The sequence below is a fragment of the Mercenaria mercenaria genome, chromosome 1 (assembly GCF_021730395.1).
Source record: "Mercenaria mercenaria strain notata chromosome 1, MADL_Memer_1, whole genome shotgun sequence".
Classification (NCBI taxonomy): Eukaryota; Metazoa; Mollusca; class Bivalvia; order Venerida; family Veneridae; genus Mercenaria; species Mercenaria mercenaria.
This window is the reverse complement of record NC_069361.1, coordinates 32,545,304-32,617,392: the sequence shown is the minus strand read 5'-3', so window position 1 is coordinate 32,617,392 and position 72,089 is coordinate 32,545,304. Positions and strand designations below refer to the sequence as shown.

The 72,089-nt window shown below is 34.5% G+C and overlaps 2 protein-coding genes across 2 annotated transcripts; both read left to right on the top strand.

Annotated features, from left to right (window-relative positions):
• Positions 1–18,694: 18,694 nt before the first annotated feature.
• LOC123541945 (uncharacterized) lies at positions 18,695–22,071 on the top strand. Its single transcript, XM_045327573.2, has 3 exons — positions 18,695–18,809; positions 19,097–19,301; positions 21,620–22,071. The coding sequence occupies exons 1-3, from the start codon at positions 18,734–18,736 to the stop codon at positions 21,798–21,800; spliced, it is 462 nt and encodes a 153-aa protein (XP_045183508.2). The 5' UTR covers positions 18,695–18,733; the 3' UTR covers positions 21,801–22,071.
• Positions 22,072–45,389: 23,318 nt separating this feature from the next.
• Positions 45,390–60,813, top strand: LOC123544283 (interferon-induced protein 44-like). The gene is made up of 6 exons (XM_053543754.1): positions 45,390–45,907; positions 46,237–46,298; positions 54,843–55,040; positions 58,233–58,376; positions 58,689–58,860; positions 59,248–60,813. Exons 1-6 carry the CDS (start codon positions 45,409–45,411, stop codon positions 59,562–59,564), a joined length of 1,392 nt encoding a protein of 463 aa, XP_053399729.1. The 5' UTR covers positions 45,390–45,408; the 3' UTR covers positions 59,565–60,813.
• Positions 60,814–72,089: the final 11,276 nt, after the last annotated feature.

The following is a 72,089-nucleotide window of genomic DNA, read 5'->3' as shown; positions in this document are numbered from 1 at the left end:
TTAAGAATAGATCATTTAGCTCAAGCAGTAATTGTTTGTATATTAAAGTATCTCAATGACAAGTTATTGATAGAACGTCAAATTGCGGCATGACGTTAAATATTACTCGGATAAATAACGTCCAGTGTAATTTTATCAAACATGAGCATGTACGAATAACAGAATCGATGCCTTATGGTTTACCCACTGATTTATCCGTTAAAATACTTAGATATTTAACCATGAGTTGGTCCTCGGGGTTCAATTTCTTCGCATCTGAACTCTGAAGGCCGCATATTGCTCGAAGGCCTTGATTATTTTATAATTATGATATCAAATGCTTGTGGATTGAAACCACCTGTTAAGGTTTAGTGAGCTGTTGTAAACATGTAAATGTATGGATTTAACCTATTATGGCATTTAGACGTGAGACTTCTGGAGAAATATGAAAAAATTGCCAGTTCAATGCTGTATTTGCAAACAGTGTCAATGGTGTTTTCTAACTCACAGTACTTAAATAAAATATAAATCGTGACAGTAATTAAGTTATTTCGCGTCCCTGATTAATAAAACATAACTTTCAAAATTTTAAAGAACCTATGACAAGCTATGTATTCAATGCTTGATATTTTGGTATTACGCTTATCAGATAATTTTAAAATATTGTATACACATTCGTTTTGTCTCATTGCTTAATATGCCTAATGTGTCCGTAATCTTGAGTGGACTTTCACTTAAATGCATCATGTGATAGAACGAGTGTGAGGCAATATTATTGTCCAAGCAGTTGAATAAAAAGATTTATGCTCATTTCATGTTTAATGCTATCAGGAAATCATGTAATCGTTGTACTTCAAAAAAATAGCATACAGCTTTAGCACCGAAAGTAACAATTTATTATTCTCGTAACGATTCGTATTTTGTTACGATAACAAGTATTGTAAATTCTGTCTTACGTGTTCATCGTGTCAAGCGTGGTACGATCGATAGACCCAAGGATTTCTCGCTCAATGCTTTGACAAATTTCCGCACAAGTAGGACTATTCCAGATGCAATTCCTCTTTATAGCAAACGTCCAGCCGGATTCTACCGAGGCACAATACGTCTGAGCCATCTTGTAATCCTCATCAGTTGAATATGATTGCTTTACACTCACTGAAGTCATTAAGATGAAAACAGTCAACAATAAAATTTATTCATTTTTACGTTTAGAAACGCTAACAACAAACGTTGTGAAGCTCGTCATTATCGAGGCAGTAAGAAAGCTTGCCATGAGACGGCTTAAAACCCCTTTTGGTAAAATTTTATACGTTTTTTTCTGAATAAGAAATTCGCAATTAGATGTATCTTTAACATTTGTACGTACAGTGTTAACATCAACACAAAACGCCACATAGATGCATCCTTGAATAAAATGTAGCGCAGAGAATGTTCTTGAATTCTGAAAGTATATTCTTTGATATTTAATGAAATGAAAACAAACTTCATCGGGCGTCATGACAACGTCTGCACCTTCTTTTTATTTTTAAAGGACACCGCCACTCGGAATTTAATGAAAAATGACAATATGTAAGTTACTAGAATTCATAAACTATGTATTTTACATGTACAATAAACTGTTAATATTTGTTCCATATTAATATTTTAACATTCGGAAATCATTTTATCACATGTTTGACGTCGCGGGAGTGTAATAAAGCCATTAAATAAAAACGATAATACACTAGTGTAATAAAGCTTTGCCGTCTACGTCGTTTATAGTATTGGAAACGTTGGTCAAATTGACTTATTTATATAGTAAAAGAAAGTAGACTTTTCGATGCTTCGACAGGAAAGACTAACATGTGATAAAAAGAATATTACATTTGTGACTTTCCGTATTGAATTTATTAAACTCGTTGAATGAAATTAATAAAATGCTCGGCAGAGCCTCGCATTTTATCATTTTATTTAACTCGTTTAATAAATTCAATATGAAAAGACACTCATGTAATATCCTCTATGTAATATGTAATTCAGAATCATTGCTTTTTTAACGCAATTGCCGTCAGTGTATGAAATCTGGAATGCGCGGCTCTGAGGCTCTGTTAATGGTGCTCTGTACCCTGAGAAATCTGTCCTTACCTTTTATCCTATATTACCAATGATAATACTTTGTATCAGATAAATAGTTAAGAATGATGGTGCCTCCTCGTGTCATAATTGCCCTGGGCCTTTAGCCCTATGGTAATTATGATTTTAAGTGATTCATTACACCTAGAAGGTGAATTACAGCTGTTTAATGACTTTTTTTTATCATGAATACTCTCTTCCTTTTTATCAGGGATATTTAAGAAGTGTCTTGGAGTAAAATGTTTAAATTTTAATAAAACATTACATGAGTACACGCTAGAGATGTGGAGGGGCAAAATATTTCACCAGGATTTATTTTGTTATCAGTTCTCATTTCACGTAAGTTACTCACTTTGTATTTGAATAAAATTGGCAAAACTCAATTTTCGGAGTGAAATTGTGTATCTGTGTATTTGATTTGGTAGTATTTATTACATAGTTAATGATTTCCAGTGAAATGGAAGACAAAAGAATCCAATATGTACACGCTTCAGTTAAATGTATCTTTGACATTTATCATTTGCGATATCTTATTGAAAATAATAATTCTATTTCTTCATGTGATACTTATTCACAGACGTTTTAAATATATATTTACAACAAATTAAAAGAAAGATATCAAAACGAAAGATTTTGAAGGCATTCGTGACGTAGACGGCACATCATACCATTTATTTTAAGATATGATAATAGCACAAATACTTTATGGTAACACTTTAAGATTGGTTAAATACGTTGCTGACATACTATTCATTGAACGACACTCGTATAAAAAGAAAAAACGTTTTATATTGCTATGATATGTTCAAACAACGCAATGCTGCCATTCATAGCATCACTGTAAATAACAAGTGTAGTGTAGCACTTCGTGTTTTCTTAATCGGAATCAAAACAACGCAGTTATTACACCTTTAAGTAGTATATACAAAACCGACAGAGTGCACTATTCGCGCAACAATTACAATGGCCCCGGGTAAACAGATCATCCGCGCGTTCTGACACCGACGTCATGAAGTAAGATAATCACAGCGAGTGAAAGGATGTTGAACCGTTTTGAGATCGATTATTTATTAGATACAAATAGCATGTGAGAATTAACAAATAAGCTAAAATTAATATCTGGTTGAAAACAATATAAAAAGTAATATCCGTAGTTGTCCAATGAAATCGCGTAGGTGTTTGATAACACTTAATGTCCGGTTCGCAAAAGTGACAGTCCCTCCTGATAACAGTGGGTATTTGTTTGCCGAAAGATATGCAATTACATCATGAGTAGAGTGTGTTGAACATTAGGGGAGGGGAGGGTAGAACATACATCTATTGGCGTTTTAACCAAAACAAAGTGTTGTTTTTTTTTCCGGTGGAAAATGACAAAGAATGGTTGATATGTTCACAGAAACATCAAAATTCCTCAAAAAAGTGTATTTTTCTTTCACTGTATCTGTAACGAATATGTCCTTTTTGTGGCTTTATTATGTATGATCATATACTTCTAACCTAGGTTCTGTGGTTGGTCAAGATAAAAATGAGATATTTAAGGGAGGAGAAACCCAAGTGCGATGACCTTCCTCAACTCACATTTTGTTCGGTCTCTGTTATGTTTAGGATTGTTGGAGTTTGATATTTTTTTATCGCCTTTGCTTTAAGCGGTTGCTCAAACCCCTCTCGTCAGTTTATTTTACATAGATGTCAATCTTTGTGTCTTTCGGTTTTAGACAATTGTGTAATCTATTTGGCTACGTCCTTATGTTTTTACAAGACAATAATTATTGCATCAGTAATCCCGATAGTCTTAACGAATGAACAAACTCTCGCATTCTTAAAACAGATAATCGAATATATGATAATTCTTACTTTTATTTAGAATAGCAGCATCTTTATCCATCATGTCAGAAACTCAAATGCATAACAGAATCTCTTTTCATGCTCATTTCATTTTGGGGGCGATAAGTCCCAGAGTTAACAATACGGTTTAGGTTTTCTTAATATCATCTGCCTACAAGCAACTAGTAAACAGTCGCCCCCGAAATAGTCCTAACAAAAATATATACAATACAATTTTTTTTATTTTTTTTTTTTGACGTCGGTTATATATTTCATTCTGCGGTGGAATTTGAAAAAAAAACAAAAAACAAATACTGTTCTCTTGTCAGGGGCAGACAGCTAAGATATTTTCAGCAAAGTTCTTTTTAAATCGTCATATTTTGTTCAGTTTTGAATTAGGATTTGGGGATTTAAGTGTTTGGTGTTGATATCGTTCTATTTATAGTACTAAACAAAAGCATGTTTGCTCTTAAGTTTATCAATGCACAACGACTTCCGTTATTTTGATAAAAACGCTATTAGTAGTTATATATTTTAATAAAACCTGACAATTTTTTTATATAATTTAACTTTTTATAGGAATGCAAAATAGAAAGAATGTAAATAAATCATATATTTCAGAAAAAAAATCATTCTGATTTATATTCAGCTGTCGATCCTTCCTTTTAATCAAAACTACCGTACAATATGTGTAATATAATACTCATTTTTCAATATTTACAATTTTGTGACATTATCCGCGATCGTATATATATCTTTTCTGAAAAACTTCGGTTTATTCAGTTAAAAGGGATGTAATCGATACATGAAAATAGATTGTGCATATTTTGTCGCATTACTGTGATTATTGTGTTATCATGTTTGTTAGTTACGTGTATCCGGGTACCTACATATTTAGGTTGAAGGTTCGTGATCACAAAAAGAATGACTGAGTGGAATCTTTCATGGAAACATACAAACATGATTATATCGTACATGTTTTCGTAAAGTTTTACTAGAACTCTAGCCTAGTTGCAGTTAATAAATCGATCTGATATAAAAGAGTGAGCGATTAACCATTTAATAAATTGCACATACTAACATGGCTGGAATTGGTTGCAGAAAGTAGTCAATATCTCTATATTTAAGAATAAGAAACAATATCACGAGGGCAAACCTCGAACGCAAAAGCACGACTAACAGTGATTATATTCAAAAGCAAATAACTAAATGAGATAATTTACGAAGGACTTTTAAGTACATCTTTGACGACATCTATCAAATATTTGCCTGTTGTCTGTTGGTTTCCATTCCCGCGCGACTGTATGCAATGCCGTCTTACACTTTGACGTAATAATTATGACGTCAGAAAAATGTATTGTTGTATAATAATACACACTATTCAGCTGAGAAAATTAATTGGGTCCTGTTAGAATCTGCGATAAACAACAATTGACGCACTGACCGTTAAGAGAGCATTATGACGTCCTAGATGACGTCAAATGGTTGCATAACGCCCAGTCTATTACTACTTGGATAAATGAAGTTCAAAAACATTTTAACAAAACATTTCAATGACCATGTATAATAAAATAAATAAGGCCTTTAAGTGGTCATTCACCTGATTTACACCTCGCGGTTCAGAGTTCAGGTGCTCAGGAATTGAATCAAAATGATGGTTATATCCATTTCAAAATCGGCTGTTGATGTGTTTGGTCCTTGATGAAGGACTAGGACAAGTTGTTCGAGATCAATTTGTCAAACTGGATGAGTTGGTTTTATTTTGCCTTTGTGAAAAAACTATACTCACATTAATTACGTACCGTCACTTTTACTTAAGGCTAATTGTCAACCGGCGTTTTGCTTTTTCGCAACATGTAACAAGGGGTATTAGCTATCTAACCTTGGGAATATTACCGGCATTCACCTACAGTCTTAGAACTTTTCGAAAGTGAAATGGGCTGTTGATGTGTTTGGTCCTCGGAGTTGGGCTAGGTTAGGTTTATGGAGGTCGATTTTTTTGAAAGTTGTTAAAACTGGATGAGTTGGGTTTGTTTTAAGTTTGAATGTGATTAAACTATAATCGCATTAATGATGTACCGTCGGTTTTACTTGAGGACGAGTATCAACTGGCGTTTTGTTTTTCTCATAACACGTACTAATGGGCACTACTTATCAGACCTTGTTAAAATCACTGGCATTCACCTAACGTCTTGTACATTTTAGGTAAGGGTTAGGGCTTTGGGTATTTTTGAAAGTTGAATGGTATGTTGTTTACTGCACAGCATTGGGCAAATTACTGTGACAATCGATCTTGTTGGTTGACATAACATATCATAGCATAACATAACAAGCACATGTTCAAATTCAGTTTTATTCAATTCACTAATATGTATCAACATCAGTTTAGCCACGCGTGCCAATAGCTTTATAAATGTCCCCGAAACACGTTGCGTTTCTTCTAGGCGTTTCAATGAACTTGAATGGTGGCATCGGCTTGTAATGTTTCTTATGATCCACCTCTCTCATGAACCTGTCCGTTATCCCATTATCGACAAACGACAGTAGTAAGGTTTGATTAGCCACAATCCAATAGACCCGTTCGCTGCTCGCGACAAAAGTTTTGAGTTCATCCCTCCACGAGTCCACGGAATAGTAATCCAGTAGAATAACTAGCATTTTCGTATCATACTTCGACAACACTTTCTCATATGTCACTTCAGGATTTGACAAATCCTGGATGAACAGTTTATGCATCTTTCGAATGTCGTCTTCTTCAACGAAACCGTACAGCTGCTCTTGTAGGTACTCGTCATGGCATTCACTGAGTGACAGCAACTTGTCTATTTCGTTATAGCGTAGCTTGTGTCTGAGAAGCATGTCTAACGTTGCAGATCTCCCTCTCAGAGTGTCGATGTCAATTACTTTCGCATGCACCCCAAAAAAAACCTGAAATATTCAACACTGTATTAATATTTTGGTTTCGTAATTTCGGTACAAAGATTCCGCATCATCAGATATAAATTCGGAAAGTATGAAATACATGATAAAGCTGAATTATCTACGTAAATGAGCTGGGTGTTATTCTCCTATTTCCATGTTTCGTTGTTTCTCTATAAATGTACATTACAACCGCCCAGGTGTAGACAAAAGATGCCATTATTTGTTAAATGATGATGTTGTATCACTATTGGACTGGTCACTGGGCTTCAAATAAAGAATTGTCCTAAAATTTCAAGATTTTTTAAGTTTCTTTCATTTTATGTATAAGTGACAAATACCAGTCTATCTAAAAGGTTTTCTCAGAGAATTGATTGTAATATTTGTCATATTTTATATTCTGGCTATATTCATGATTTTAAAAATTTAAAAAATATATCATAGTCTAGGAGCTAGTCTACATCACCATTGAAGAAATAATTCATTTAAACACTTACTTTATGTCTCTGTAATGTTTTCACGTTTAGTGTGACAAGTGTAACAGGATCAGTTTTCTATTAAAACTTAAGATTTCATAAGGGAGACAACTGCGTCAACCTTGTTCACCTTGTATCTCTAACCTGTCAAGAGTTATCTGTTTTACCGCGGTTTGGTGATTTTCAATTGACCTGTGACCTCTTTGAAAATACTGGTCAGTCAGCCATTTTAGTCTTTGTTGGAAAGATGTGTTTTTACCAGTGGTCAGAAAATGTATTTCCAATGGTTTATATTTCTCCTGTTGTTGCTTATTGACTGATTTATAGTACAGGGAATTAAGTCTTTGTATTAGGTTCACTTTGAGTTAGTAATTTTAAAACTGTGAATTTCATAATTTATAAAGAAGTGAGTTTCAGAGTAACACTTGTATTTCTGCAATCACATTTCTCTCTTTTATTCACTGCTAACATTTAACTTTGCAGTATCAAGTAACAGTCACTGGTGAGAATGAAGCCTGTTTGAGAATTGTACAGTTACAGATCATTCGTCCCTTAGATGGTAACCAGGTAAGTTACAAGATTTGTTATGTGTAACTATATGTGTAACTATATGTTGTATGTGTAACTATATGTGTTTATCAGTATTCTATACGTTATAGGACAAATAGGTTATTTGGCCACTAGACGCGTTTGTTGATATGTTCTGAATGCAAATGTATGGCACTTACGAGAACATATGTATTATGTATTGTGTATTGCTTTTACTATGACTGACCATGAATTGACTGTCTTTTAACCTTTGTTTTCAGAATGTGTTGCTGTACTACTTTAGTAAACGGTTAGAATAAATTGGATATAGAAGAGTTTGACCTAGTCGTATTATAGTACATCAGTACCATCCAATTACACAAGTGGACACTAATCAAACTCAGACCCTTAGGGCCTCGGACTATTGATATTAATATAGCGCCGATTCACCCCCGTAACACAAGCCGTGGAATTGGCTAAGAAATATTTTGCTATTTGTTAATACATTTGTGAATATTTCATTATGCACTGTTTTGAAGACAATGACATTGAATACTCTATGTGCAACTTTAGTACACGTTTCAAGTCAATTGGATTTCTGTTGATACAGTGATGGGCAAGAACAAATTGCATATTTTGCCCGATTCTGTAAAAACAATACATGCTCCAAAATGCATAGCTTATATTCTGTCAACCTATTTTCATACAAAATATATTGTAAATATATGTCTTAACATTAAGCAAACATGATATTTTGTAGCTTTAGAGAAATATTAGAAATTGAATCTTTCTTTACATTTTTGCTACCCACTTTCTTCTGTCACCTAAGAAAGCTAATAAATGTTTTACTAAAATATTTTAAATATTCTTAAAAACTGAAATTTTGCTGTCATGTCAAGGATGTCCTTAAGAGATACATTGAATTTTGTAGCTTTTTAAAGCCCTTTTCATTTGTAAGCCTTTAAACGACCCTTCAATGTGAAGACCATAATTTTGTCGATTATATTTGAGTTTTATGCGTGAAACGATGTAAATTATGTGTCATTTCTTTGACATTTGATTCATCATATGTAGTTCTAAACATAATTATTTCGCGATATTATGTTTTATGACATTCAGTTCATTTGATAAAAACAGTTCGTATTTTTTTATGCACGTAGGGGCACCTGGGGTCTTCCTCCACCATTAAAGCTGGAAAGTCGCCATCTGACCTATCATGTGTCGGTGCGACGTTAAATAAAAAAAATTGTTTTTGGCAATCATCATTGACTAATCATTGCAGAATTTGGTGTTGGTTTATACATATCAGCAGATCAGCTTGTTTTTTGCACTGGGACGTTTACACGTTCGATTCCCATTTTCTGTTTAGATTGGAAACTATCTAAAAATTTAGAGTAAATTTCATGAGCATTGGACTTCTTTATTAGAGGATCAATTAAAACTTGTTGAGTTTTGTGATAAATTATTTGTTACATGTTATTTTCACAGAATATGCAGGGATTATGTAGATTTCTTTTTGAACATGGTCATATGCATATATTGGAATTTTCTGTCAATATTGACAAATGTCTTTAAGTAAAGAAAATTGCAGGATTTGCGTATTATTCTAATTATCTCCAGCGACTGAATAGATTTATTGATAGACATAATATAAGAACATTGTAATGTTAATGACTTGCGTGTTTATGTGTGAAATATTGTAATAGATTTATAAAACTGAAATTATTCTTGTGTTATCATTTATTGACCTTTCTTATAATTGAGGTGATGTAATTGAATTAAATACTGCAGTACCTAGCATTATAAAGACTTTGAAATTGCCCTTAATAGGGCTATGAAAATAATTGCAGTATTGTTTGTGTTTGGTTTAGCGCTGTTTTACAACAATATTTCATTTTTGTAATGGTTGGCAGTTAACCAAACCAGAACTCGCCTGTTCTTTGCAAGTAAATGTCAACTTCACCACATGAATAAGAGGTAGAGTATGAATGATTTCAGAAATCGTCATTAGAACATACGTCTTGCTCATGGATCGAATTTACAGCCCTTAGATTCATAAATCAGCGTTCTCTCTATTGAGCAAAGCGTAAGTAAAGTCAGTAGTGTATGTCATTCTGAATATTTTTATATGTTTTGTCTGTATGTTTTAAAACTCCAATCAGCAGTATAATGTGATTTAAAGGTCTTGATGCTTCTTAAATGAAATCATTCATTTATGGCATTTGTCTGTCATTTGAAAAGTATATAGCATATTTATACTATCCATGTGATTTATTTTACTTTTAGGGTACATCGTGTCCGTGCATTCCGTATCGACCATACATTTTAAAGAACAGAACTGTATGCTGGAAATGTGAACCTCGCGACGTATGGTTATGGTTCTCTCTGATGTTCTAGGAAACCTAATCACTGCAGACCTAACTTCTGTTGTTGTAAAGCGGATATTTAAAAGTATACTTGATACACATTAGCAGAAAAAAACTGTAAACATAATTTATGAAACTGTTTCAACCATTCTGTGCATAATTTGTTTTGTTCTTGTTCTATGCACAAAAATCTCATGCGTGTATTTATAAGCCAAAAAATCCATGCATTTATATACTGAAATAATGATTGCTCAAAGAAACGACACTTTGCACTTGCTATTCTTATCCATTATTACCAACACTGTTTAGAGTAGAATGACTTAGATAAGGAGTATCTTAGCCACAAAAAGTTGCAAAACATGTCACATACCGAATTGTTTGTAAGGGTGTACTATTTATGAGACTGTTGACATAACTTAAATATATATTTTGGTGAAAGTTCTCAAATTTTATCGCATACAAGTATTTAAACTAAGACAGTGCAAAATAAATGTTGCCCATGACCTTGAGGAACGTTTAAAATATAACATTTATTTTACACTGTCTTAGTTTAATTACTTGTATGCAGAGAAGTCACATGTAATACAGTATTTCCTTCGTAAACAATTTACAACATTTTCAAATTTACCCGTTAGGATTTAAAGCGACGGCCGTCTCGGACGCCAGTCCGCGCTTAAAATTATAATTCTCATCGGCAGTGTGACCAACTTAAGACCCTCCAAAACATTTTAGTGTATGACGTGATTTGTGACTTTTTGATAGCACATTTTTTATGTTAAAACGTGGGTCTTGCTGCCATACTAAACATTCCTTACTATACAAACTATGTTTGTCTACATCCGGGCTTTAAAAAAGCTTACTAAGGAAATATGCATTTTTTCAGCTTTTTTGCTGTCTATGTGAAGTTTCATATATACTCAGCTTATAAAACAAGCTTCAGCCCAAACAAACCAGTAGTTTTCTCAAAATCACTATTTTGTACAGCCATCATTTTGTCCAAAGACTGCGGTTTAAGCCGTTAAATTTGGCTGAATCACATATAGTCATTAAACGCTGTTTTTTTCAAAAAACCTGTAAGATATTACATCAAATATACCATCAGCAAGTGCGGAATAGAAAACCACACTGAAAAAAAAACAACTTATAATAATGCAACTGTGATAAAATATAGAACAAAATTAGGTTTTAGTGAATTTTTTTTGTTAAAAAAAAGCTTATTTTTCAGTAAAAATGGGAAAATTGTCTTTTTTTTTCATCTCAAATGCAACAATACTGCATATTTTTGCATTCTATAGCTAAAGTCATATCTCATGGCCATGGTATTCAAGTTCTCTCCAACTATTCATGTCAAAATGTAACTAAAAAAGTGTTGATACTGCACACCTGGTCTCTGCTCAAATGGAATGAAATGGTATCTAAGGATATTACTAAAGATCTTCAGATTTCACACCACACAGGTGATGGAGATTCTAAAGGTCATTCTGGTGTAGACAAAGGTCACGGAACTAAAACTGTGCACTTGAAAGATGTGAGGCACCTAGCAAATTCTCTAAAAAGGCAAATTAACCGGGCACCATTTAGTGACAAAATGTTCCGTGGTAAACAGAAGTCTAATCTAAAAAACAGATTTGCTCTATCTATTAAATCTAGGTGTGTTTCAGAGCTATCAAGTGCACATAAAAAGTACAAAAACAATTTGAAGTAATAAAACACAAAGTGCCTAATATAATTTCAGCAATAATACTATGTTTCAAAGGTTACTGTGGTACCTCATGTTCTAAATACAGTTTGGTTTGTTTTGGCAACTACAGGAAAGCAAAAAACTATATGCCAGACAATGTCAGGCTGAAAATGACTGATGATGATGAGACTTTACCAGGAAATGTATTGAAATTCTCCTTGGTCCAGAAAGCATAGAAAAAACTAAATTTTTAATATCTACACAGAAATGTGAAGCAGTGGACAGATCCTATAATGCATGCTTGCCCAAAAATGTTACATTTCTCCGCAACTGCCATGGCCGTATCCATGGCCAGATTCTAAGACTAAATCATGGGCTTGCTGACACTGTTATCCTTAAAGCTAGGATAAATGGTGTAAAACTGTCACATGGCTCTTCTGTTATCAGACACCTTTTAAGAACAGAGTACTACGACAAGTTGCGTAAAACTACTAGGTACATATCGCGAGCAAGACGCAGTCGTTTTGCATCACGCCAGTATAGGTACAAATTACATACAGATTTACACTATTCAAAGGGTCTCACTGACCCCAAGCCTGACTTTTCTAGCAACCCACACCTAAAAGATCATGCTTATGCATACTGGAGAGTGTGATATTAGGATGAAATAAAGATGGTTATAAGTAAAATAATTGTGCTGCCTTGTGGCCAGCTGAGCTGGCACTGCACACATATAACAAGTTATATTAACTGCACAAATGTAAATAAGCCTTGTATAAGTTGTGTATATAATAGTGCTATATTTATCAAAAATATTATACAAAAATAGTAAACTACTGTATACCATAGAATACAGTCCTTGAAAGAAAACTCCCTAAACTTATGGCCAGAGCATTGGTCCCCACATTTCTGCCTTTCATTATTTATGAACTGGGGTTCAATGCTCAAATGTTCCGGGTTCACACATAGAGAAAAGTGGCATATATGCGACACGTGTAGGCCTTCGGGTATTCTTAAAATATTTCTAGTTGCCTGACATCTGTGCACATAATATTGTTTTCTGACAGTCTCTCCAGGCAGTTTTGTGGTTATTTTTCTATAGCTAGGATTTTTATTTACTGTCGTACAACCAAGCCATTTCCGACACCCTTTTTCCCCCACCGGTATAGAATTATCATTTATTTTTTGCTTAATTCTTTCAAAAATCAATTGTCTGGGTTGATGTGCCATGTTTACAATTTTTTTTTATTTGCAGACCACAGAAAATTTTAGTAATTCTACCGGGTACCAATTCTTATAAGGAAATATGAATTTACTTTTTTTCAGCTTTTTTGCTGTCTATGTGAAGTTTCATCTATACTCAGCTTATAAAACAAGTTTCAGCCCAAACAAACCAGTAGTTTTCCCAAAATCACTATTTTTGTACAGCCATCATTTTGTCCAAAGACTGCGGTTTAAGCCGTTAAATTTGGCTGAATCACATATAGTCATTAAACGCTGTTTTTTCAAAAAAACCTGTAAGATATTACATCAAATATACCATCAGCAAGTGCGGAATAGACAACCACACTGAAAAAAACTGATAATTATGCAACTGTGATAAAATATAGAACAAAATTAGTGTTTAGTGAAATTTTTTTGTTAAAAAAAAGCTTATTTTTCAGTACAAAATGGGAAAATTGTCCTTTTTTCATCTCAAATGCAACAATACTGCATATTTTTGCATTCTATAGCTAAAGTCATATCTCATGGCCATGGTATTCAAGTTCTCTCCAACTATTCATATCAAAATGTAACTAAAAACGTGTTGATCCTGCACACCTGGTCTCTGCTCAAATGGAATGAAATGGTATCTAAGGATATTACTAAAGATCTTCAGATTTCACACCACACAGGTGATGGAGATTCTAAAGGTCATTCTGGTGTAGACAAAGGTCAAGGAACTAAAACTGTGCACTTGAAAGATGTGAGGCACCTAGCAAATTCTCTAAAAAGGCAAATTAACCGGGCACCATTTAGTGACAAAATGTTCCGTGGTAAACAGAAGTCTAATCTAAAAAAAGATTTGCTCTATCTATTAAATCTAGGTGTGTTTCAGAGCTATCAAGTGCACATAAGAAGTACAAATGCAATTTGAAAGTAATAAAGCACAAAATGCCTATTATAATTTCAGCAACAATACTATGTTTCAAAGGTTACTGTGGTACCTCATGTTCTAAATACAGTTTGGTTTGTTTTGGCAACTACAGGAAAGCAAAAAACTATATGCCAGACAATGTCAGGCTGAAAATGACTGATGATGATGAGACTTTACTCAGGAAATGTATTGAAATTCACCTTGGTGATGTGCCATGTTTACAATTTTTTTTTTATTTGCAGACGACAGAAAATTTTAGTAATTCTACCGGGTACCAATTCTTATAGGTTATAACACACTAAATAGCCAGCACTATATATTCTACATAAAATGACAAGTTTTCACAATGCTGCAATACACACCTAGACCCATTTTAAATTTCTTTAACTTACATTTTCTTGTAGAGCAACATTTATACTGTAAAAATATCCAAAGAAAAGTAGGGGTCATGTTTGATGCAAGAAAAATATTTCTGGTCAAACGGACACACCGTAATTTTTATACTGAAATGACAATCACAATTTAGGGTAGGGGTGTATGAATAAATTTCACATGTTAAATCAGTTTGGAGTCTTTTTTCAACATGCAAATGCTACCAGTATGTCAAGTATAGGCATGCAATATGATTTCAACCAATATATAGCAATGATTTCAAGGAAAAATCCTTCTTACAGCAAAAAGAACTGAGAACTATTTGAATCCGCCATTATGCGACTACCATTTTTTCATAGGTGCTCAGGCTATTTAGTGTCTGTATGCCTACTATACACCCGGTTTGTCAGACAGCTCAGTCAACATCCGCTTTGTCATACAGCTTGTTATTTCGGTGTGAAATATTTTATTTTATGAATATAGATTCTATTCTATAACCATTTAAAAACAAAATAGCTAAGCTATTTTTGTGTTTAAAGAATATCTAAAATATCGAAAGACGCGTCATTTTATTATTGTTTTTAATAATTTATTGTAGGTTGATTGTGATTTGTTTTGTTTTGCGTTTTAAAGCCGTTTTTCAACAGTAACGGACAATTAACTTAACAAGAGTTTCTGGATTCCGTACCAGTAAAAACCTGTTCTCCGCAAGTAATTGTCAACTTCCCCACATGATTATGAGATGGAGGACGAATGATTATAGTCACAATACCCCTTATCAAATCGTCACGGAGAAGAGAAACCTCGCCCGGGGATCGCACTCGCGATCCTGCGATCCGCAAATATGCGGTGGCCTTATTGAGCTTGTGAAGAAATTTTACAACTTATATAAATCAATTTCGACATTTCATTCCTGGTGAATCCATCATCAAGGTAGGAGCAGAGAAACCAGTTTCCCTTTTAATGACAAGCATCCAAGCAAGGGAGCTACTGGTAATATTTCTCACGTCTTTGGTACGACAGGGCCGGAGATTAAACCCAATACCATCCCTGCCCCACCGGAGTCAAAGCGGGTCCGGACTAGCTAGGCTCTCTGCACTCTTAATGAATACGCTTTTGAAATGAAAGCACGTATGCAGTTGTTATGTTCCTCTCTCTTTTCTAGAATAAAAAGTAAAAGATTTAAAAAAAACGGAGGAATGTATAGACATGAAGTTAAGATATCACAGAGGGGGGCATGGATGTTTTTGTCATACTTAAACGTGCGCACGTATTAATTACTTCGTGCTCACGTAATATCTATTACTTCCGCACGTAATAAGAATTACGTTACGTGCGCACGTAGTATACATAGTATTAAATATCTGCGCACATATTAGTATAAAAATACCTGTGCGCACATATCACTCGGCATGATTAAAGCTTACTATAGAGATCACTTATTAGCTATTACGTGGGTACGTGCATAGCTGTTTCTTAGACTAACACGTGCGTACTGAGCAACTATGCCGGTTCTTTACCCCGCTGCAGCCGTTTCGTCTCGAATCTGTCTGTCTTTCTTTCTGAGGAAAGGAAAAGCGGTAATCCAGAGGAAAGTCGAGGCATCTGCCTTCTCATTGTGCAACCATGACCTATTGTTATTTTGTAAAATTTATACCTACCGCTCTAATGAATTCAGTGTTTAATACCATTAGAATAAAATCAAATGTACAAATGTTACTACTTGGGTATATCCCAGGTCGTCTTGTAAACTGATTTTAATATAAACGCAGTATATTATATAAATGCAACAATTGGAATATAACATAATGGAGTAAAATAAAAAAAAACAATTTTATATCTATAACCGAAAATCTTTTGCAGGAAATCGGAAGCATTTTACGTTATATATGTAAGGGCATTTTGGCGGGAAACTGCACGTGCCTTTCATGATGATCTTACATACGCTAATGTATATTTCGTGCTTCTCATATCGATATTATAGTTTCGTGTCAAAGGAAACGTTATTTGATTAAATTAAGTTGAATAAACTACATAGATATGCTTCCATAGTTGTAATACCGATCTAACTCGTTCCCGGCGACATTTCTGCGGGTACGTGTTTTAATTATGTGGTAAGGATTTAGTAATATTCAACTCGTATATTATTTATTCAAAAGTAAAATGAACATACTTCGTTACATATTTAAATAAAAAATCATCGAATATATGAAAAAATGGAAACTTGTAAGACAAAGTCCTGCCTCCTGATTTATTCGACGAAGGTTTTGTTTTATACGAATGTCACACAACAAGAAGAACATTCCGTATACGAAACAAACAAAAAAGCAACAAAAAGAAAACACTAAATATGTAAGGAGATAAAGAAGCAAAATTTGTTATTTTAAAAAGTTAATATTTCATCAAGTATGTAAAATAACTCGCTAAATTACTATAAATCCAAAAAATGCAAAACTGTTTCTATGTTGCTATGCTAAATGAAAGTTTTGAATTTTAGTTTTAGAAATTTTCTTGATACGAAATAAAACGAAACAGGCATAATAGTTAGAGAATAAGCCAATGTAGATGTATAAAATAAAAAAAAATCTTATTTCTTAAAAGAGTTTTCGGTCGTCCTTGCATGAAAGAGTTATCTCCCTTGTTTTTGCACGATCATTCTGTCTTAGAATACAAAATAAAATTTCAAGAAGTTGGATCACTGTGTATTGTGACGACATACAATTTATAGGGTTCAGCAATATAAACTAAAATATATTGCAAAATAGTTTTCTATACCCCCATTCTAAATGATCAAATATCTTTTCAGCGGAAGTCTTAGATAAATGTAATAATCAATTATTTTTGGCTCATTACCGACGTCTGGTCATTATATCTTGGTGGATTTTGAAAAATATAGTTAATTACCAATGGAATGGTGTTGTTTTGCATTCATATTTAGTGGGGGCCATTTTTGGTCCTTATCATATCCCGTCCTTTGTTTGGAAACTATTTTGAGATTTCTACTGGGTACCCATTGCTCCTGAATTCCTTAAACGTAATTTAGAAAGGAATCCACATTGTTAATGTTAATTTGGTTTAAATTATTAGCCCATAAAGATAGGTGGTTAGATCAAATACGATAGCTGACAGATCAAATGACGATAGTGATATAATTTTCGAAGTAAAACACTTTGATAGCATTCCAATATTTAAAAAAAAAACGCTTTATTCAAACGTTATTGACAGAAGTTATATCCAAATCATTTACTATTTGCTTTAATAAAGATAAACAATTCTAGAGGGAATTTCATTTACACTTGGTGCAGTATAGTTACATTATTTTAGTTTGATTTCAAATCTTCGAAATAATATAGTTTTAATGTTACCCTTATAACATTTTGGAATATATATAGTAATCTGATATTGTCAGAAAAGACTAAAAATTTACTACAGCAAACGCACTGGTCCATTGAAATAACTTATTAGCAAACAATAAAGGTCACACGTATTTATAAACCAGATGAAGAGGTCGTAAACGGACCTTGCGTTTTGAGTAAATATTTTTTCCACTACGCTGATACACGTCGGTAAAGTCACGTTCCTTGACGGTATATTTACATTATGCAGCGCACGTAAGTGTGAAATGAGACATTAAGGTAAGATCAATTTTGTTGTTATGTCATTTTTTCATTATTATGATATTGGCAGATAAATTTTGTCAAGGAAAGCAAATTATCAAGTTTTCAACTGTTTATTAATCATTATCATTATTATTACCCTACGTTCACAGAAGAAATATTTTTATCAACTCCACTGTACAATCTTCTTGGTAAGTAAGAGGTCCCTGCTGTTTTAAATGCTCTCAAAATAGCTAATATTACCTAATCGCTGAGAAGCTGTAGATATAGTTGAATTTGTCATTGTATTTGCTGGGTGCGATCGGTACTTATGTTATATATAGTAGCGGATCTAGGCTGTAAGGAGTTATTCTCCAGACAAAAGTAGAGACATACGGCACGCAGGTAGACGAAAACTTTTAGAATAAGCCCGTTGTCTTCGGGTGGGGATAATAATATAATGACAATATAAAATATTTACAAAGACATTGGCTTAAAGCAATGAGCTTGTAAGAAATTTCAACGTTTATGGAGTTACGATATATCTATAATATTTGCAAGTGAACTTATTTTCAGACAGAAGGTTAAGAAATATAAAAAATATTACCACAATTGATGTCACAAGACTTAAATAAACACACATTGACAAACTTTCTTATTGGTCAAATACATTAAACTAGGATTGTCTTAAAACGGATCTGGGCTTCTTGGGAACCTATAAATACATATACACCTTATACAAAATGAAAAACAAATACAATAATAATATTAAAGTCATGGAGAGACAAACGATTTTTATGTTAGCAGTTCTTGTTTTACGTAAGTTTTTATTTACTTTTATACGTTTTTTGTTTAACAAGTTGACAAATATAAACAGTTAAATTTCTGTTTGGTAGTTAACAGTAGATATAATTTGATTTAACATTATAGTTATACATAAATGATTTACATCGTTCATATAAGCTATGTACATGCATATTTCTTGTGTTTCTGACCAGTATTACTAGGTAATTAGCCGTCTCACGACATGCTCTCTTACAGCACGACACGTCGTCTAACAGGCGTGTGAATTACCTTATGAGTACAATGAATATTCATTATTTCAGTGAGCGTACACCAATCCTATTCAGTGGAGACATACAGTTTAAGCTATAGCTATTTTGATGAGATAGCACAGTCATATTGCGCCTCAAAGGGATCCGGATGGGTGTTTGCTATAAGGAGGAATTGTAAGAATGCCCCTAGGTGTGAAGAGATGTGTAACAACGCAAAGCACGAAATCCTCGAATCTATTAGCAATCAACGAAACAGGTAAAATGGATGCGTTACAAGTTTACTGATTTTCAACAGAAACTTGTCACTTGCAAATAAAATTTTCTCTTCTCGTCAATGTCAAGTTTAGAAACGTGTCTATTATGCTGCGGAATTAAAATAAGATATTAGATCTTAGCAATCAATTGCATTAGTATAACATCACAGTTGTTAAGGTTAAGATTACAGGTTTTTGGTGAAGTAACGATCTGCTTAATCTGATTTTGTAAAAATTTAACAACAAATAGACATTTTTCTATTATGAAATGAGTAAAAGAAAGTAGAAGGGACATGAACATCATCTTACATACACTGGTATAACATAAAAATGCAAAAGACGAAGTTGAAATTTAAAGAAACCTCGTACTAAAAATGGCATGCATTTATGAAACTTTAAAGAAAACATTATAATTGCAAACAAAAAAGATCGCTTAGTAAAATGAATAATCACATTTTTGCTTTTAAAGGCCACGAATAATCATGTCTCCAATCTACAGATACTGCTACTGGTAATAAAAGGTTAAACATGTTAGAAATAATTATTCATGTTCAACATCCATAAACGTGCATATTCAATGTGGGGAATCACATGATCAAAATATCTCTAAACAAAAGTTATATTTTGAAGAACATGAATAAATTTCCTACAATGAAACGATATGAAATTTAAACATAGCCTAACATATGACTAATGAAAATTGTTAAATCATTGTGAAGCTGACAATAATAATAGATATCCAGTAATTACAAACACTAAGGAAAATAAGAAGTCTCAGTTTCGTGATGTGTTCACGATAATCAAAAGGTGAATGTAATTAAAATCTATGTAGATTTAGGATACATCTATGTTGCCATATGGTAGGCTTTATTTTAGATTTACAGCATAAATTGCTTCAATATTATCAGATATTATTCATAAATTTGTTTTGGTTTAGAGATTTTTTGGTCATATGATTCCCCACAGTGTATTCTTTTGTTTTATTCAAAAAATGAAACCTAATACCACAATTCGTTGAAATTTATATATTTTCTTTACTACCTGTTAGAAAAATTCTTAAACAAATTTAATTGGGAGTAAAAAACAATACATTTGCATCTGTTTATTGTTCCTTTTCTTGAGAAGGAACACTTAGATTCGGTAAGTCACACTTGACTGAGCAGCTGACCTCGAAAGCTGTTGTCATTACAAGCTGACCAATCAAACTCCGTGACCTTAATAATAACCTCTGACGTTAAAATTATTCTTTCCTATTTGAGGCAACTTTCTGGCTGAACGTGCTCTGTCGATAACATATTACTAAATCCGAGGATGAAAAAGTGGAGTTGTTGAAACAGGCCAAACATATCATTTGTCACAAAGGTTTAAATATATCGTTACCTTCGAATGCATGTTTAATATGTGAAAACAAACCCCATTGCGACCCTCGTGTGAAACAAATTCACGAATCGAATCCCCGGATGTCACATTCACGGGATTTAGGACAGATACTACTAAGTTACAGCCATGATACTTGGTCAATGACCACTAAGTTTGTTGTGTGCGAGGGCGTAGACTGTTAGCGCAGCAAATCACTAGTACATTAGGATCTCACCATATATCTAGCAAAAACTGACTTACCAGCTTCGAAGGTGTGAACATTTTACATTTTAAGAAGTAAGGCAAAACATAACTCATTAATATCAAACACTTCAGTGAAATATCCATTTTACATGTTAGAAGAAAAGCAAGTTCCAGAAAATATCCACTATTCACTTTTAATGTCCGCTACTGTCATAGTCTGCTGTCATCTCTATAAACTTACCAAAACGTACTGGTGAATTAAACTTTTTCAATAAAACATTAACATTTTGGAACTGAGTTTAAATCGGGTCATTGTATACAGCCAGTGTTTCTTAATTACCGTATTTAGTCAACTGAAAGGGGTAACGGGTTTACTTTGTGGTTGGGGATAGCGTAAATACTGTGGAAATAGCGGACTTGACATTTTTCTGGCAATAGAAAACAGCATAGTTCTTTTTCAAAATTAAAGTGTGTATTTTTTGTTTGTTTTTTGTTTTGTATTTTGGTGCAGAAATAAATGCCCCTTGGTGCAAAATGTAAAGCCCCCGGGGCGCTTAAACGGGTGATACGGATTGTCAGTAAGGTAGTATTGTCTTGTCATTGCGTCCAATCCTAGGGTTCCACACACTGATAACCAATATTTAAAACAGACATTGCAACCAAACTTTTACAATATGATCATTATATATTTAAATAGGCTAGAAGGAACTTTTGCTATGCTTTAACTTGTAAACTTGTGTTGCATGTGTATTTTCAGTGTATCGTGTTTTGATGCATTCCACATTATGAAAGATCATCCAGTACTAAAGGCCAACCCTTCTCACCCGCAACCCGATTCTGGGAAATTGAATCTTGGGTCATATGGTTATGGTTCTGACGGATGTAGGTGGAAACCTAATCACTGCGGACCTAACTACTGTTGCTGTAAAGCGTATTAAAAAGTAGCAAATGTGTTTGAAATATTGTTGAGAGAAGATATTGATATATATTTACATGAACGCATATACTTTGTTTCAAAATCGATAAGGTAACTGTAATATGCGACTACGATTCGAGTCTACATGTCGTGAAAAGATATACAAAATAATGCATTTCTGTGTTTGAACTTATGTGGCAGAATATGTACCATCGCTTATAATAATTATAGATGTACCTTTATTATATACTTTGTTGAATAAATTTACAAGTTACTGTCAGTGACCACATACATTTCTTTGGTAAGTTTTTTTTGTGATGTATTGTAATCACAGCAATTACATTGTATATGTTTTTGAAATATTTGTTTTCCAAAGACAGAACGATTGCTAGGTTTTATCGGCAGGAGAAAATATTTTATTACCCAAAAAATACAGAAACAAAAATAAAAACATCCTGATCAAATGTTTTCAAAAACATTTACCCTATAGTATATATTTGGAAAACATTTACTTTAGCGAGAGATAAACACATGATCCGGATTCAAACATAGATATTTTGAAATAATCATAAATGCCTGAATACTTTTCACACGCTGTTTTTACGTAAATAGATGAATCAGATTAATTACCTAAATTAGACCTGATATTTGCAGATATGTCCGATAAACACAATTTATTTTTTAATTTTATGTCGGAAGACACGTAAGGTTATTTCATTTATCACTAACTTTTGCTTGTTATTGCAACTAACTTTGAAAATAATAAGTGCAAAATATTGATTACATTCAAGCATTTAGGGAAAGTAGCAATTTGCAAGATTTACGCAAATTACTGGAATACACCGATCAATGTCTCCAACCTGCACAAAATCGCAGTCAAGCTCACTGGCACAACACCATTATAGCATATCATATCCTACCCCGATATATAATATAGAGGCATGGTGTACAGACCGTGCAAGAGTGCTTTTTTCGTACCTTGATTTTGTGAAGATTATTGGACCTGTACGTGCACTGATAAGTAGTAAAATGTATACAATGGAAAGAATGGATGACAGTCGATGTTAGTCATAATACTGATTGACAGCGAATGCTAATGACTTTGTGTGATGCGGAACGGTAATCTCCTATCGATTGAAATCCTCTCGAAATTTCTAAAATCATCATGAAAATTGCCATTAGCTAACCAAATCAATATATAGATAATCCGGAGTATTTCGAACGCACACGCACACGCACACACACGCACGCACACGCACACGCACACACACACACACACATACACACTGCCTAGCTATAGACTACGTTGTTTTAGAGAAGTGGTAGAGTCAGACTGAGCGCAACGTCATTTTGAGCTCGAAAATGAAAGTAGAATGGTAAACAAAAATTATAAATCAGGGCATAAGGTTTTTATCAATATATTGTGTTAATATCTTGCGCATGATTCGAAACATATGTGAAAGTGCTACCCACAGTACTACGATTTCCCCACCAAAATCTTTTCGTTTAAACGCTATTCGTGTTCAACCATTTTCGACATTTTGCTCTCTGCGGTGTTCTCACTGCAAGTCAATTGAACAGGAACAGTGTTAAAACGAGAAGGCTTTGGTGGATGAATAGTTGTATCGGGGTTAGCACTCACTTTCAAGTAGGTTTCGAATTATGTGCATGATATTTACACAATATATTAAATAAAAATTTACGCGCTGATTTGTAATTTTTGATTACCTTTCTTCTTTCACTTTTAAGCTCAAAATGACGTAGCGCGATAACGTGACTGGGCACACTAAAAGTGCCAGCATTAGGTGTGAGAAGTTCTGAATTCGAGTCCGGGTCAAAGCTTGAATATTTGCATTCTATTACACCATATATTTGAAGATTATTGGACTGTCCAGATGTTCTACATTTTAAGCGAACAGTATAATGGATTATTGTTTAGCAATCCATGACTCACCGTTGAAAGTAAAGTGAAATACACCCAAATAGAAAATATCCAATATATTATGTCCCTTTGATATTTGCTAGGAGAACAATGTTAAAATATTCACATAGACTTTTTCAGCTCCATTCGTCATTTTGGGTTCCGTTGTGATATTACAAGTACAGTCCGAATTTGGGTCCAGACTGTGCTCACACCACTCCAAGTCAATCCCAGAATGATAATTACTCATGTATTTCCTTAACATGTACATCCAGGTAGATAACCTCATATCCAAGTCTGTCCTTATTTTTGCTATGTCCTCGTACTTCACGTACAGACACTTCTTTGCAGTCAGAAAATCACGCAAGGCACACTCCACATCAATCAAATATTCACTGTCTGGTATGTTTGAGAAGTCCACATTCAAACTTGTCCTGTTCTTGATGTAGGCTGTGAATAATTCCATCCAAGTTTCTACCGAAATTCCAAGATGTAGTCTACTAATATTTGCTTCGTTAATCGACACCTTGTGATGTGTCGGACACGCCTCGCTCAGTACAGTACTAAAGGAATTCGACATTGTGTTGAATACCGCCGAGCTATTTTCCATCTTGTTTATCTATGGTAAGATGCCATCCTTTCACACATTTTTATAGTGCAAAAATGTTATAAAATTATAAATTTGCTCTCAAAACATCGCCCTGCGGCATGCCATTTTTCCCTTTCAACACAGTGGGGCACCGCCTTGCAAAAACGTCAGTGAGCATGCCATTTTTTTCCATTTCAACACAATGGGGTACCGCCTTGCAAAAATGTCAGTGACAAATCATTTTTACTGAACAAAGGTGTCAATGTTAATGCCTTTTTTTATTATACCAGTTTAAAGTAGCATTTAACGTTGGGTCAAAGTTCATTCCCATAAAAATATTAGGACCAAAGGTATCCTGGAACTCAGCACGTCTGCCAGGTTTTACACCCGTTATTTCTAACTCCATCTTACTTTCATTATGACAACATCTGCAGCAACAAATATGCACCAAAACGAACCTTTACCTCCATAAAACACCCCCGATTTAAAGGGGGGGGGGGTCTTTTTTCAGTCATTTTTTCTTCTTTTCCCGGACAAAAATCACTCTAAAACACCCCACCTTCTACCACAAACATCCTTGCAATCCAACTTTTTTTCAAATCCCATTTTGGTCTTACTAAAATGCGATATTTTAAACGATTAGATTTCTATATAAAGTAAAGACATTGATGTAATATTTTAAGTGAAATGCATCTATAAATCTTACAAAACTGTTTTACTCTTTGTAACGTCATCATGTGTGTATCATTCCGCAAGGAAATCTATGCCCTCCTTTATACCATTTAAATCTCTATATTTTTGCAAACTAACATAATACAAGATTTATATTCAGATAACAAATCAAGTTATAAGCCTACACAGATTGTGACCACATATGTTGTTTTTTTTCTGAGCTGATTTGTATTTACATTTTGGTCAAAGACCTTTGAGATGATAATTCGATAATTAATCTGTAAGATTTTTTCATGCTTTGTGTTACTAAATCATCTTCTAATGTCAATTTTCATTCAATCCATAAATATTCATTTGTCAGGTATAAACACATTTTGATTAACTCAAGAAATGAATCGCGACTTATTACTGTTCATTTGGTTATATTTTTACGTATTTGAAGAGTTTAGTCATGTATTTCATACTTCTACAGCTACCACTATTTATATCATATAAACACTTTTTTGTTTGGTCTTTCCTTTATATTGTTTACACTGATTCAGTGGTGCATAATTTTACAGTTTTTTAACGATAAACTTTACAATTTACGGCAACTATTGGACCAGCAGACAAACTAGTATTACAGTGTCTTATGACTTATGTCCAGTGTAATCTAAAGGAATGACGACGATATTTTTAGCCCCTTATTAATTTCATTCATCAAATGCAATCATTTCAGAGTACTAAGTGGTGTAGAAAAAAGCTTATGTCCGCCTCACATTCCTTTTCATTAAGAAAAAGACTGTGGTTTAGTAGTTCACATTTAGGAATGAAACATATGGGCGTGTTGAGTAGTCTTAACACGCACTTTAAACAAACATCATGTATTTCATACCAAAATATAAATTTCGAAACGTTTTCTTATTATACCACTTGAAATAATTCAGAATATTATCAGAGTCTAATTTCACATAATTGAAACAATACAGTGCCTGTTAGAATGGCAAACGTATTACTAACAATGTCGTGTCACAATGCACTTTTCCAATGGTCACATTCGGTAACATACACATTTACAATACCGGTATTGTTCCGCCTTTACATAACACCACAGCAATAGTACATAGGTTTATCATTTATAATGCAGACACAATTTTAACATATACTAATGAAATAGCCTGCACTGTGCTGACTTTGAAACCATGTAAATGTACATTTATAACTATTTTATCCACAGTCATACGACAGACTAGCACAGTATATCATCTCATTGGGGGAATACAGTTTGATATAAATAGGTTAGATAAAAGTCGCCACACTACAAGAAAAACATTAAACATTTCGAGTATTTTTGCTATCAAATACAATATTAAATCTTTAATTTAGATTCTAACCGCAATTCGTGAGAAACATGTTATGGTAATACCGCAATGGTCTGAGATTATAAAGGCATGTTCTAAGGCAACGAGATACTAATGAATCTAACAAAGCTTTTAACGCAACAACTAGTTTTTGCTTAAACGTTACTTAATGTTGACAAAAGTTTAAACAAAAGCATTGTTAATATAACAGTAATTTTGAAATTTTAATACAAAAAAAATTATTAAACTTGCAATAACACCATTGTTTTGACAAGGTAAGACAAAAATTCACTCTTAAGAGCATAGCTTTGAGAAAAACTAAACTTATGTAATAACATAATGTATCTCTAAAAGGTAAAAACACCACAAAATACTGAAATTCAGTAGGGAAAGTGTTTAAAACATACGCAAATGTTGAATGTTCTTCATAAGACAAAAAGTATATTCGGATGAGTTTCGACCCCTCCCCCACCCCAACCCACGCACACAAACACTTTTCCGAATATTTAACCTTAGTTCATGTCAAAACATCTCGCATGCCACTTTTAAAATGCAGTTCTTAACAGATGTTTTAAATGACTCCAATGTACAATAAAATGTGAGCTAGATACTTAAGTAAAAGTAAGTTCTTTATTGATTCGTTATTTTGCGGCCGCTTCTAAATGGGTTGAGGCATTGGTATAAATAAAAGTATATGAAATTGTATATTTCAATTAATTGTAAATATGACATTTTATTAACAATATATTTTTCTAAAGGAGTAAAAGAAAATGTGCATATAGTCATCTGAAAGGAATTTGAACAGGTCTAAGTATTACGCTAGAAATTTGGTAAGTGCATGTTGTCATACAGTTTACAGCGCGGTACAAATCAAATCTCTGTAAAATATCCCAACAAGTATTCTCTACGAGAATATTTTTTCTTTACAGTTATTACTTGTTTAACAATTAAAAAAGGGTTGTTTTTCTTAACATTTTCATATGCCATCCCTTAGACCTGGCTCTGTTGCGAAATAGTCGTGGAACTAACCACTATACATTTTTTTTTCATTATTATGTTATATCAACTGACATATCGCTGCAACAGTATGGAGAAGTATTTAATTCGAATTAAGATCTACGTATGTATTGATTATAACATAAATAGGAGCTTTGGTTCGTATCCACAAGACAGAAATATACAACATTTAGAATGTGCAAAAACAATTGAGGAATCCCTCCCGTATGTGTGGACAAGTTTAAAATGGCCCGAAATGGCATTTATAGTCCGGACGAATTCTAAATCGATATAATCTAATTATAAAAAACATGCTTTCTCTTTTTTTTATGACACCTTTTTTTTTGTCTTTGTTTGAAAACAGAATGTAAAGTTAACGATTTTTGATACGTCGTTTTAAATACATGTAATTTATCCCTTTTCATACAAATTATTCATAAGGTAACATTTCTTTAACGTTTCTTTAAATAATTTAACTTTGAGAAGATTTACATAGCCTAATCGTTTCGTCACCAGATTATTAGAAATTTAGAAAGGCAGTGGCTAGTGAACCGTCACCGATGCAGCAGACCCGAGGTCTAGTGCACCGTCACCGTTGCAGCAGACTTAAGGTCTAGTGCACCGTCATTTTTGTTATATATAAAATATAGCCTTTCTTTGAAGTATAATTATAACATCTTGTCATTAGCAATTTGAATGAGCATTATTAGAAGAATGAAGTAAGATAAACCCTGACTTACCTTTAAATTTACTGATTAACCTCAAAGCGCTATCTTCGTTAATTTTTTCGGCGACGCCGTCTAATTCGTTTTCGTTACCTATGCCACGTGACTTCAGTTTGCAAATCAAACTACTTGATAACGCATTATAGATAATTTATCAAAATAGAAGATTTATGCAACACTCTGCCAGATTGGACGAGAGTGTCAATTTCTTTCACTCTGTTGATTGTGCTACGCTGAGTGAAATGTAGACAAAGCGTTTATCCTAAACGACGCTGTTCACAGTTTAAAGCTAACTTTGGCTCAGTATATTTAGCAAGAATATTGATATATCTCAAAATGATAAGTAAGTTTAATAAATATGATAAAAACCTGTTCAAATACCAACATATATCAAATTAAAGAAAGAGCTGAATACGGTCTGCGTATCACATGAATAAGGGTGTGATAAGAGCCTTTTATGTAGAGAAGTGCTTTTTAAAAGATTTTCCTTGTTACAATTGTCGTCTGTATATGAAAAGGTTTCTTGCTTCTGTGACTTATTCAGATTGCATATTAAAATGATTACTTGTTTGCTTTGATATATTTGTTATAAATTATTTAACTGATTTATTATATATGAATATTTTTCTTTAGTATGGTATGCAAATATTGAACTCAGTTGAAATCTGTTTTATTATATATATGCTATATAATGACTGAATCTCATTACACTGAAATGAAGGTACGCTGCATACAGTTTATCTTTGTGATATGACTACGGTCAAACTTTGCTTATGAAACAGAAATATTGAAATAATTACAATTGTATGTTTTGCTTGACCTTCACTTTTTTATAGGTGTGACGTCATTGTCCAACGATTCATGAATAGCGAATATGCATTTGTTAAAGCGGGATCAGTTGGCCTATTTTAGAAATAAATAAAAATAATAAATAAAAAATCCTTTAATTGATTTTTTCTCATGTATTCTAATCAAACTTGATTTGTAGCATCTTTATTAGGCCCGCAGCCAACTTTGTTCAGCTGGGACATTTAACCCCTTTTAGGGGCTGCTAGAGCTAAAACTAGAAATGCCTTTATACAGCGTCTCATGAACAGCTTGGTGGATCTTTGTCATACTTGGTCTGGAGCATCATTATAAGGTCCTCTTCCAAATTTATTTATATAGGAACTTGGGCCCTATTAGGGACCACTATAGCTAAAAGTAGATATGTCTTTCTTCGCATTAACCACTAAAATGTAATGGATTTTTATCAAACTCGATGTGTAACAATATCGTAAGGTCTCCTGCTATTTTGTTACAAATGGGGATAGGGACCAATTTAGCTAAAAATATAAACACGTTTAATGACCTCTTCTCATGAACCGCTTCATGAATCTTCATCAAACTACTGCTGTAATTATTCGTCTAAGGATAAACGAAAAAAAATTGCAACCCTACGAAACCTTTGCGAAAAATTAAAAGAGAACCATTTAAATTGTTAAAGTGCGGTGTTTAGTTTTGCAATTTGAAAAATGTTAGATGAAAGATGAATGTTAGGTGAAAAATTCATAAACTTCTTTCCTTATTACAATTCGCCGACCATCATTTTTAAAGATATTTCTTGTTTATATATAAATAGCATATTAGTACAACATGTATATTTATGTCAATTTAAGATAAGTTATTGACTGAATAGGTTCGGCCTCAGTTACGTTTTGAATTGCTGCATCTTTAATAGATTTTCATTTGCTTTTAATGAAAACGGGTACTTAAACTCTCTCGTCAGTTTATTTTAGATACAAGTCAAACTTAGTGTTGTTTTAAGGTTGGTTTAAGTCAATTTTGTCTCGACTCAGGCAAGTCAGACATGCTTTTAGTTAGGTGTAATTAAATTTCCTTTAGGCTTTTCATTAAACCAAAAGTTATTTAAAGTATTTAAGTTATTTTCTAAATTTTGCTCCAATACACCAAAAACGAATAACCATCAGAAGAAATCATTCAAAGAATTTTCTATTTCAAGCTCCCGAGGCCCATAAAAGGGGTAATATGTCCCTAACTAAACAAATATGGTAAAAAGACTTATAATGACGTTACAGGCATGGTTTATTGAAGACCCATCAATTACTTTAAATGCATTTCAATTTTAATTCTAGCGGCCTTTTTAAACCAGACGCCCCCGCCCCATTTAATTTTGAACGGGACCTTATAATGAAGCTACAGTACGTTTGATGAAGATCTATTGATCGTTTCATAAAAAGAAAAAAAAAAGAAATCGTTAAAAGTTTTATTTTTATTTTTAGACATAGCGGTCCCTATAAGGGACCAACTTCCCCCATTTGAACAAATTTCTTCTTTTAGCTGTAGCAGACGCTCAATCGATTAATGATACACAAACGCTTCAGTTTGTCCCCACATAAAGTTGTAAGGGCGCAGTTTCCAACGGAAATGCTGCAGTTTATTTTGTGATATGATTCGGTTAGTAATGTAATGATTCTTCGGAGGGAGTGGGTATGATCCTTTGTAGCATATGTTGCCGTAGAAAGACTAAAGTATTCTTTCAGGAAATACAAGACTGAATCTAGTATTTGCAGATTTATATCTCGATTACACACACAGACAGATAACGCGTGAACGCACGCGTTCACACACTTGTATTATGGCGTAAAACAGTACCTCTTGATTTAGTGCACTGTAACAATAATATCACTTCTTTTCTAAACGACATTTGGCCCAGGAATCTCATTAGAAAATATTTTATCCTGAAGTTTGTTCGACGCTGTTTGGCTTAAGAACCACCACCATTCATTAAACAGAATAACTTCCCAATTCATATTGTGTTAATGCCAGGTAACAGGCAGGTAAGTAATCGGAAACCATTATTCAACCAGCTGGCGGCTCACCAGCCGGTCTCTCTTCAGTAACATGACCCGTCTCTGACAAAGTTTGAACCTTCGATCTCATATTTACGAGACAGGTGCCTTATCCATTATGGATTTTTTCTATTAGAAGTATTATTCGCTTGAGAGCTTTTTCGATAACAAAGATTAAAATTTAAGTTCTTTTGAGATTATATGGCACACATCAGCGCGGCAGTATGAAGATTTACGTGGTATTGCAGTAATCTGACTATGGCGAGTTAGTCCGTGTTTCTCTAAACGCTGTGAGAAAACATAACAAAACAAACTCCATTTCTCAAATCTACACGACAAGCAAAAAAACATTATGAACGAATACAACACTTGAAAAACAGGACACTTGAACTCTTTATTTGTGAACAAAATTAAAACAAGAATATTCATGATAATTTTTTTTAATATATTTGAAGCTTTGTTAGTTACGACCATGTAGCGCTGAAAGGTAAGCATATTCACATTGTTGGTTCAGTGCAACAGGGTTGTAACTCAAAAAGAAATTGATCATGAAAAGGGCGCTATATAAATCTGGTATAATAATAATAATAATAATATAATAATATCCTTACACTACCTTCGCAAGTTAATCACTTGGTTCATCACAACAATACCCTATGCTCGCCTTAGTTTGATATGGAAAACATATAATATCTTAGATTTTGCAAACATATTTCCCGCACAGTTTTCATCCAGTGTTTTGTGGTAGCCAGCCTTTCTGTATTTTCTGTACTTTGATTAAACCGGTGCTGGGAAGTGTGACTTTTGTTGCTCATGTCAATAACTCAGAAAAACGGAATCAGTATTATTTTGCTTTATCAATTATTAAAAGCTTCAAAAGATTCTTGGCATAGATTAACTTTAACCGTTAAACACTTATGTTACATCGTACAATACTTTTGTCTATTGACCGGCAAACTTATAATTCAATAAGCTTTTTATTGCATGACATCAGAAATAATTTATTGTTTCTTCAAATTTTGACTTAAGCCCGGCAATATGTAGTGCAGACCTATATCCGGTCAATTGCACAATTTATGGACCGGAGATTTAAGCGTACAGCTACGTAATGATATTATAGAATTATTGGATTTTAGTGAGATCGGTTTGATGAGTTATCTACCTGGAAAAGTTGATATCGACAGATGGCGTAGCCGAAGGCTGATATCACTCTTTCCAGGTACATTAGTAAAATCTAGAAGGTTCTTTGTAAACACAGAACGCAACCAAGCAAAATGATAGCAGACTGTTTACGAGAGGAAGTGAAATGTGCAGCACCCATCACGCCCCTTCGCATCGGCTAAAGCGGAATACTGAATGTACTCTATGATCACAAACCAGAAAATATAACAACGCTGAGTCAAAGTACGGGGCGCCATGCGGCACTTAAAGACTAACGTTGTGATAGTTAATAAAATCTGTGAGATTTTCTTTTGAAAGCATAGACTACAACCAAGGAAAATAATATCAAACTTGCTTTGATTAAGTCTGTTCATAAGAGACAGACTTACGGCCCCTAGCTTATACATATATTGAATGGACTTCATGATCCCAAAGGACCAGAAAATAAAACAACACTGAATCAAAGTGCTGGGAGAATTAGTCTCGAAAATCCGGTACCGTTTGCTCGATAGGAAATATTCCACTGAAGACCACAACAATAGTTCATTACAAATATCTATTTGCACAATTTTGTGCTAAACATGAAATGTGAACAGGTTAAATTTCAACCGGATTTGACCCGAGCGTCTTTTTGCGTTCGTAATCTGAGGTGAAATATCAGAATGACATACACCACTGATTTAACTTATGCCCGTCCGCTTTGCTCAATAGAAAGAACGCTAACGTACGGTTCGATCCCTGAGCAAGACGTATGTTCTAATGACAATTTCTGAAATCATTTGTCCTCTACCTCTGATTCATATGATTAAGTTAACATTTACTTGCGAAGAACAGGTGAGTTCCGGTCAGAATCGAGGAACACTGGTTTGGTTAACTGCCCAGCATTTCAAAAATGAAATATTGTTGAAAAATGGCGCTAAACCAAACACAACCAAACTGGACAGAAAAGGCCAAATTATTTTCATAGCCAAATTCAGTCTTTATAATGCTAATTACTGCAGTAATAAATTCAATTCTGTTATAAGAAGATCAATACATTTCTTAAATGAAAACACGAGAATAAGTTTAGTTTTATGAATCTATTAAACTATTTCACTCATAAACACACAAGTCATTAATATTACAACGTTCTTATATATCTATCAATAAATATATTCAGTCACAGAAGATAAGAATAATACGCAAATCCTGCAATTTTCTTTACTTAAAAATATTGGTCAATACTTACAGAAAATTCCACTATATGCATACGACATGTTCAAAAAAAAAATCATAATCCCTGTACATTCTGTGAATACTATGATTTATCACAAATTTTTGTTCATTCTCAAATAAAGAAGTCCAATGTTCATAAAATTGACTCTAAATTTTTAGATAGTTTCCAATCCAAACAGAAAAGGGGAATCGAACGTGTAAACGTCCCAGTGCAAAAACAAGCTGATAAGCCGATATGTATAAACCAACACCAAAGTCTGCAATGATTAGTCAATGATAATTGCCCAAATATACAAAAAAAAATCTTATCAAATGAACTGAATGTCATCAAACACAATATCGTACATATAAATTATGATTAGAACTACAAATGATGAATCAAATGTCAAAGAAATGACACAAAAATTACACTGTTTCACGCATAAAACTCAAATATAGCCGCCAAAACTAAGGTCTTCACCTTTAAGGGTCGTTTAAAGGCTTACAAGTGAACAGGGCTTTAAAAAAGCTGCAAAATTCAATATATCTCTAAAAGACATCCTTGACATGACAGCAAAATTTTAGTTCTTAAGAACGTGTAAAATATTTTAGTAAACCATTTTCATTAGCCATCTCAGGTGACAGAAGAAAGTGGGTAGCAAAAATGTAAAGAAAGGTTCAATTTCTAATATTTTACTAAAGCTACAAAATATCTTACTTGCAAACTGTTAAGACATATATGTACAATATATTTTATATGAAAATAGCATTATAGAATATAAGGCTATGCATTTCGGAGCATGTATTGTTTTTACAGTAACTTCTTTTCTGAGTCGGGCAAAATATGCAATCTGTTCTTGCCCATATTGTATCAACAGCAATCCAGTTGACACGAAGCATGTACTAAAGTTGCATATATAACATCTTCTATGTCATTGTCTTCGAAACAGTGCATAATGCAATATTCACAAATGTATTCACAGATAGCAAAATATTTCTTAACGAATTCCAAGGCTTGTCACACTTAAAGCGAAAACATTATAGAGACATAAAGTAAGTGTTTAAATGAATTATTTTTTCAATGGTGATATAGACTAGCTCATAGACTATGATATATTCTTTTTTTAGTTTTAAAATTGTGATTATAGCTAGTCTATATTATATGACCAATATTATAATCAGTTCTCTGAGAAAATCTTTTAAATAGACTGGCATTTGTCACTCATACATAAAACTAAAGAAACATTACAAAACTTGAAGTTTTAGGACAAATTCTTTATTTGAAGTCTAGTGGCTAGTCCAATAGTGATTCAACATAAACATGTAACAAATAATGGCAATTATTGTTGACACCTGGGTGGTTGGAATGTATATTTGGAGAATAACGGTCAGCTCATTTACATAGATAATTTAGCTGTGTCATTTCTTACTTTTCGAATTTACATCATTCTGATGATACGGAATCTTTGTACCGAAATCACGAAACCAGAAATATTAATAAAGTGTTGAATATTTCATGGTTTTAATTTATTGTCACACTGGAACAGACTTTGTTTTACAGCGGCTTCAAAATTATTAAGAAATAGTATATTGTACCCTCACAATGTGCGTGAAATTAGCCAGAGCAGCCAGAGTTCAGCCAGAGTAGCCAGAGAAGTCAGAACTCTGGTTACTCTGGCCAGAGTAGCCAGAGTTCAGCCAGAGTAGACAGTGTTCAGCAAGAGTAGCCAGAGTTCATCCAGTATCCAGAACTCTGGTTACTCTGGCTGGCCGGAGTAGCCAGAATTCAACCAGAGTAGGCAGAGTTTCTAGATTTTTAACATGTTCTAGCTACTCTGGTCAGCCAAAGTAGTCACAGTAGCCCGAGTAACCAGGATATCATTTGCTCTGATTACTCTGGCTCTTTCTAACAGAGTAGCCAGAGTTCAGCCAGAGTAGCTAGGGTTTCTAGGATTTTAACATGTTCTGGTTACTCTGGTCAGCCAGAGTAGCCAAAGTAGCCAGAGTAACCAGGTCCCGTGTTCGCAAAACATTTTCAGTCTTAGCTGAATTCGATCTTGAAACTTAATATGTTATTTCTTTCTAAATAGCATGTTTAAAACTGAATTTCAAGTTAGTAACTATTTTCAATTGGCAATTTATAGTAGCCATAGTAGCAAGAACTCTGGTTACTCCGGCTGGCCAGAGTAGGCAGAGTTCAGCCAGAGTAACACGACTTTATTAGGATTGTAACATGTTCTGGCTACTCATACCAAAGCAGCGTAACATCAATGCTTGAAACCTAAATGGCAGACACTAGAACATAGAAGAATACATGCATCCCGAATAATGTTGTACAAATAGCTATTAATCAAATCATTCAGTTTCAGTTTTAATATTGCATATGCCATGTTTTTGTGATTTTCCTACATATCTGCGATATGTCACATGTTTAATTGTTAAGCGCCCTTGAACTTATAATTTATATTAAATGGGCGCTCAACAAATCTGGATTAATAATAATAATAATAATAATGATGATGATGATGATGATGATGATGATGATGATAATAATAATAATATAATAATGATAAGAATCTCATATACTAAGTTTTTTCTGCAGTGGATGCAATATGGTGTTACAGTATTCTAATTGTGGGCGAACGTATGTTTTTAGGCAGTTTCTTTAATATTATTGTTATTACATATTTTTTTATAAATATGAGAGTGTTACTAGCTTAATTTATATGGAAAGATGATATTTTTTCTCTCTTTTTTTTGAGATTCCTATTATTTCGCATTTATCAGGATTGAATTCCATAGACCAGTTACGTTCATATTCTTCTAATTTTGTCAAATCATCTTGAACTTTGTAAGAGTCTATTAACGAGTCTATGTTGAGGTATATGATAGTGTCATCAGCAAATAAGCGTATTCTACCTTTAACAGTCAGGAAGGTCATTGATAAAACAAAGGAAGAGACAAGGACCAAACAGTGAACCTTGAGGGACCCTCTGATAGAACTGGTAAAGAGTGTGAGCCTTCAACTACTACAGATTGAGAACGGTTACTAAGGAAAGATTGAATCCAGGATAGAGAGATTCTGTAGACACAAAGTTTCACGATTTTATAGAGAAGGAGTTGATGATCGATCTTGTCGAAAACTTTCGAGAAATTCATTACAATGAGACCTGTTTGTTTCCAGATTGGAGATTGTCAAAAGTTTCTTGTGTAAAGGATAATAGTTGAGCCTCACAGCTATGTTTGGAACGGAAGCTATACTGGAAAGGTGTGAGAAGATTGTTGACTATTTTGGCTCTCTCAAGGTTGATCTTTTTTGTGTTTTATGTATCAAGTCATTCATAAAACGGACTTCTGCCAGAGTAGCTAGAATTTCTAGGGCTTTAACATATTGCGAAATGACCCCTTTTTTGTACCCTCAGGGTGTTTTTAGAGTTTCATGTATCAAGTGATTCATCAAACGGACTTCAAAGAATTGTCTTACTTATAAGTTAGCAGTCCTATAACTGTTTAATCCAAACACAGTCAATATCGTTTCATACACAAGTAATACCGAGTTAATACAACATGGAATGTTGATTGTCTGAAGGCATAAGGTGACCACAATATAAACAAGAGGACCCATATGGTCCTGAATAAGGTCCTGAATCGCTCACCTGGACCTTGTGGGTTATGACAGTCATAGTAAATATTCACAATTTGTAATTGTTAACTCTAAATTCTGGGCATTCTGGAAATTATACACTGATATTGTATAAGATTAGAAGTATATTGATAATCCACAGAGAGAGACTAATATTGCCCTGGGGTGGTGATTCAATCAAGTTTGAAAGAACTGCATTATAAATTTTGCTAATTTACATGCAAAATATTTCAGCTCTTACCCTTGTGGCTCTGAAAAAGATTTTTGCTATGTAAGTATATCATGTTTTTTTTTTTATATATAAAACTTAAGTAGGAACCATTTTGACTCTTGGGTATTGATTTGAACATGTATTCTAGCATAAAACCGCTGTTATAACACCTTTTTATATATGCGCGTTCCGTGGCAAAGCGTTAACGCCATTCGGCCCCAAAACGGATAATTCAAAACGAAATGACGTCAACGTAAAAAACAACTCAGACATTCCCGCGCATTTCGTGGAAAATTAATGACGTTGAGAGACATTGTATCCATTTATCAGTTTTTACGCGTTTTATGCTAGAATAGCGTTAGCGCATGTTCATTTCGTGTTATAACATTTGCAGAATCCCTCGGGATACGTTGGTACCCTCGCCCTACCGGGCTCGGGTACCAACCAATCCCTCGGGATTCTGCAGATGTTATAACACGAAAAAACATGCGTTATCCCTACAAACCAATCCCTCGGGATTCTGCAGATGTTATAACACGAAAAAACATGCGTTATCCCTACAAAATATCTTAACTCTTGTCATTGCAATTCTATTGAGAAGATTTTAAAAGATTTTCCTGTAAGACTTTGCAAGCTCATTAGCACAAGCGGGGGCAATTTTGACATCAGGGGACATGATTTGCTCAATTTTAAGAGAGGCATACACTAGGCCATGCTACATACAAGATATATGTAGTCTCTGCCTAAAGGAAAATAAGAATATTTTATAGGATTTAATATATTACTCTATGTGAAACTTAAAGCACCAAGGCAGATCCAATATGACCCCGGAGTCCATGATTTGAACAATTTCGAAAGAGATGTACTTGCCAATGCTTCTTGCAAAATAACTAAGCTGTGGGTCCTGTGATATTTGAGAAGATTTTTAAGGTTTTACAATATAAAATGGAATAAGTACTGCGTTCATTCAAAGAGCCTGACTCAATCTGATAGACAAGACAAAAGTTGATCACAAAACCTCACCTATTAAATACTATAGGTATATAGGCTATACTATTAAATATCATTTAATCTGACTTAGTCTTGCCTATCAATTTTGTTCAGTAATGTAAATTGACTTTTCACCATTTTCACACTGTCATGTACGGCGTTACGTTTGGACAATCGTGACTTTTTATTTAATACTAAACCGCGATGCACGATGGTATGATGATACACTTGATACATATAAAACACTAAAAAATCAAACCTGAGAGTACCAAAAGGGTCATTTCGCAATAGGTATTACAGTATTTTCTCTGGCTATTCTGGCTAGCCAGGGTAGCTAAAACCAATGGACATACCAAGTAGCCAGAGCAATTGACATCCTGGTTACTCGGCTACTCTGACTGAACTCTGGTTATTCTGGCTGAACTCTGGCTACTCTAAATAGCCACTTGAAAATAGTAATTAACTTGAAATTCAGTTTAAACATGCTATTTAGATAGAATGATATATTAAGTTTCATAATAAAACTCAGCTAAGACGGAAAATGTTTTGTGAACCAGATTGCTCTGACTACTCTTAAATTCCTAGAAACTCTGGCTACTCTGGCCAGCCAGACTAACCAGAGCAAATAAAATCCAGGTGACTCGGGCTATTCTGGATACTATGGCTGACGAGAGTAGCCAGAACATCTTAACATCCTAGAAACTCTGGCTTGAGGCAATCTAGTTGATATGTCACACTAAAGTTTGCTCTCAGTTTTCTTACAATTTACAGTGGAAAAAGTGATGTAGTAGTGGTGAAATTTATACCTGTGGATATGTTTTGACTTGCACTTAATGGATATACCTTTGTTTTGTGGAAAAGTTGTTTGACTTTTGAGATATTTGAAGAGAAAGGTATTTTTCTTTGTTCTGACTTGTGTTTTTTATGGATTACTAATTGGACATAGTTGGATAAACCTGGATTACTTTACCTGTACACAGTACTCCTTTTTACAATAGAATTTAGTAGAATTCAAGGTGGATGGATAATTGGGCAATTATAGATTTTGGATTATAGATTTACAACATAAGTGGACTACTGTATAGCTAAGTGTGATTAACTGTTCATCTGTACATCTTTAAAAAGATTTACAAAAAACTAAATGATGAGCGGGAAAGGTCAAGGTCAGAGAAACCAACAACAACAAGTAAAACAAAAGCAAGCCTCTACTCAACCTCCACCTAAAAAGGACAAACGCACCCATTCTGACGTGAACAATGACAGTGCAGAAAATAGTTTAGATTTACCAATCATACAAACCCAACTTGATACAATCTGTAACGACATAGGGGAGTTGAAAAAAACATTAACTACAGTCTTGAAGAAAGATGAATTAGAAGCTCTCATTACCAACACTATCACAAAAATAATGGAAGGTTTTGAAAAAAAATTGAAAGAGACCATAGCAGCCAAGGTCAGTGAAAAAACGCATGCACTACAGGATAGAATAACTGTTCTTGAGTACGACAACAAACAGTTAACAGATAAAGTAGAAAAGTTGCAGAAGGAGATAAAAACTAAGATACATGACCTTACAATATTGGAAAATGAGAATCAGCGTCGAAGCAGAGAGGCAATGCAGCGTGCAAATTATAATGAACAATATTCACGCAAGAACAACATCAAAATTGCAAATGATTGAAGGTGAAAACCAGGAAAAACTAGAAGCAAAAGTTCAGGAAATCTTACAGAAACATAATATAACTTTAGATAAGACTGACATAGTTGCATTGCATCGCATTCCATCTAAACGCAGTGATATCAAACCAGTTTTGGTGAAGACATAAACAATGAAGCCAAATTGCGCGTGATGAGAAAAAGGAAAGAGATGAAAAATGATGGTTATAGGATAAGTGATGATGTCACCAGTTTGAATACTGGTCTCATCAGTAGACTACTGAGACATGATGAAATCACATGTGCGTGGTTCTTTAATGGAGCTGTCTATGGTGAGACAACAAGAAATGAAAGACTTAAATTTGATATTTATGACAGTATCAGTGAAACTATTTCAGCCTATAGACAAAATAAATTACTGAAAAGAAAATAGACATAGACAGTGCTGTGAATTGATACTATATTAATAATATTTTTTCATTTGTACTAACAGTTACTCCTTTCTAGGCCAATGAATTGACGTATAGAATACCTGTATATTAATGCAATTCTATAGTCAGTTTTTTTGGTACTTTCTTGTACAGTTAAGTAGTTTCTGTGGAAATGTTATGTAAACTGCACACTATGCAGCTAGATTACAGTTAGTCTGCATTTTTCTACAATGATGCATTGCACTGAATTCTTTCTACACTTTATTTAAAAGTTGAAAAAGTTACTACTACCAAAGTATGATTTTTTGCTATTTTTAATTTTTTTTAATTTCTAAATTACCCTAAAGTTTGTGTACTTTAAAAGGTATAACAGGCAATTATTCCTGCAAAAAAACTTTTAAGTTTTTATGGACAAGTAATTTATGATGTTGTTTTTCTGAAATGCACCGAGTTTGATTTGTTTACATCGATATGTAATAATCATTATTCTAAAATACCTTAAACATCTGTTGCTTTTACTAGATGCTTTTTTCTTCTCTTTCTTAATAAATACCTTCGAAGTTGGAAGCATAAACAGTTCGTGTAAGGATTTTTAAATTTTATGGGTGATAACATTTTCACATGATAATATATAACACAAGCACAAATAAGTCTTAAAGTTAAAGCTGATTGAAGGCTTGTTTTATTGAATAAGTAACAAGCAGGACATTGCAAAAGGTCAAAGGACAATAGATCTTACTTTATGGCATTTACTGTAATTGTAGAAGACCATATTATAGTTTTTTCACTGTTTATGTTTCAGTTGCTACATGTTTGTTTTCAAATTTTTACCACAATTAAGGTTGGGAATTTACGGATTTATTTTGCATATATTCTTAGAGACATACAGATATATATTGTGCCCAAATGTAGTTTTTTAGCATGTAGGGATTTTATAGTTAAGGAAATGAATAATCCAATTGACAATGGCTGATCTAAAAATCTATTCTTACAATTGTCGTGGCCTGAGGGGTGCCAAAAAAGGTTAGATATTTTAAATCTGTTCAAGGAAAAGCAAGTTGATATTTATGTCTGCAAGAAACTCACTTTACTCAAGAAATGGAAAAAACGGTATATTCAGAATGGAATGGAAATTGTTTTTTTTTTCAGCCATGGAAAATCTGACGCAAGGGGTGTATCAATACTTTAAAAAAACTGTTAGGTATCAAAATAATTCAAAGCAAAACAGATGTAAATGGTAATTTTTTGATCTTAGAAGTGTTATATAATGACACAAAATTTGCTTTGATTAATGTTTACACACCTAACATTGCTTCCCCAGATTTTTTCAGTAAATTTTTTGATGTTATTAATACTTTAGATACTGCAGATGTTATCATGTGTAGTGACTTTAACCTTGTGCTTAGCCCAGACATAGATTATAGCAATTATAAATCGAAAAACCATAATGTGCATGGACGGCAAAACCTTCTATCCATGATTGATGACAGAAATCTTGTTGACCCATTTCGTGAATTTCATGGCAACCTAAGAAAATATACATGGAGAAGAATGAATCCATTACAACAGGGAAGATTTGATTTCTTTTTGATTTCAAATAATCTATTGAAAAATGCCAGGAAATGTAATATTGATATTAGTTATAAATCAGACCATTCAAGCATATGTCTAGAAATGTCACTATCACCAACAGTACATGGGAAAGGGTTCTGGAAATTTAATAATTCTCTACTACATGACATTGACTTTATAAACAGCATTAAAAAAGTATTGATGAGGTTATTTTACAATACTTCATACCCATATATGATAGGACAAATGTTTTGAATATGGACAGAGCTAATCTTCAATTTGTTGTTAATGATGAATTATTCCTAGAAACACTGCTGATGGAAATATGAGGGAAAAGTATATCTTATGCAAGTTATAAAGTTAAGGAAAGAAATAATAATGAAAAGAAAATCTTGAAAGAAATTACAGATATTGAATCCAGTCTATCAGATACTAACAAGGACAAATTGACTTTCCTGAAAAATCAGTTAGAAGAATTGAGAAATACTAAATGAAAGGGTTCATTTATTAGGTCTAGTGCAAATTGGGTGGATAACGGGGGAAAAAACTACCAAATATTTCTGTAACTTGGAAAAAGCTCATATTTCAAACAAAACAATATCATTCCTTGAAAAGGCTAATGGATCCATTATCTTTCATATTGACCAAAATGAAATCTTACAAGAAACCGAAACATATTATAAAACTCTTTACAGTAAAACAATGTTAGTGGATGATTTCAATCTAGAAAATGAACTAGATGAGTATGATATACAGAAGTTAAGTGCTGAACAAGCCAATGATATTGAAGGTCTTTTAACTTATAGTGAGGTACATGAAACATTAAAAAATATGAAAAGAGATAAAAGTTCTGGGTGTGATGGTTTTACTTCCGAGTTTTTCAAAGTATTTTGGGGGAAATTAGGGCATTTTATTGTTAGAGCAATAAACTGTGCTTTTTTATCAAATGCTTTTTCAAAGAATATTAAGCTAGGAACCATAACTTGCATCCCAAAGAAGAATAAACCAAAACAATTTTTAAAAAACTGGAGACCAATAACACTCTTTAATGTACTATATAAACTGGCTTCTGGTAGCATCGCAAATAGGTTGAAAAAAGTGTTAAATGTACTAATTTCAAATGACCAGACAGGATTTGTTAAAGGTCGTAATATTGGTGAAAACACCAGGTTACTATATGACATTATGCAATATACTGAAGCAAATGATATTCCAGGGCTACATGTACTGATAGATTTCGAAAAGGCATTTGATTCAATATCCTTTAACTTTATTGAAAAAACGTTAGATTTCCTTAAATTTGGTAACATGATGAAGAAATGGATCAATATGTTCCTGTATAATACAGAGGTTTGTGTACAACTGAATGGATTTTTATCAAAAGTTGAACGTGGCTGCAGACAAGGAGACCCAATCAATTTCACCTTATATCTTTATTTTGTGGGTGATAACATTTTCACATGATAATATGTAACACAAGCACTACCTTGAATCTGTTAGATAGATTTTCATTGATATCTGGTCTAAAGATAAACTATGACAAGACAAAAATCATTTGGATAGGCTCCCTCAAATATAGTACTAGGTCAATTAAAACACGATGGAAACTATCGTGGGGGGGGGGGGATACTCAATTTAAAGTGCTAGGCCTAGTTTTTGATGTTGATCTAAACAGAATGTATGACTTAAACTTTAAAGAAAAATTAAGTAAATTGAAAAATAGTATTACATACTGGAAAAGACGTAAATTAACACCAATAGGTAGAATAACAGTTGTCAAGGCAATGTTACTTCCTCTGCTGACAAATCTGTTTATAAGTCTGCCAACTCCTGCTAAGAATTTTATCAAGAATCTTACTGATATGCTAAATGAATTTGTCTGGAATGGTAAAAATAAAATAAAGAATACAGTGTTTATCAAAGACTACACTGAAGGCGGACTAAAAATGATCGATATTCCAAGTTACATATATATAGTCTAAAAATTAAATGGCTAAGACATTATGTTTGTAATAGCAAGAGTAAATGTTATAATTTGGTAAGATCAATATTTGATATGGAGAAACTTTTTAATTGTGGCAAAATATATGCTCAAATTACTATTGAAAAAATTAAAAATACCTTCTGGATAGACGTACTGAAGGCTTACATTTGTTATATGGATAAGCTGCCTATTGTTAATACAGCACAGTTACTTAATATGCCACTTTTTTATAATAACAACTTTTGTATAAATAGAAAGCATATCTACATATCTTCATTATATTCAAAAGGGATAAGATTTGTAAATGACATAATTGATGATGATGGAAAGTTTCTAGACCTTAACAATTTACAAGAAGTAACTGGAAGGCCGCTTAAGTTCCTCCATTATTTTGGTTTAAGAAATGCTGTTACTAGTTATATTAAAAAAATAAAAATACCATTAGAAAAAAAACAAACAACTCTTAAATCCAAATATTAGTTGTTATATGCATCCCATTCTTTTAAAGACAGATATAAATAAATTTTTATATAAAATCTTACCAAAAATGAAGATATACCAACAAGTCAAACTAAGTGGGACTGCTTAAGTAAAAATAGTATAAATTGGAACCTAATGTATAGTTATGTTTTAAGTGTACAAGAGATACATAATACAGTGGTTACAAACGAGAATAATACATAGAATTTTTGCAACAAACTCCCTACTGTTTAAAATGAAAATTAAGAATAATAATTTGTGCACTTTTTGTCAGAGCCAGGAGGAAACTTTAATCCATCTCTTTTGGGAATGTTCAAAGGTTAAGCCAGTCATACAATATATAATAAATGAACTTGAACATTTTGAACAAAAACAAAAATTCATTCGAGGGGTGGTTTCAAAAGACTTGACAAAAAACACACTTGTGAGAAAGAACTTCGGTATTTTCTTCAAAGTAAGTAATAATTTCCGCAATTAATGTTCACCAGAGTGTGCAAACACCTCATTATTTTTAGAAAAATGCAGGCTATTTTCTAAAAATATAATACAGGTCACAAAGCGATACATATTAAACGATTATTGTACTAACAGAAATATGCGTATTAAAAAATAATAAAATGTTCACATAACAATATTTTGACTGCCATACTTTAGAATTATCAAAAAAATTACAGCTTCATAATAATGGTTTATGTAACGTACTGAAAGTCTTAGCCGTGTTTAGAGTCCTGCACAGTGTTAATTGGACAGAGGGTGTTGTACAGGTACATTCGATAATCCGTACTGGTAAGTAGGGTTTTTCGAATAAATAAAAGTTTTACTTATTATACTTGTTTCGATTTACATTGTTTAAACTTAACTCTGTAGTTATAGATATAGATCTATAATGAATTGTACATGCATTATATAAAATTGTCGGAAATTTATTATCTACTGGAATCGAAAACGAAAGTACATGATTGTGATATTTGTAAATGTATTTGTAGGCCTGCTATATTCGGTAGTCATCCGTTCTGTTATCTGTCTGACCAAGTAAATGTTCATCAAAACTTCATTCTGTCAGTAAATGGTTCGTTAAAGTTTTATCAGGAGAGAATGTATACTGACTCATTTTATGAATAAGCAAAACCTTTTTTGGAACTACATGCTTTAAAAATATTATCTTACGTTTTTCTGTAGATCTACAATGACAGGGCAGTTGACAGATAAGGACATGGACCAGCTGGAACAGTGGATAGGTACAGGTCCTAAAACATTTACACTGCTCTACGCTATCACAAAAGATGGATGTAATTACAACTTCTTCCATCAGAAATGTGACAACCAGGGACCTACAGTTACGGTGCTGTATAACCAAGAAGGATCGGTCTATGGTGGATATACAGCTGGAAACTGGACGAATACTGGCGGGTATGTGAATGATGCTACTGCTTTCTTATACCGGCTACACTACAACAAAGTGGTTAATCCAGTGAAGCTTCCAATAACAAACGCAAATTATGCTATCTATACAGGATATGGGCCCACGTTTGGTGGAAGCAGTGGACATGACCTATATACTTTCAGTGGATCAGTTAACAATTCTGGCGGTTACTTTGCTCTGAATGGCAGCATGAGCCTTGGTCACAACTACAACAATCAAGGTTTGAATGCCAACCAGATCAACAATGGTACCATGTATGTAACTGAACTAGAAGTTTACAAGGTTGCGAGTAAGTCTTGTTGTTTTCAATGATATAATAATTGTAGCCAAAGACGAAGACATACAGCTATGTGCAAATGTCCCAATTTTCAATTCGAATGAAGAGCCGGATACTCTGATAACTTTCTTTACCTCTCGATACTAGACATATCAAAATTTTTCAACATATATATTTTATAACAATTTCTTTTTAAGAACCTTACAAATTGATACCTTTGTCAATTTTATGCAAAAAATTATCTATAGATATATATCTTTCATTGGATGAAGTTTCGGGAAATTGTCTAAGTGTAACAGTAATGTAATTTAATCAAACCTTAAAACATTTATATTTTCCAGATGGTCAAAGAAAAAAAGCACTTCAAGAGCCGTGGCGTAAAATGAAAGGGTGGAACGAAAAGGTAATGGCAAAAGAAAATACAAGTATCCTAGAATCGTTACAGATATTTTGGTATTAAAATAGATTAATATATTCATATTCACTGCGAAAAGAATTATCATTAAATGGGTATTTACAGCATACTGGAGGCACCTCCATGGCTGCAATCTCGAAGTAAATTGACAATGGATGTAGAATATTTTCATGGATAAGTCACCGAGTGGGCTTGCAGCAGATCAGTGGTTCTGCTCTGATGCCCAAGGTTCTGAAACATAGCCTGGTGGAGGACCTTTGAGACTTCTCTTCCATTTAAGACTGAAAAAAATGTCAGATGACCTTATATCACGTCGACAAAACTAAAACAAACAGTAGTTGCTGACGATGAAATAGCCGTTTGGTCGAATCGGCATATGGTGTTTCGTTGCTCAAAATGTTATATTTTCATATGATCATTTGCGATCTTTTCCCTTCGATTTCAACTACCATCTTTTAGAAAAATACACATACAAAAGTGTTTTTTCTAATTTGGTTTCAACTTACTCAGATGAACTCGCGTGTTAATGGAAAGAGCCTCTAGGAATCAACAGATATTATCATTAATCTTTTAGCTTATTCTGGTTCATGAGCCTGCTATTGATATTACATCTACTTCCGTCATTGTTGTCTGTCTGACAGAGTTTTCAGGATCATTTCATCTATATCAGCAAATCCACTATAAACAATTGAAACAGATTTAGCGATTACCTCTGACGGCAATAGGTAATACGTGAATATTGGTTATTCTAAATGAGTGAACTTTATTATGTTTGTCCAGTTAATTTAACATTCACTTACACATATTCGCCAGTTATTTAAGGACTTTAAGATATGGTCCGAGAGCTCACGGACTTTTATTCCAACAATCGAGGCCAAAAAATGTCAAAAAATGTTTATACATTTTTCGAAACAATATTTCATATCCTCCATGAAAACCCATTTCTTAAGTGTCAAAGCCGTGTCTATTTACCGTCGAGTAACCTCAAATCGTGATACCCTCAATTTCGTGATACCGGAAATGTTTACATGTAGCTCGCGCTTTGTTTTGTTTTCTGACGTCATAGCCCGGGAGACAACTTGCGAAACGTCAAGTCATCTTTTGCACACAAAAATGCTCCGTGTAGTACTTGGAGGCGTAAGAAATCCGTTTTACTTCCCATACTAATGTAAAATAATATAAATATGTTAATGCAATAATGCTCCTTACTTCTTTCATTCATTTTTTTGTTATACATTAACGTTTCCCTAAAATGACAGGTTGCAGCCGATTGTTTACATTTTTGACAAGAAGGTTACGGCCTTAGTAGACTGGTTCCACAGTTTCAATTAATTTTACGAAATGAAGCGAAAGGGTACTTTCTTACATAGTCTGACACTTCCGGAGAAAGAATTTACAAAGCGTAATATATTCTAAAATGTATTTTTTGGTTAATAAGAAGGTTGTGGTCATTTGTTTTAGTTAAAGCATGCTATCAATACACAGGCAACGGTCATATTAATTGGTGTATAATTTGTTTATTGTAAAACTTCTTTGTAAATTTACTATAGGTTTATAGTAGCCCACCTCCAGCAAAACGCAAATACAGGCAGTATTCTCCGACTATCCTTACAAAGGCCTACGAGAGTGTTAAGGATGGTGATCTTTCAGTGCGGAGGGCATCGAAGGTGTTTAATGTGCCAATGCAAACCCTTAGAGATCGTGTATTAGGACACGTGGACCCGGAAACTATCAGGTTTATAAACAGTTCAAAAATACGTCAAATATAATAATGTTTAAATCAGATATAATGAAATTTCGAATCATGCCAATTTTTTTATGACTGTATTGTGATTTATTCTTGATACGATATATTGTCAGGTCAGGACCAGGACCCTTGCTTACGGAGTTAGAGGAGGCCAGGCTTGTTGAACATATACAGGATATGGCTAAGGTTGGGTATCCTTACACAAGGGCTGAGTTGATAAATGTAGCCTCTGAGTTTGTATCATGCCTTGGTAGGAGAGACAGAGACAAACCCTTGTCTTATAAGTGGTTTTATGGGTTCCTGGGTAGGTGGCCTCAGCTTAAAGTACAACGACCCAAGACAGTATCTGACCTGAGAGCCAGGGCAACGTCACTAGAAAGTGTCCAGAGGTATTTCACAGAGTTGCATCACATTCTCGTGAAGTACAATATAATGGACAGTCCTGAATCTATATACAATGTTGACGAAAAGGGCATTCAGCAAAATTTTAAGCCGTCTTTTGTTGTTGGTCCAAGGGATAGTACAACGAATGTCATCACCTCGGAGAAATCAAATACAACAACTATACTTGGATGTGGGAATGCCATTGGACAGCAGATACCGCCATACTTTGTATTCGCAGGTAAGAATTTTCAGGATATTCTCTCATTGTATGTACTTCCCTTTTTAAATCATATATAAATAGATTTTTTTTAATATTTCAGGAGCAAGAATGAGGTCAGAGCTGTTGGAGGGCGCATCACCAGGCGCGCAAGGGACAGTTTCTAAGACTGGTTGGTCCAATGGGGAGGTGTTCAAAAACTATTTAGAAACTCACTTCATCAACTATGCTAATGGAAAACGCCCTTTGTTGTTACTTTATGATGGGCATCGCTCACATATATCACCCAGTATTATTGACTGGGCTACAGAGCATGATATTATATTGTACGTTTTGCCTCCACACACTTCACACATATTGCAGCCTATGGATGTTGGGTGTTTTGGGCCTTTTTCCAAGGTTTACAGTAATAAATGTGGTAAATTTCAGAGGGAAACTGGCAAAATTGTTGACAGGTACAATGTATGTATGATTGCATGTAAGGCATATGCTACTGCACTTTCAGTGAAAAATTTACAGGGTGCTTTCAAGAAATCGGGTATTTATCCGTTTTGCCCAGACTCTGTTGATACTGATCTATTTGAAACAAACAAACTCAGATCAGAACTTCAGTCTTCTTTCTCTGAAGAGTTATGCCAGTCTGTAGCTCCTGATCATGATCAGCCCGAGTCGGATTCGGATGAAACCATCCCTTATGTTGATGAGGAATTTGTTGCTGTTCCGCTGGTACAAGCTAGTGAGTCTGAAAGGAACAACACTAACATTTCTGTTCCTGTACAAACTGATGTGCCAGTTGACGACACAATTAGCTGGTTTTTTAAGAAAAAAAGACCAGTGTTCAAACCACCATTTAAGACAGAGCGAAAGTCTATTAGTAAAATAATTGCTGGTAAGGCAATAACTGAGCCTGAAACAAGCAAAAAGGTTAAGGAGTATTTAGATGCTGTGTCTACTCCAAAGAAATCAAAAGCTGTCCCAGTTAAGAATAAATTGCCTACATTCAATACCCCTGTCAGAGTAGAACAGTCTGTAGAAAAAGCAGCCAGCCCCTGTCTTAAAATACCAGTAGTATGTAGTGATTTGAATGCACCAGCTCAGTCAACTTCAGGTATCCAAAAGTCTGGCGGCCCTATTGATTTGAACACGCCTTTGCAGTCTGAAGATGATATTACTGATGATGAGGATGATGAAAAATGTTGCATGTGTGGTAAATTTCAGCCAGAAGAGCTTGCAAACTGTCCTGGTATAGTGTTTGTAATATGGGCCCAGTGTGACATTTGTAAACACTGGACGCACTTGATTTATTGCTCGAGTGTTAGGGTGGTTAGAAGGGGTGATATTTTCAAGTGTCCACACTGTGTGTAAAACTGTTAATTTGAGTATATGCTAGTGATATCATAACAATACATGTGTCAGAAATGATAGGAAACTAATAAATCTTGAATATTATAGGGTCTCTGTTATTGCAGTATCTTTCATTCCGTTTAATTCGGCCATTTCGTAAAGGTAACGAAAACGGGTATACCAGTCTAAATGGAAGTCAGTTCCGGTAGATGTTTAAAAATGGCAGCGTCCATCAGTTAACAACACATTATACTTTTAAACACTGTTTGGATGAAACGAGGTAAGTTTTTCACTTTATTTTTTAGTAAAATAGTTTTAGTATATACAATTATTACTCACGAAATCGCGCGTTGTTTCCTTACCGTAACGGAAACTGGTTACTCGAGGGTATATTTTGTTCACTTATTTTTGTGATAGGGGAGGTAAAACTCACTTGTAAAATATTTGGGGGTAGCGTAAAGTTTACGTCTTCCAGTTTTTTTCACTGTTTAATTATAGAAACAACTGGATTGTCAGTAAATGTATATATGTCAAGCAATGACAGCAAAAAGGAATTCATCAAAATGGAATGAAGGGCAAACGTTATATTCAAGGTCAAAGGTCAAATTCATGTGAAAATCACAAAATTTGGCATACTTGAAATTTATTTTTATTCTCAGAAAATAGTTTGTTTTCATAAGCCACTCATCTTTATCTATATAATGTGTATATATCAGTAAAACTCAGAAATACAAATATGATTGCAAAAGGTCAAGGTCAGCCCTGAGTATTGAAGGTCAAAGGTCATTTTCATGCACAAATATTAAAACTGTTACCATTACCTTTTCTAATCTGTTTAATACGTCTTCATATTATATGTCGCTGAAGTTGATTCATTTTAATGTTTGTATGTCAGGCAAAGTCAGCAGTGCAATGTAACCCCAAAACCACCAAGGATAAAGCTAATATCAGAGGTCAAAGGTCAAATTTGTGTGAAAAAAAATTGCATGAATAGCTTCCTTTTTGAAAAATAACACATACTTTTTACATTATTAGCGATCTCTCGTGATTTAGTTTGATATATTTATGTCCCACAATGTCAGTTATAAAATATAGTCTGGAATGAGTCAAGTTCAAATGTGATTTTATGGGTCAAAGGTCATTTTCAATTAAAGGGATGAAAAAAAATAGCTTTTACTTTTCTCTTTGTTGAAAATACCTCGTCGATATGAGTCAATGATACCAGTTTATTTTAATGTATAAATTGTTTGGCAATGTCTGGTATGCACATGCAATTTCGAAACTTTAAGGTCAACCAAAATAACAAAGGTCAAAGGTCAAAAGAGTGAGTAAAATGTTGCAATAATATCACCTGTTTTTAATAATTATTATTGTTTAAAAGTATGTATTTTGTCATGTTAGCAACAGATCTATGTTCATTTTACTGTATATTTGTCAGAAGATGTCATGAAAGAAGAAAATAAGTCAAGGTCAAACCTGGTGTAAAGGTCAGGGGTCATTTCTACATAAAAGATCAAAGTAGTAGTAATCTTACTCATTACTATGTTCAAAAACAGCTTGTTGTTACAATTCACTGTTAGCAATTTATTTTAATGTATGCATGTCAAGGAAGTGCAGCAATTTAGGTCTCAAGTCTTGAATGAGTCAAATTCAAATGTGATATTAAGGGTCAAAAGTCATTTTCAAGTAGAAGAATGAAAAGATAGCTCTTTACATTTTCTCTTTAAAATTTGTTGATAACATCTTGTCGATATTAGTCAATGATATCAGATCAGTTTAATGTGAAAATGTTAGGCAATGTCTGGTATGCACATACACTTTCAAAACTTTCAAGGTCAACCAGGTCTTATTTCAATAAGTCAGAAGCAAACCTATTTACTTATTTAAGGTCAAAGGTCAAATTTGTGTAAAATTTTTGCAAAAAGCAGCATTTTTGCAATTATTTTTCTTTATTGTTTTAGAGTATTTTCGGCAATAGTAAAACTGACCATTATTCATTTTAAAATATCTAAAACAGACAATATCACTGTCGAAATGATAATGAAAATTGTTCAAGGTGAAACCTTACATTAAAGGTCAGGGGTCATTTTCATGTAAAAATTCAAAATACAGCATATTTAGTTTTTTTTCTTCGTTGAAATTTGACTTGTAATTTCTTTCATTGAAAATATTTTTTTTTTATGTATAATTGTATGGCAATGTCAGCAATGCAGATCTAATTTCCAAAACAGTGATTGGTAACAGTCATGTTAATTCATATAAATGTTGACCTTTACTTACTCTGTTACTGCCTTTCGGTTTCTTATGGCCGTTTTATATTTTAAGGTTAAGTGCGGAAATGAAATGTACCGTATTCTGGCATCTCCCCACAGCTTTGTCTCAAATGAGATGTCTGTGGGCCAAACTTTCTGGCGTGCTTCTTCCAAATAGGAACAGCTCTGCAAAATGTGGAATGGTGTTTGTTTGTTCCGCTAATCCGCACTGACATTTAGCTGTCTCTGCAGCACCCAGCTTCTTCATATGTTTTCTCAGGTCACAGTGTCCAGTGCACAGATGGAGGATAGTTGTTTGGATGTGCATGATTAGCTTGTTTAGCTTGTGTAGTCATTATTGTGCAGGTAGCCTCCATTTACGTTCTTCCGGTCTGACGCAGAGCTGATCTTCAGTAGAGTTTGAGCATCTCTCTATGCAGTTGGAGGTTGGAACTGTATTTGCTGGATAGCGGTCATTGATCATTTCTAGCGTTAGAGATTGCAGGTGAGCCTGATGCTCTTTTCCCTTTTCATCTACTCATGGCACCTCCAATCTGATTTTCGAAGCACAATTTCTAGGAACCCGTTGATCGGGTACAAGTGGCTTTGCTTCTTCGTCCATTGCTGTTGCTTTCCCTTTTTGTAGTTCATTCACGATATGATTGAGACTCTGTTGTTTCATTCCGTTCTTGGCTCTGCTCTTGAGTTTTGAGTGGAGTGGATGTGATGGTAGTCTCTTTGCCTTCTCTGCCTGCACAAGGGTTTTTGTACTCTCGTCTTGTCTCTAATGGCTCAACGTTAACTGTCTTTTCCATTTCTTTTATTAGAGTTGTTTTCAATGGTCAGAGAATAATCCTCAGGCCAGAATTTTGAACCTTATTCTGTTTATCTTTACTGGATTAGGAAGCGGTTACTCATGAGATGGATGCGTACTCTGTAGTTAGCTGAACGGTGTCTCTGTAGGCTTGCCGTAGGATCTTTCCATTGGCTCCCAAACTTCTTCCAGCCAGTTTTTTATACTGTGAGTTCCTTGAAGACCCTCACCTTTGACCTTTGATATCAGGTTAGACGTTGATTAATTTTCCAATATTAAGAAACAATGATATCATCTGTTATATATACCTTTAAACGAATAATGTTGTTTTTGCTTATTTTCACACAAATTTGACCCTTGACCTTTGATGATAGGTTTGGCTTTGACTTAAGACCAACATTGCTGCCCTTGCTTAACATATATACATTAAAATAATATTGCTAACAGTGAATTGTAACAACAAGCTCTTTTTGAACATAGTAATGAGTAAGATTACTACTACTTTGATCTTTTTATGTAAAAATGACCTATGACCTTTAAACCAGGTTTGACCTTGACTTATTTCTCTTTCATGTCATCGTCTGACAAATATACAGTAAAATGATCATAGATCTGTTGCTAACATGAAAAAACAGAAACATTTAAACAACAATAATTATTAAAAACAGGTATTATTGCAACATTTTACTCACTCTTTTGACCTTTGACCTTTGATATTATGGTTTACCTTGAATGTTTCGAAATAGTTTGTGCATACCAGACATTTCCTAACATTTATACATTAAAATGAACAGATATCATTGACTGATATCGACAAGGTAATATCAACAAAGAGAAAAGGTAAAGAGCTATATTTTCATCCCTTTACTTAAAATGATCTTTGACCCTTAATATCACATTTGAACTTGACTCATTCCAGACTATATTTTATTACTGACATTGTTGGACATACATACATTAAACTAAATTACGAGTAATTACTAATAATGAGAACGGTATCTGTTATTTTTCAAAATGGAAGTTATTTATGCATTTTTTCAAAACAAATTTGACCTTTGACCTCTGATATTAGATTTACTATTTGCGGTTTTGAGGTTATATTTTCACTGCTGACTTTGCCTGACATACAAACATTAAAATGAATTAACTTCAGCGACTAATAATGTGAAAACATATTAAACAGGTTAAAAAAGTAAAGGTAACAGTTTTCACATTTTGGCATGGAAATGACCTTTGACCTTCTATTATCAGGGCTGACCTTGACCTTTTGCAATAATATTTGTATTTCTGATTTTTGCTAATATATACACATTACATAGATAAAGATGAGTGGCTTCTGATAACCAACTATTTTCTAAGAATAAAAATAATTTTCAAATATGCCAAATTTTGTGATTTTCACATGAATTTGACATTTGACCTTTAATATCAAATTTGCCCTTCATTCCATTTTGATGAATTCCTTATTGCTGTCATTGTTTGACATATATACATTTACTGACAATTCAATTGTTACTGTAATTAAACAGTGAAAAAACTGGCAGACGTAAACTTTACCCCACCCCCTAATATTTTACAAGTGAATTTTACCTCCCCTACCACAAACAAAAACAAAATATAGATAGGCACGGCTTTGACACTTAAGAAATGGGTTTTCATGGAGGATATGAAATATTAAGTCCAAAAATGCATAATCTTTTGGCCTCAATTGTTGCAATAAAAGTCCGTGAGCTCTCGTACCAATACATATTATCCAGTACCTAATCATTTTCAGTTCTTGGACGAGCTTAATGAAGACATTGTGTCATTCAAATCGCTCCCGGACTTGAGTATTTCTGAGGCTCGGGTCCTGATGATCGGTCCAGTTGGAGCTGGGAAGTCGAGTTTCTACAATACCATTAACTCCATATTCCGGGGCCGTATCACACAGAGGGCGTGTAGTGGTAGCGCTGAGCAGAGTCTTACAACTGCTGTAGGTATTTTCAATTCAGTGTCGAACACCATAAGTAATTTTTAAATTATTTTAGTATTCTAAGTACTGGCTATAACACAGGCTGTATTTGATTGCAAGATGAACCATTTCATTTAGTGTTATACATAAAAGAACCGTGACGTACTTTGTCTAGACATCGTAAGCGACTATGTAAAACCTTTGTTGCTTCAGCAAAATTATCATGATCATTGCTGGTGTGTAAATAACTAGTCATAAAACATGTTTTTAGCTCACCTGTCACGTAGTGACAAGGTGAGCTTTTGTGATCACCCTTCGTCCTTCGTGCGTCGTCCATCGTGTGCCAACAATTTTTTTAAAAATCTTCTTCTTCAAAACCACTTGGCAGATTTACACCAAACTTCACAGGAATGATCCAAAGAATTGAAATCCATGCCATGCCATGGCAACCGAAAGGAAAATCTTTAAAAATCTTCTCGTCAGAAACTGTTTGCCGGATTTCAAAACCATTTTGCAGAAATTATCTCTAGGTCACCCTCTACCAAAATTGCCTAAGCCATACTGTTTCGGTAAAAAAACATGGCCGCCTGGTGGCGGGGCTTATTTTCCCTATATGGCTGTATTGTAAATTTCAAAAATCTTCTTTTTCAAAACCACTGGGCAGGTTTACACTAAACTTCTTAGAAATGATCTTTGGGTGGCCCTCTATCAAACTTGCCCAAAGAAATGGAATCCATGCAGAACTCTGGTTGACATGGCAACCGAAAGGAAAAACTTTGAAATCTTCTTGTCCAAAACCACAGGGCTTAGGGCTTTGATATTTTGTATGTAACATCATCTAGTGGTCATCTATTAAGATTGTTCAAAATATCCCCCAAGGGTTAAATATGGCCCCGCCCCGGGGGTCACATGGTATATATAGACTTATATAGGGAAAAACTTTAAAAATCTTCTTGTCCGAAACCACAGGGTCTAGGGCTTTGATATTTGGTTTGTAGCATCATCAAATAGTCCTCTACCAAGTTTGTTCAAATTCTCCCCCTAGGGTCAAATGTTGCCCCGCCCAGGCCCGGGTCACATGGTTTATATAGACTTGTATAGAAAAAAACTTTAAAAATCTTCTTTTCTGAAACCACAAGAACTAAGCCTTTGATATTTGGTATGTAGCATTGTCTTATGGTCCTCTTCCAAGATTGTTCAAATTATTACCCTGGAGTAAAAAGAGGCCTTGCCCTGGGGGTACATAATTTTGCATATACTTATATAGGAAAAACTTTAAAAATCTTCTTGTCTGAAAATGGAAGGCCTAGGCTTTTGATAGTTGGTATGTTCCATTGCCTAGTGGCCCTCTACCAAGATTATTCAAATTATGCCCCTTAGTTGAAAAGATGTCCCACCCAGGGTGTCCCAAGGTTTACATAGACTTGTATAGGAAAAAAAATAAAAATCTTCTTGTCTGAAAGTTCAATGCCTAGGCCTTTAATATTTGGTAAGAATCATTGCCTAGTTGTTTTCTAACAAGATTATTGGAATAATGCCCCCGGGGTAAAAAGAGGCCCTGCCCCGGGGTCACTTGTTATATGAGTTATACAGGAAAAAATACTTCAAAAATTATCTGATCATATTTCCTAGACTGTTTAATTATAATTATCTGGTGATCCCAAGTAATTAGGGGTCACTTGACTGTGACCTTGACCTACTGACCTGCTTTCATGTTTTTTAAGATACAGCCTTGAAATTTAGATGACATGTACAGTTTTGCACACCGATCTTAAAACTGACTTTCAGTGACCATGAATGTGACCTACTGACCTACTTTCTTCTTTTTTAAGATACAGCTTTGAAATTTGGATGACATGTACAGTTTTGCACAACGATCTTAAAACTGACTTTTAGTGACCATGAATGTGACCTGACCTACTTTCTTGTTTTTTAAGATTCAGCCTTGAAATTTGGGTGACATGTTCAGTTTTGCACACTGACCATAAATGTGACCTACTTCCATAATATTTTAGCATCAGTTTGACATTTGATACATGTAGCTCATATTACTCAGGTGAGCGATCCAGGGTCATTATGACCCTCTTGTTTCGTCTAAATCAGACATCAGATCCGTATCTCAAAAGTCAATGTCAAATTCAAGATAAACGTCATTTTAAAGACGTTCGAGCTGTAACTTTGACATGCATGGAACAATTTTTATTGAATTTAGCAGAAATGCTAACCTCATTTAGATGGAATGTAGCGCTCAAATCCTTGCTTCGAATCACAAAGGTAAAGATCATACTTAGGGATCAAGTGTCATTTTAAAGCTTGTATGGGCTGTAACTTCGACATGCATGAATCAGTCTTATTTTTACAGAATTATTTGCCTCAGTGAGACAGATTATTAAGTTCAAACCGCAGTCCCTACCGCAAAGATATTGTTTCACAGGGGTGTCAGAACTTATATAAGATTTTGTCTAGGCCATAACTTCGACATGCACTGAGCAATTCATTTAATTTGGCAGAAAAATTTACATATTTGAAAATGTGGTATTACCTGGGAATACATGTCCCTATCTCATAGTCAAGGTCAAACTTAGGGAGAAAGGTCATATAAGATATTATTTAGGTCATACCTTTGGTAACTTAGGCATGCTATTATTGAGGAATATTTTATTTGGCAGAAATGTTTCCCTTAAAACGTGGCTTTGCCAGACGACACATGACCTTATCTAAAAGGTCAGTTTGGTTGAAACGTTTAAGTTACTGGGGCAGTGTGTTCGAAAATAGCAGACTGGGCATTGTTGACCTTAGGTCTAAAATAGTTTTAGACAAAAATACTGGGTTTAAACTAACATTTTAATGTTGCACAGAAAAAAGACGATCATGATACAAAATCGTTAACTAGTAGAAGAATAAATTGTATGAATTATACAGATCAAGGAGGTTAGTGCGGTATGTAAGACTTCACATGCGATACAACCAAAGAAAGGTCCTAATAGGCCACAGAACCGAGCAATATTTCTCGCCAGTATATTGTTTGTGTCCGAAAGAAATGGTGTAATAATTATTTTCATGATTTTGCATGGACACGAAAGAAACATCAGAGATAGGGACCTATATATTTATGATTTTTAACAGAAATGTTTCGTTAACAATGTCTTGTAGAGTGTTCGGATTGAATGAGGTATCATTGATTACACGTCTTGTTTTATCTTATTTTGACAGTACACTCCATATCTTGTGCGAGTTCGATCCGGGGCTAACCTTAACTTCAAACTGTGCGACACACGCGGGCTAGAAGAATCGCAGGGTTTGGATGTACTCGAATGTAACTATCTTCTTGATGGAAATGTACCGGAATATTATCAGGTAGATTTCTACATATTGTATATGTATTGCAAATTCTGTCAGATATATAACTTTCTAGAAATGTAATCCAACATTTTGGTCATCATTAATCATTCAACTGGTTGTTTGATGTTTTAATTGAAATTATTACATGATAAATAAAAATATTAACTTCTTATTGGCTAGAGTCTTTTTGGCCTTGAATTTATCAGGTGGGCTTGAGGAAAGTTTATATGCCGGGCGTTAGTATAGATGTTCTTGACACATTAATTTAAAATGCATTTTAGTGAACTATTGCGCGTGCACTTGGAATAAACTCCCATTGCATTTCAGTTCAATCCTGCAGCTCCAATATCTCAAGAAACCGAGGGTTTTATAGTGAAACCAACACTAGAGGATAAGGTACATTGTGTGGTGTTTGTACTGGACTCTACGACGCTTGAAGTTACACCAACAAAAATCATACAGAAAATGAAAAGTTTTCAAACCTTTATGAATCAAAAAGGTACTGTGTTGAGTGTTTTTGCTATATTAACATTGTATAATGTTGTGAGAGTATTTGATTCAGACAAAATACTGCAACTGCAACACAGCATTTACAACGTTTGAGTTGCATTGTTAGAATCTCTGTACATGATAAATTGTAACAAATAAGATTATAAAGAAAAGGAAATGGCCATATTGAAGATGTATCTATTTGATTTGTCTATTGCAACAAATACACCATTTCATATCGAATCAACTATTTGCCGGTTTTGATTGTAATTTATATGATTAATGATAACATTACATTTCATCAAAGATTTGTCGAGAAGTCTTTGAATTAGTGTTTAATTTGTAATATCAAAAGTGATATAATCAGTAGAAGTAAATACATATCATACATTTATAGGTATCCCGCAGGCACTTCTTCTTACCAAAGTAGACAAACTCTGTAAAGATGTAGAGAAAAACGTATCGCAAGTTTTCAAAAGCGAAACGGTAGAAGAACATGTCGAGAAAGCGTCTCAACTACTTGGTTTACCACGTGGTAACGTACTTCCGGTGAAGAACTACGAAAATGAGATGCAGCTTGAAGAAAATATCAGTATCTTGGCACTACTTACTCTGCGGCAGATTTTATACTTCGCGGAAGATTACATGGAGAACATGATGGACAAGAGAGCAGCTGCACAGCGGAAAACGGAGAAGATGAATGTTAAGAAATAAACAAACGGACACACTGAAAAATTAGTTAGGAAGTACATATCATGAGGAAGAATACCACGAGGCTTTCTCGAGCTTTCTTTACATTTGTTTTAATTTTTTATGATTTTTTTAGTTAGACATGACGAATGCCACAAGAGCTATTGCTATACACCAGCCGTCGGCGTCGTATGTACACACTTTTTAACGACGCTCTGCAAGCTTTATATCTTAATTATTACCCATTGCAACTGAATCACACATGCCTTTCCCATGATAATACCAACTGAATGACATAAGTTCCATAACTCTTGCTGTCATTTTGATGAAACTATGCCCCTTTTTATACTTAGGCGTTTTATGCACCTGCTAATTCTTAACGTGTGATGTATCACTTCTTCATACACTGATATTTTCAAAAAGCTTTGTTTAAACATACAGTATAACTCTGCGACATGTCCCTTACAAGACCCAGAGCCCTAGCTCAAAGATCAATGTCACTTAGTGCTCAGTCTTAATAATACCGTATAAATGTGCCATAATTTAAAGGAAATGCACTTACGTGTCTTTACAATTCATCAAAACTTTGTTCGCGATTATTAGCGATCAAGTATCTCATTTACTACACAACACAATTGAATAAAACTTCACATGGTAATACTGACATCATGGCATAGGTCCCATAACTCTTGTCTTCATGTTGGTAAAATTATGCTCTTTTTGTACATTTTCCTTAATTCTTTCAACAATATTCTGTTCGCGATTTTCAGCGAATTAATATTTCAGTATCTACCCAATGCATTGTGTTATTTCCAAGGCGACGAATTGTTGATGTACTGACACACATCAACAATACTCACACATTACGTCGCCTTGGAAATAGCAACCGAATGACATAAGTCCCATCTTTTCCTTCGTTTTGATGAAATAGTGCCCATTTTGTAATTAGCCCTTCCATTAAATATTTTTGACGCATTCAATTTTAAAAGTCTCAAAACACGTAAATGTATTTATTTTTTGATAAGTAAATTGATTTTAACACAAAAGCAAATCATAAACCGTACAATAACACTGTTTTGTTGAAGCGAGAAAGAAAATTAAAAATTTTAGCACGTTTTTTGTGAAAATTACCTCGTCCATTTAGTAACATTTCTCTCATCTAGGCTTCTCACACACAATCTGGGTTCTTAATTAATGGAAAATATCAAAAGCTGTGTTATCCCGAAATAACTACTTTTATTACATACCAATATAAATTCTGTCGAAAATATGGCTTTTATTACCGATGTAAATATGAATATACAGATAGAAATTCCGTATTGTACATGTTTTGCGTCGCAGGAGTGAAATAAAGTAATTGCATAACTTTGGTATTATAGAATGTTTTCCCATAAAATTCCATTATCACGTTACTATCTCATTTCCACGATCAGTGATCCCATATAAATAGCGGTGGGTACGATTACTTGTCGAGACAGTGTTATCCCTTACAAAAAGCCGCGGGGACGATCATTTTGCGAGGCAGTAGTCCCCCTTCCAAAAAGCCGCGATTATAATCACCTAGGTAGGCAGTGTTTTTCTTTAAAATATCCGCAGATACGATCACTTGGCGAGGCTGAGTTCTCCCTTACAAATGGCCGCGGGTACGATCACTAGACGAGGCACTGTTATCCCTTACAAGTAGCTGCGGGAACGATAACTTGGGCAGGCAGTGTTCTGCCTAATATATAGCTGCGGGTACGATCATATGGCGAGGCAATTTTTTCGAGGCTGTGTTATCCCTTACAAAAAGCCGTGGGTACGATAACTTGACTACCAATATTCTCCCTAACAAGTAACCGTGGATACGATTACTTGTCGAGGTAGTGTTCTCTGTTACAAATAGTCGTGGGTGCGATCCTTTGGATTGATAATATTCTCGATTACAAAATGTCACGTGTACGATCACCTAGCGAGGCTGTATCCTTCCTTACAAATATCCGCGGGTACGATCACCTAGCGAGGTTGTGTTCTTGTTAACAGATGGCCGCGAGTACGAGAACTTAGCGAGGCCGTTTTTGCCCTTGCAAAAAGCCGCGGGTACGATCACTTGGGTAGACAGTGTTCTCCCTATTAAATAGCCGCGGGTAAGATTACTTGTCGATGTAGTGTTCTCCCTTATAAATACCTTCGAACGATCAGTTGGCGAGACTGTATTCTCTGTTACAAATAGCCGCGGGTACGATCAAGGCAACCGTGGCCTTGACATTTTACCTACAGATAGGACATAAGACGTTTTGAAAATATGCAAGCGCACCGACAGGTGGACAATTGGTTATTGCAGCTGAATCAGTCCCGACACTAGCTGTAGCAACCATGTTATTAGTCATTAGTATAACTCACTTATAACTCACTTTAACAAGTCTTGTGTACGGACGTGAAAATAGCAATTGATCGACCAATCGACATAAGGCGAAGGGGGTACATGAGGGTACATGAGGGTCATGAACACTTAAAGCAAAATCAACCTATCAAGTTTGAAGAGTTTTAAGTGCTTCTCAAGTTGCTATGCGGATATAAATAGTTTTTATTGTTCAAGTCCCTGTGTTCTTGACATTTGACCTACTGATCCCAAACAGCAGGAGCCATCTACTTTATAAGCCCAATCATCATGTCAAGTTCAAAGATAGTGAGTCGAGTGGTCCTCAGATTAATCAGTCGAAACCGTTTTCAGTCTAGGCGCCTGTGACTTTGGTCTTTGACTAACTGACACCAAAACAATTATGGTTTTGTACATCATTAGTTCAATCATGCTATAAAGTCTGAAGGTTTTAGTCTTAGTGGTTCTCAAGTTGTTCAGGTCCCAATGACATTTACTTTTGACATATTGGTCCTAGAAAACAAAAGGTGTCATTTACTTCATATGCCAAATCGTGCTGTTAAGTTCGGACGTTCTGCGTCAAGTGGTTCTCAATTTGTTGATTGGAAACCATTTTCAAGGTTCAGGCCCCCGTGAACTTGACATTTTATTTATTTAGACTACAAACAAGTGGAGTTATCTTCTCGATAAGCCCAACGTGGATTCAGTGTGGACTCATCTGCTTGATAAGCCCAATAAGCTATCAAGTTTGAAGGTTCTGGATCAAGTGTTTATCAAGTTACCTCGAAGAAATAGTTTTAAACGTTCAGGTCCTCGTGACCTTCACTTTTGAGATATTGATCCAAAAAAATCAATAAAGACACATACTTCTAAGCCAAATCATGTTATCAAGTATGACGATTCAGGGTCAAGTGGTTATCTAGTTTAGAAGAAACCATTTTCAAGGTTCAGACCTCTGTGACCTTCACATTTCCAATTATGACCAAAAAACAATACGGGTCATTTAATTCATAATTCTAGTCATGCTATCAAGTTTAAAAGTCCTGGGTCAAGTTCTTCTCAAGTTACTTTGCATAAATAATTTTCAATGTTCAGATATCTCTTACCTTGACCTTTGACCTATTGAAATCCAAAACAATAGGGATCATTTACTTCACAGGCCAAATCATGCTACTAAATTTGAATGTTCTGGATCAAGTGGTTCTCAAGTAATTTAGCAGAAACCGTTCGCTCTACCGACAGACGGCACTTGCAAAGCAGTATACCTCCACTTCTTCGAAGGGGGTGCATTAAAGTGCCTGGATACGACCATCTGGCGAGGCATTATTCTCCAAAAGAAAAAACGGATGTGGGTAAGATCATCTGGCGGGGTAATGACATTCCTAACAAATAGCCGTAGATAAGATCACCTGGCGGGGCAGTGTTCTCCCAAAACAGCTGTGGGTACGATCATCTAACGAGGTAATGTCTTCTTCCCTAACAAAAAGCCATAGGTAAGATCACCTGACGAAGCAGTGTTCTCCCCCCCCCCCCCCCCCCACCCCACCCCTCCCCACACACACACACGAAAAAAAGCAGCCTTGGGTACGATCATCTTGCGACATAGTGTCTTCCCTAACAAATAGTCATAGGTAAGATCACCTCGGAGGCAGTATTCTCGCCCCCCCCCCACCCCCGCCAAAAAAAAACAAACAGCTGAAGGTACGATCATCTAGCAAGGTAATGTCTTCCCTAACAAATAGTCCTGGGTAAGCTCACCTGGGTAGGCAGTGTTCTCCCCCCAAAAAAAACATGTGGGTACGATCATCTAGCGAGGTAATATCTTCTCATGACAAATATCCGTCGGTAAGATCACCTGGCAAAGTAGTGTTCTCCCAAAACAGCTGTGGGTACGATCACCTGGCAAGGTGATATCTTCTTCCCTGACAAATAGCCCTGGGTAAGATCACCTAACAAGGCAGTATTCCTTTGAACAAATAGCCGCAGATACAATCACCTGACGAGGCAGTGTTCTCACGAACAAATAGCCACAGATACGACCACTAGACGAGGCAGTGTTCTCTCGAACAAATAGCCGCAGATACGATCATCTGGCGAGGCAGTGTTCTTTCGAACAAATAGCCGTGGGTACGATTACCTGGCGAGGCAGTGTTCTTTCGAAAAAATAGCCGCAGATACGATCACCTGGCGAGGCAGTGTTCTTTCGAACAAATAGCCGCAGATACGATCACCTGCTAAGGCAGTGTTCTTTCGAACAAATAGCCGTGGGTACGATCACCTGGCGAGGCAGTGTCCTTTCGAACAAATAGCCGTGGGTAGGATCACCTGGCGAGGCAGTGTTCTCTCGAACAAATAGCCGCGGATACGATCACCCTGGCGAGGAGGTGTGCACACTATCTACTAAATATCCATGGTAACGATCACTTTGTGAGGCAGTGTATATTTTCTTTATCATTTCATGCTTTAGTAAGTCAGCATTTTTGCGTGTCAGTATGCCTTGACTTCTTCGCTTGGCGCCAGACCAGAAAGAAAATGCCTCTGTACATGTTATACCCTACCCCTAGGTATTCTATTAGAACCATGGTCATAAACGGGAAAATATACTTACCCGTTTCAATCGTACATTTCTCAACTTAAACGCGCAGTTCGGTGAATGGGTACCTAGTATATTGAACAAGCGATAATTTATCTTCCAACGTGCACCAGTCACATTGTCTCAATATTCCATATTGCTGAGATTATCAACCTATTTTATGCTTTCGTCAACGGTACAGAAAAAACTTGCGTGACCTTCCCTAATGAACATTCGGTCAAGAGTCACGGCAGTGTGCACATGTTAGGCGAAACGTAAGCAAACAAAAACAGAATTTTAAAAAATCACAATTTTACACTAAAACTCGAAATGATGAATGAAATTCATGTTGTATCTGATTTTTAATTTGAAATCATACATTGGTCTACATCTGTTCTGTTTATTTTATTCATTTTGCACATTTATGTACGATTTCAAATTAAAGATCATATACAAGATGAATTTCATTCATCATTTCCAGTTTTAGTGTAAAATTGTATTTTTTTTTAATTCTGTTTTTGTTTGTTTACATTTCGCCAAACACGGCACACTGCCGTGACCTCTAGACCGATGTTCATTAGGGAAGGTCAAGCAAGTTTTTTCTGCAACGTTGACGAAAGCATAAAATATGTTGATACTCCCAGCAATATGGAATATTGAGACAAGGTGACTGGTGCACGATGGAAGATAAATGTTTGCTTGTTCAATATACTAGGTACCCATTCAACGAACTGTGCGTTTAAGTTGAGAAATGTACGATTGAAACGGGTAAGTATATTCTCCCGTTCATGATCATGGTTCTTATAGAATACCTAGGGGTAGGGTATAACATGTACAGAGGCATTTTCTGCCAGTGATATGTATTTCTTGCACACCGGACTGGCGTTTCCGGTGATTTTATCCATGCCGGCAAAACCCATCTGGCACCCCGAATGCCAGATGACTCTCGTGCTGTTAATGACAACTAGTGGTCCATGCACTAATAATATATTGTTTATGTAAAAATACGAAAAAAGCAGGTACCTTGATGGTTTCTCTCCGTTTCTTATAGTATACTTCTCGATTCAAAAGCCTCATTACCGCCCAATGCGCAGGTGCCCTCGGGACGGATATTTCTATCCGATTCGTATACACATGACAGATATTATTAATCAAACTTATGGTGATTTATCTTCCATAGTGTACTGGTCGCATTTCTTCAATACTTCTTATCTTACAAAAACAACGCGTAGTTTATAGTTTTTTCAAAGTTACACAAAAAAACTTGCTTGACCTTCCCTGGTGAAGTTCCGTTCTAGATTACAAAACCATTCTGATTGGCTGTTGTGAAAATGTATGTCAATCGTCATTTTACTACACGTGTTCGCTAATATGTGAAAATGCAGCGTAAATGTGCAAAATGAATAAAATAAACAGAACAGATATAGAACAATGTATGATTTCAAATTAAAAATCATATACAAGATGAATTTCATTCATCATTTCGGATTTTAGTGTAAAATAGTGATTTTTTTTTAATTCTGTTTTTGTTTGTTTACGTTTCGCCTAACATGTGCACACTGCCGTGACCTCTAGACCGGATGTTCATTAGGGAAGGTCACGCAAGTTTTTTCTGTACCGTTGACGAAAGCATAAAATATGTTGATAATCTCAGCAATATGGAATATTGAGACAATGTGACTGGTGCACGTTGGAAGATAAATTATCACTTGTTCAATATACTAGGTACCCATTCACCGAACTGCGCGTTAAAGTTGAGAAATGTACGATTGAAACGGGTAAGTATATTTTCCCATTCATGACCATGGTTCTTATAGAATACCTAGGGGTAGGGTATAACATGTACAGAGGCATTTTCTTTCTGGTCGGGCGCCAGTGGTACAGCCCACGTTGTATCAGTGTTACAGAGTATAAAAAGTAATTGGCATGCACGACTATTCCGGTCAGTTTGTCTTGGTGGGTTACCTTGCCTAAATGTATCAGTTTATCTATCTTACCTTAATAACTGTTTACTGCAGCTGTTTTCAGCTGCAAAGCACATTTTAAATCTATTCATGCATCAAACTTAACAGTAGGGCTTGCATGACATTATCAATGTGACCGAAGCTAAATGCAGATGTACACACTCCTTCGACTACTTTAACTTTGACAAATATAAATGGACGATGACAACGTTTGTTTGATTATTCCATTGACATAGTTTGGGCCTGATACCAGGTAAACGTGCAAAATGTTTGTTGTGTTTAACATTGGTTGGGCTTTGCCAATATTTGTTATAATAAATGGAGTACACAGTTCAAATGTTTTTGATGATGATGCTTCATTTAAGCTGGAAAAGTCTGACAGTCAAGGTCATCAAGACTCCCAGGGAGGCCAAGGTACAGATATCATAATTGATTTTCTCCCTTTTTATTTTTTCCCTCATTCCTTTCTTCAGTTTACTTAATTACACAATTACGTAATGTTGAATGCTGAATAAAATATTTAAAAACTTCAATAGTAAATTGTGCTGTCGCGAATAAATTCTATTGCATTAATTTAGCAAGTTTGTTACAGTATAAAAAGGTATTGGCCGCTAGGAAGGATTTCTATAACACCAATATTTTTGTCCGTTTGGTTGCAGAGTTATAGAGTCAAATGCATGTCATTCTACAATGTCAATTGCATGTTTTTGCCTTAATCTGCTTATTACAAAATTTTAATTTTATTGCCAGAAACTGCTTATTACAAAATTTAATCTAATTGCTAGAAACTGCTTATTAAAAAAATTAATTTCATTGCCAGAAACTGTTTTTAACAAAATTTCAAATTTATTGCCAGAAACTGCTTATAATAAAATGTTGATTTTATTGCCAGAATTTGCTTATTACAAAGTTTTAATTTTATTGTCAGAAGCTGCTTATTACAAAAAATCAATTGTTAGCAATTTTACCTGAATAGTACAGAAAAATAACTTGAGCAATTATTTACCCATAACAATTTGAAACTAGTTCGAAAAAGAAACCAGCTGCAAAATATTAAAACGGAAATAATGTTACGTAAAATACAGTAAAATAGGGGTATGTGCTATGGTATGTTGAGATCAGATGTATCCTCGCTATATACTTGTCTTTAATTTGTGTAATATTAAATGGTATTTGTTTGGGTGTTTTAGGGGAGGGACTGGAGAATGTCTTCGAGATATCGAGTTTCAACTGTATTTTTATTAGATCATGGTATTAACTTTAACGTTTTAAAATGATGGAAAGGTTTCTTACTAACCTGACTGGTGTGTATACCTGCATTTTAGGAGCGCCCCTGTCAAAACACACTCAATCATATAAAATGTATTTATCTAGTAAGTTTTAAGGCACATTTAAATAAATGTTTTTGCCATGGTTGAGATACATACCATACTGTGTAGTTAATGTAAATGTTTATGTACAGTAGTATACATAGTGACAAAGTCCATTACAGTTCTTACGAAATGGATATGTGCATGTATGAGAGATATATAGCATTGTTTGCTTCATGTATGCACTTGGAAGAGACTGAAATAAAAAAAAAGCTTTAAATGAATTAATGTTTCAGATACATCAACTATTTATTTAGTAAAAAGTCACTTTATTGAGAAAAGTTCTTTCGATGAAATTATGCTATCATTTCATATTTTTCAGCTAAACCATCAGCATTTATGGCGAAGGCTTCAAACGTCGTCGTTATTGAGAAGTCTATGATACAGTTTACAATGTCCATACTATTGATGGTGACGATTTCAAACCCGTACCAGGTATTTATATGGCTCCAGCCGACGGCACTTACGTCTTCAGCTTTGCTGCAGTTTCACCCGACGGTGTAAGTATTAACATATCCATGCCTTCAAACCAAGACTGACGTATAAATTTATAGGTTAATTTTATTTTTCTGATGTTAGTGTGCCTTTGAAAAAACCTGTAGCACAAAAAATAAGCAGAGTATAAATGCAAATTACAACAGTAGACAAATAGAATTAGGCTACCGAACGCGAAAATTTGTAATAAAAAGCAAAACCACAAATGTATTTTTTTCAGCATCATTAATTCAATCACATTTATTGGGTGAATCCCCAGTAATGTCGGATCATTTGATTGTGTCAAATTTATTACTAACGATAAATTGATGGCTTCTATATACAGTGTAATAGAATTATACAATGTAAATACATGTTCTCTGGATAAAATCAATTAATAATTTTAGGTTGTTGTGCTTTCAAGTTGAACTTGGAATTTCACGCAACGGCGATGTAGTTGAAAATGCAGATAGTGATTTAAAGTCGACAACGGTTGTCATAGAGCTGAAAACTGATACAATTTATGTCAAAGTTCATTCGGCTCCAGAAAATGCATTACTATCGGATTGCACATTCAGTGGATTTCTGATACCGGCGAATACACAAACTGCACGTGCCGACTGAATACCCTTGTCGCAAAATTTTTCAGAGATCGAGACAGTCTTGGGTTTAACACATCGTTTTTGACGCATAATACGCCATTCATGATAGCATCTAATCCGAACAGAACTGTAACAAATTATCTGCAAGAACAAACTGTCTGCAAAAGCATTGACTGTTTTGAATTACCTGGAGATTCTCTCATCTCATCATGTGATCAAATAAATTGAAATACTATCAGCATTGTCTAGTTTTGAAAATTAAATAATGACGCTATTAGTAATATGGGTGAATCTAAAAGAATTTGGAATCTACATGCTCTGTGTTATGTTTTACCAACCAACGCCAGTTTAATTAATCATGCCAGAATTAACATGAAAGAATTAAATTTATAGCAATTAGAGAGTGCATTAAAGCATAGCGTTATAAAGGAATAATTTATAGCATAAGAGTGTTTTAACACTTTTTATGCATGATGAGAGGTTATACGTCGGGCGTAATAATTTGTACGACGTATTGCCGACCGACTGAATAAATAGTTAAACACGGTTTTGCTATAGTGTGCAACCTACCTTTTTGACCAAGCGAGTTATTTTATTTTTTTAAATGTGGCTTCTTATTCCTGAAGACCAATGTGACTGAAGCAATAATTTTCGAAGAACAGCTCTACACGCTGAAGAGCGTCAACACGACTGACTCAATTCTGATTGGTCAAACGTAGATTTCACACTATGTCAGATAGATTCCATGAAGAGAATTCTTTGAGAAAAAGAAACCTCGGTCGTCACTCCGCTAGGTCCGTTTCTCTCCCTATCGGTTTCTTTTTCACAAAGAATTCACTTCATAAACTCTATCTATAACATAAATTATTTCGATAATCTGAAACAGTAGATAAAATATAGTAGCGCTCTTTCTTGGTTGCCGTTTACGTGACGTCATTCTAGCGTACGCGTGTTTTAACAGAAACAAGTATATTAGAATGGTAGTTAGATACAGTGATACCCCTCTGAAGTGAAAAACCCTGAATACCAGAAACCCCTCAAAGTTGACTGAAAAATCTTGCCGACCCGAAATTTGACATTATTTCATTTGAAAAATACCCCGAAAAACCGGAATCTTTTTATTCCGGAAACCATAGAAATTCTTAACACCGAACCTCTATTTATCAGCATAATAGATCCATTAGCCTTGAAAACCGAACAATTCTAAAAGCGGTCAAAATTTTTGCACTTGCCCTTTACCAGGATTTTCTCTACATTTGGTAGCCCATGTCCATGAAAACTTACTTAAATGTTGTCGTTTCATACAATAATTCAAAAGATAATAGGTAAGGGTAGATTTCTCGGAAGCATAGAGCACCAAAAGCACAGCCTCAGAGCCATGCATTTGCAAAGTAGGCCCACAACAAAAAGAAGCTGTAATGGACAGATGAGTTGCTTCAAAAATCTAACAAGTACATATAAATTTACGCCAAATACAGATAGAGGGGAGGAAGTGGTAAGGGGTAAAAAAGTGGGGATCAGGATTCGAAATGAATTAGATACAAATATTTATGTAATGTAGCACACATCCATCGACACTTCGGTTCGGAATTCGTTCGGATTAAAGAGGTCCCATTGTAGTTATATATTACATTACAAATTGGACTGCCTGTCTCTAATTCCTGAAAAAAAAGACTTGAAAGAAGTAAGTCTTACGGCTAGCATCCTTGTCGCAGAAATTGTTGATTCAACAGTGTTATCGTCTAGGTGATATAAGTTATGATAAAAAATGTCTATCTTTTATTGAAATCGTAAAATGTCTTAGAATTATTTGAAACTTATGATTTGTTTTTTTTTCCTAAACTTTCCATTGTTTCAACGTAGCCTCAATTTTTGTTGCGAGTTAGGTGTAATGTGTGCAAAGTATTCATAAATCTGTATGAATTCACCAAAATGCGCAAAATATTTTATCCGTCTAATCCATAATTAGGCTAGTGCATATTTGATTTGCCACTTTGATTATTGTTTCCCGGCTGACTTCTTGAACAAAATAACACAGTCGAAATAAGTTGACCATTGTGCAAAACTAACCTTTCAGAATTCAGAAACTCTGAATTTAATAAGAGTGGCATTGTGACAGGATGGTCGAATCGGGGCAAAAACTATACGAACAATTTAACACTCATTACAATAATTACGAGTTTATTTACAGAAAAATATAATAACGAGCTGAGCTCAATAGCTGATGGCTTATAGAAAAGATGTTCAATTCTCAGATTACTGATATAATATTGTGACGGTTATGCTATGGCAGATGTTTCAATTTCACACTAAAGTTAGAGTAGCACGATAAATATTGATGACTGTTTAAGGTACTCTCCCATTAATCGCGAAGACGTTGACCCCATTCTGACTCCCTATATCCGGTGTTTGTATCCCTGAGCTATCTCAGGTCAGCAGCTTGGCGGTTAAAGCGCAACCATGGGACGTAGAATCTCAGCGATAAGAATTCACATCCAGACGAGTTAAGCAAGCCACGGGTATTATACTTCCAGGTCGTGACATCACTAGGAAAATGTCTGGTGGAAGAAGCTAAAACATATGGTAAGCACCATAGCAAATACAAATAAAAGCACAAAACTGTTCCTTTGGGTACACCATACCTCCGCAGGCTCCCATAAATAATACGTGCTACTTATACACGTCACGTGAATACAATACGACATTTTTTTTAACGCGAAAAAAATGTGACAATATTAACTTATAAAACTAGTTATTCGGCATCTTAACAACAGAATTATACAGTGTACACAAGATGTTGCCTGGTAGGTTCGGAATCACTGACATACAATATTTTAATGCTTGAAAAGTATTTTAGAATATTGTTGCAATTACTCCGTATAGATTAACTTTATGCATGGAGGCGTGTCTGTACTTTTAGCTGCGGTAAACTCCGAGGATAGCGCACAAGTCACGCCTCACTAATTGTCGTTGAATTATTTATTTACGTTTTAACCAGTTGCATCCATCTATAAATTATAGCCTCGTTTTGGTACCTTCTTCCAAAAAGAAAAAATCCGAAAATGCGCGACGGGTCCGTAAGCAATCGGTAAAGATACTTTCGGTTTGAATTATTCAAAAGGTTTTTGTTTAATTGTTGGTTATGCTTGATCATATGCATGGCTATTTGGTAAGATCCGATGCAGTGGGTCATATTTTCAGTATATAT

Excerpts from the sequence above, each read along its gene's own strand:
- LOC123544283 (XM_053543754.1), top strand. The coding sequence starts at position 45,409 with ATGGACCAGCTGGAACAGTGGATAGGTACAGGTCCTAAAACATTTACA. Across the intron at positions 45,908-46,236 it reads AGAAGTTTACAAGGTTGCGA|ATGGTCAAAGAAAAAAAGCA; the intron begins GTAAGTCTTGTT and ends TATATTTTCCAG. Across the intron at positions 58,861-59,247 it reads AACCTTTATGAATCAAAAAG|GTATCCCGCAGGCACTTCTT; the intron begins GTACTGTGTTGA and ends ATACATTTATAG.
- LOC123541945 (XM_045327573.2), top strand. The coding sequence starts at position 18,734 with ATGAAAAACAAATACAATAATAATATTAAAGTCATGGAGAGACAAACG. Across the intron at positions 18,810-19,096 it reads GTTAGCAGTTCTTGTTTTAC|TGAGCGTACACCAATCCTAT; the intron begins GTAAGTTTTTAT and ends TCATTATTTCAG. Across the intron at positions 19,302-21,619 it reads ATTAGCAATCAACGAAACAG|TGTATCGTGTTTTGATGCAT; the intron begins GTAAAATGGATG and ends GTGTATTTTCAG.